Source organism: Phyllostomus discolor, chromosome 4 (genome assembly GCF_004126475.2).
Source record: "Phyllostomus discolor isolate MPI-MPIP mPhyDis1 chromosome 4, mPhyDis1.pri.v3, whole genome shotgun sequence".
Classification (NCBI taxonomy): Eukaryota; Metazoa; Chordata; class Mammalia; order Chiroptera; family Phyllostomidae; genus Phyllostomus; species Phyllostomus discolor.
This window is the reverse complement of record NC_040906.2, coordinates 38,241,797-38,313,885: the sequence shown is the minus strand read 5'-3', so window position 1 is coordinate 38,313,885 and position 72,089 is coordinate 38,241,797. Positions and strand designations below refer to the sequence as shown.

The following is a 72,089-nucleotide window of genomic DNA, read 5'->3' as shown; positions in this document are numbered from 1 at the left end:
TGAAGACTTGATATATAAATAAAATTTTCTGTACACTTCTCAGAAGCAATACTTAGAAGTTAAATTATTTTGGCAGAAATTGCACATAGTAAAAATCTTTCCACGCATAACCCTTTTTGTGGTCTAAACACTTTCTGTGGTCTCTACTGTTAGTTAAATGATGAATAATAATTAAAAATCCAGCCTCTTGAACCTCCTTCTGGACAAAGGCCACTGTTATCCTTTGACAAAATTAAGGCATGATTCAAAATTGAATTCTGAAATAGAATGTTTTGGCAATAGGCTCCTAATTAATTTTCCTGCAATTATCAACAAATTTTATTAAGATAGAGTGGGAGAACAGATTTCTTTTGGCCTATTAATGAAATGGTCAGATGTAATTTTTTAAAAGTACAGACCCATCTTTTCCCTTTGTATTTTGGCAATGTATCCTGATATTTGGAAACTTAACAAATTATTTACATTCTTTTACTGAGGGATCTAAAACTTATTCTTCTATATATCAGAAAGAAGTACTGACACAGGGTATTTATTCATATAATTGAATTTTAAAGAGTGCCAAGCAAATTTATGCTTCAGATTCAAGTCTTTTCTACATTGAAAAAATAAAGAATGGGTACACTTTTCTTCATTTAAATATTAGCTGAAACTTCACACCATGACACTAGTAGGTCCCAAGGTTCTCACTCTGAAAGGTCTATAACAATGCACGTAGAGCTCCTGTGGGTCTTCAATATCAGTTTTTTCCTGTCTGTGGAATCTTTTTTAGTAAACAGAGTCCACAGGGAGCAGCTACACTGATGGTTTTAAGTTTTAGCAAGAAGATATCTTACATAAGATGAGGTTGTTTTGCTCTGCCTGATAAAGTTGGAAATAAGTATGTAACACATCAACCCAGGAGATGCTTTTTGTTCTACAACACATCTGGAGCCCATAAAGATAATTTTGCATTTATATTTTGTTTGGGGAAAAGATACCATAAAAATGTTCTGAGGAATTCAAGATGACAGTAGAGTAGATAAAAGTTGCACTCCCCGCTTCCCAGAACCAAATTGGAAGTACAACTGAATTATAGAACAATCAGCCTGAATAACCAACTGAAGATTAGCTGAACAGAAGTCAAGGAGTACAGAATAAGGCACATGAAGACTGGTAGGAAGGGTAGAGATGTGAACAAGGCTGGCACCATACCACCTATGACAGTTGAGTATCAGAAAGGGTATTTCAGTTGCAAAGAACCTGAATATACACTTCTCCAAAGAGAACATGGAGATGGCCAATCGTCATATAAAAAGATACTCAGTGTCACTAATGAGAGAAATGCAAGCAATGAAATATCATCTCACATATGTCAGAAAGGCTATCATCAATTAATCAACAAATAGCAAGTGCTATCAAGGATGTGGAGAAAGGGGAATGCTTTTGTACTATTGGTGGGAATGCAGATTGATGCAGTCACTTTGGAAAGCAGTATGGAAATACCTTAAAAAATTAAAAATGGAACTTTTTGACCAAGCAACCCCACTTCTGGGAATATATCCAGAGGAACCCAAAACACCTATTCAAAAGAACATAAGCACTCCTATGTTCATTGCATCATTATTTGTTATATATGAAAGTAGCCCAAGTGTCCATCAGTAGATGAGCCAATAAAACAACTATGGAACATTTACACAATGGAATACTACTAGGCTGTAAAAAAAAAGAAGAAAATCTTACTCTTTGCAACAATATGGATGGAACTGGAGAACATTATGCTAAGTGAAATAAGCCAGTCAGAGAAAGACAAATGCCATATGATTTCACTCATATATAGAATCTAATAAACAAATTGAACTCACAAGGAAAATGGGGACAGACATAGATGGAGACTAGGATGATAGCTATGGGCAGGGGTTACAGGGTGGAGGGACTGAGCAAAAAGGAAAAAGGACTCCTGGAAATAGACAATGGTGTGGTGATTGCAAGTAGAAAGGAAGTATAAGGGGGATAAATGGTAATGGAAAAAATGTAATAAAAAAAGAAATTAAAAATCCTAAAAATGCTCTGCAACCCAGTTCTTCATCATGAAATAGCTATCATCATATTCCTTTCTAAAGCTTTTTCCCCCATTTTCACATGTAGAATTATGGAAAACTTGTTGAAATAAATTTTAACTTGTCATCAATTTTCTTACTGAGTACTTTAAAAAAAACATGAAAATAAATACAGAGATTAGTGATGAATTCCACAAAAAGGTAAGCAATTCAGAATAAATAGCAAATAATAAATGAGACTATAAAATTGAAAAGAACAAAAATGTCAGTCTTTAAAAATGATAATACTTAGACACCAATATAGATTGTTTATTATATAATGGAAATTTAGAAATATTTAAAAATGTAATATATTTTTATATTTTGATATTTGTTGATTTTTGCTTTATGAAAACATATGGCTGAGAAATTATATACCCTTTATTTATTGATTAACTCACAAAGGATTGAGTGGATACCCTTTTTTGGTATCTATTTCATATAACAGTATTTGCTTTAAGCCACTAAAAGATAACATTAAATCAAAATCTTTTGGCACACAAGGACCTTAAGAAAGACACACTAAAGATTTTGCAATATATTAGAAAAAACATATTCAACAAATTGCATTGTTGTTTAGCTACAATCCTTCAGTGGCTCCCAGGATGGCATCTGAAAAACTCTCATTATGTATGTCCATATGTTCACTGGGATGTCAACCCTTTTCTGAACTCTTCATCTTTGCCTATATAGTGCATGGTGGTCATTTTCCATTTGGTCTCTTCCAAAGCAAACAGTTTGAACATTTTTTCATGACTTCAGTATTAAATTAGGTGTCGACTTGCAATGTGTGCCTGTCTAGAGTACAGTAACTAAATGCAGCTGCCTCTCGGGGAGTTATGACATATTCTTGTTGTTAGGAGCCAAGGGGAGTGGCTGCAAAGTAACTGGGTGGCTTGAGGGGAAAGCACGAAAGACGGAGCCTTTCTTCTGAAGACAGGAGGAAAAACGTCCAAATTCTTGGGCAGTTTTCACTCTTCTTTGATCCAGTTTGCCACATCACAGATCCCCAGTTACATAAGGAAGAAAAATAACAATAAAGGAAATTGAGTCCCTTAATGAGAAGGGGAATGATTCTCCATATTTTCCATATTGTTTATACAAGTTGTTAAAACTGATACACTTACTATGAAGGGCCATACAAACTGTAAAGAGTCAAAATATCCCTTCACTGTCATTTATCATTACTGAAACTGGGTTTATTCTCATTTTTCTGGGGACTTTGGGAGAAGTGTTAGGCTAAATGAATAAATTTTTTCAAGTGACCAAAATACACTTTGAATCATAAAAGCTTTTCATTATTTCTATACATCTTGAAAAACAGTGACTATAAAAGATAATAAAATATTTTTCTGAATTGTGATTTTAACCATATTTAGCAAAATAGTAATAATAATTAAAGCTATTATTGGTTGAGGACTACTTTACGCTAGGTAGGGGTCTTAACACTTTACATGGATTATATCTTCTAAATCTTCTAATACGTAAGGGGTCAAGAAGAGCTGACTATGGTCATATTATCAAGAGGGGGAACTTGGATGTAAATCTAGGTCAGCTTGGGTGTGCCCGAACCCGAGTTGACCTTGTTGACCAGTAAGATTAGTCTTTGGTTTTTTTGTTCTTGTTTTTTACTGGTGTCGTTTTTTTTTCTTTTTCCAAAAATCACTCACCACCTCTCTCTCACAGCTACTGTGTCTGCATCTCTGTCATCTCCACATTCTTCCTGTAGTTTTGCTGTTTCCAACAAGAAGAGAAGATAAACAAGTATTCAAAGCTTTATTATAAATATCATTTTGAGTTGAATTTTTAAAATAGTCTTTAGGCTGGTTATTCTTTGTGATAACTTTGCCTGTCATTAGATATTATATTCATTGTTTTCCCATTTTGTTTTTTGAAATTTTTACTTTGTTTTTATTGTTTACACTATTAAAGATGTCCCCATTGTCCTCCCTTTGTCCAACCCCCCCACCCCCTTCCCTCTGTCGTCAGTGTCTATGGGTCATGCATACATGTTCTTTGGCTAATCCCTTCACCTTCTTTCATCTAGTTCCTCTCTCCATTCCCCTCTGAAAATTGTTAGTCTGTTCCATGTGTCCATGCCTCAGTTTCTATTCATATTGTTTCAGAACACTGTTTAGAAGCCTAAAGCTTAGTAAGTTAGATATTACCATATCAAAGATATTTCTTCATTTCTGTTATTAAGTTGTATAATACAGTAATTTTATAAGGAAGTTTGTTTTCCTTCGAGAAATAGGAAGTCAACAATGGATATAACATTTATTCATCATGTATTTTCCATTTCTATTACAATCTTGGTGTATAGAAAAAAGATATATTTCTGCTTTCATGGAACTTACAATCTATTGAGAAGAAAGACAATAACAATTCTGCACCTATTTAAAAGCAGGGACTCATATCTCAGCAACTGGTGCCAAGTTTACTTCACAAATGAACAGAGGATGCATTTCTCTCTGACAATTGTATTAAATAACAGCTTTCTCAATGTCCTTTTCCTCTTTTTCCTTCCCTTCCTACCTGCCTGCCTTTCTTTACTCATCTTTTTTTTTTCCAGCACTGAAACATTAAAATATACATTTTTGAAAATATATGCAAGAAGCTGAACAACCCAACATCTTCATTGTCATTATAGTAATAAATATGAGTTACCCACTATTATTGTTGGTGGTTTTACCAATTAGAAAACCAAACTGAAAAGTGTTAAGTAAATTATCCAAAGTCTGCCAGCTAGTAAATGCCAGCCAGCAGTCAAATCTGGATCTTTGAAATGCTAACATATTTCTCTTCACTGATCATTTCCTTATTCGTAACTTTTATGGTCCTTTAAAGCAGTTTGTTTACCTTTATCTTTGTGTTCTATCTTTAGTATCAGATAACTAATTGCATTTCTAAATATTTACAATAGTTCATTGACTCTAAGACTAAACTGATTGTACTATGTAACATCATTTTATGTATCCATCAGAAAGAAAAAAAAGCTATCCAGTACCTATCAGCTGACTATGGATTATAAGGCATATCCTAATTATAGAAATATTATAATGTGAACACACACATATTAGGATTCATGAAAAATGCATGATATGCATAAAAACAAAGGACAGGACAACATTATGAGCAATCAACTGTTTATGGGGGAAGTGTGGAGGGCGGAGGCAGATGTAAGCAGCATTAGTTGGAAAGACTGAGAAGGTGTTTTCTTTTTTTATCTTTAAATAGCTTTTTATTTTGCAATAATTTTAAATTCACAGGTAAGTTGCCAAGGTAGTGTAGAGAGTTCCCAAATACCTTTAACCAGCATGCCTAATGTTAACACACTGAAATGTGTTTAAGTATAACAAAATTCTCACCACTCTAAATGATCTGGTTCTTTTTTTTTTTGTTCATGTTTTGAGAAGGTATTTTGAAAGAGAAAAAAATATTTTTAATATAAATTTATTTAACTATAATAGTAAAAACAAAATCCCTGTCATATATTGCAAGTTTTAAGATAATTAATTTTATATATGAGTAGTAAGCATGTATTTTTAATACATTGCACATCACAAAGATGATGAATTGAGTTCTAGTGAGCAGTTGATTTAGTCAAGCTTCGTTTTGTTTTAGACTTTGTGGGGATGGTCTGTTCCAGATGTGCCCTTACCTGTCCAGTTGGGCGAAGCACTTACTTCTACAGCACGGTTCTGAGAGTGAGGATGTGGCCTTTTTTTTGCCTCAGTTGAATGCTTACAGTGCTCAGCTCAGTCTCTCCACTCTGGCCGTGCTGTGTTTCCAAGGTCTTCCCTGCATGATGCAGCCTCTGAAATCTCTGTTCAGCTCTTGACTCTCATTCTGTTCCAGGGTGGTCTCCCAGAGTCTCTCCCTAGTAAATTTGCATCTTGGTTAAGTCAGGAGTTAACCAAGAACCAGAAGGAAATTTTTATGCAGGTTTTCTGGTTCCTTCTCTGTGGATGCTTCCTCCCTAGAACTACTCCCAAGTCCCCACTGCATTTGCAGCCTCAGGTATTGATCTGAAGTTTGCTCCTCCTAGAAAGCAGATCACTCTTCTCTTAGATGGGCTCTTTCTCTAGCCCATGGTTTAGGAAACGACCTCAGAAGTGTTGTATACCACCGGGAGTCATGGTCCTGAGGCTCAGACTTTCTACTTTAAAAGCAAGCTCTAAAAGTAAAAATGAAACATTTTACATCAAAAAGTTGAAAATATGAAAATATATATAGGCATAAACATTTAGATTTTAGGCATAAAATTTAATTAATAATTTTGGTTGTCTTATCACAGAAAATTATACAGTCTAGAATTGCTTATTATAATCCTAGACCATTTTATCTATGGTAAAATAAAGTAAAACATATGGATATTAAATTTTTTAGCTACAAAGATGTGGGAAAAGCTATAGAATTAAAGAGCATGAATTTATGAATACTTTATAAGTTCTCATGCTGAAAGAATTTTTTTGAATATTTTTCCAGATGGTTGACATGCAGACAGGACAGTTAATGTGATTTGATTCCAGTCTGTTTTTTTCTCATCTCATCTGTGACTGATAGCAAAAGCAATAGTCTTGGTTGCTTGATATTTAGAGTATTTTGAAGCATTTGAGAAAATATTTGAATGAAGCAGATATTATATTAATGCACAACTCCATATGGAGAATAACTTTAAAGATAATGTTAACCTAATACATTGGGTGCCTTCTATTAACAGTATTCTAAATGAATACAAAAAGTACTAATTGATATTTTACAATTTACTTTTTACTATTTCCATAGTTTATGTAACACAGATAAATTTTACTCAGTGTTTTAATACCATTTTTAGCATAATTATAGTTATAAGTTGTGTGTTTACTCTCTCAACTTCAAAACTCTTAAGTTTTTATTTTGTTAAAGATAGATGTCATGTGATTGAAAGCATTAAAAGTACTTAGGAATTTTTGTTTCATTCCGTTTAATATTAAAATTAATGATTTCATGGAAACAACAGCTACTCTGAACATGATCATGGACAAGGTGCTTTGTCTTTCACTTCCGTTTGGTTTTTAATTTCAGTAACAGCAGAGATATTAAAATTTAGGAAATGTGCAGCAAATCTCAGTTTTAGTTAAACAATGTGGTGGAGATCCTCTGTAGAGCTGGGAAATGAGAAATATCATTTTTACCTATTTTAACATGCTTTTAATAAGACAGTTTTTAATTATTAAGTCATTGACAAAGGTGAACACATTTGATTCTCAATTTTTAGTTAAAATAGTATGTAGGTAAAATGAGTTTGAGCCTTTGTTATGCACACAAGCTATGGTATTATTTATGTCAATGAATTTTTAAGTTTAACTCAACCAACCACAAACAGTTGTGAGATGTAAAATATTAAAGCTAAGACTCAAAATGGAAACTATCACGCCATAGACAACAGAACTAAATATCAAAGGACTAAATTTCAAAGGCTTTCCAATGTTTTTTTTGAAGATACTCAAGTCCCATATACCTACAACTGCCACTTGCAACAGACTCACAGGGAGAGAAAAATAGGCTCAGTGAATACCACATGTACAGACAAGCTGCCCCACAAAAGCAAAACTGAGCAAAATGGGTACAGCATTGTTCTTTATTTTGGAAGCTCCCAGTAAAGGGGGAGCCCAATATTCTACTTCCTTAAGGAACCTAAAATCTCATAAACATTCTAGATCAGCTTGCTTGGAGCCACACTAAGTCTTTTGAAATTTATATGATGGTTGATTTTTATCACTGTGGAAGGTTAATTATTTACTGTAAGTCTGAACCACTCAAAAACTTGTTATTTGAACACACAAGCAAACATTTGAGGGCAGGTGTCAGGAGTCTCTTGATTCTCGATGCATCTCAGAACTTAAGCATGGCCCCCACATAGAGTGGGCACTCAGTCAATACTGTTATTGGTTTCATTCTGTGTCCTGTAACTTTTAAGAAAATCACCCACTAAATGAAATGGTAATTAGTACACTAATTACTGTTAATCAGTTTCTGCTGTGTAAGAAGCTACCAAAAACATATCAGCTTAAAACAACAGTTATTTAGCTCAGACTTCTGTAAGTCACCATATTTCATGGGCTGGCCAGTTGTGCGGCTCTGGCCCAGGCCCGGCCTATCTTGGGTAAGATTTCTATTGTCTGTAGTGAGTTGCCAGGTTACATACAAGCTGGCTGATCAAAAATGGTAAATACTATGAAATATGGCTAGGAAAAACAGTAATTCATGCTTATTTCTTCCTACCAACCAAAATAACCATATCTTCAAGTATCAAGCAGACTAACTTTCAAATTTACAGTTGTTTTGGTGACTTGTTGTGATGCCTACAAATATTTAAGTGGATAATCCTCTAATTCAGAAAGTGACATCCACAGGCTAATTGTGTCCCACCACCTGCTTTTGTAAGTAACATTTTATTGGAAGACAAACACTCATTTGTTTATGTGTTGTTTCCTACCACTTTCATACTAGAGTGGAAGACTTGGGTTGCTGTGATAGAGAACAAATGTTTCACAAAGCCTAAATGTTTACTATATGGCTTCTATTCTATTTAATTTTATTTCTTTGTATGGTTTTTAATTTTTTTTCTATCATTGACACTATTACAGGTGTCCCCCATTCCCCCCAAAGTTTGCCCATCTCCACCTAGCCCCCACCCCCTACCCCTGCTTTCACCATGGGCAATGTCTGTGTCCATGGGCTGTGCACATACATTCTTTGGTTAATCTCTTCATCTTCCTTAATCCAGCCCCTGCCACTCTCCTCCCCTCCCTTCTTGATCTCTTTCTTTTTTTTTTAAAGTTGATATAGAGTACACTTATTTTATTGTAATTTTTTTCCCGTTACCATTTAGTCTCCTTATATCTCTCTCCCCCACCACAATCCCCACACTGTCGTCCATGTCCATGAATCCTTTTGCCTTTTTCGCTCAATCGCTCCACTCTCTACCCCTCCTGCCCTTAGCTGTCATCCTGCTCTCGATCTATGTCTCTTTCTATTTCACTTGTTAGTTCAGTTTGTTCATTAGATTACACAAATGAGTGAAATCATATGATATTTGTCTTCCCCTGACTGGCTTACTTCATATAGCATAATGTTGATTTATTTCTTGAGTAATGGTGAATAGTGGCACATATTTCAGGGCTTTCAATAATTTATTATTGTAAATAATAACAATACTGAAAATAATTGATAATAATTATAGAGTATGTTTTTTGTGCCGTGCTATTTTAAGTTTATTTATTTCAACTAACTTAATCTTTATAAAATGTTATAATGTACACTTACTGTCACCACTTTAAAAATAAATAAGCTGAGGCACAGAAAAGTTAAACTTCCTCAGCCACTGAGCTTCAGCCACTGAGCTTAATAAAACCTAGGTTACATGGCCTAGAAGGCATAATTTGTCTTCCATGTTATTATTCCTATTTCATGTACTGCCAATCATCTTCCTCAGCAGTCTTAGCTATGTCACTTTTCTTTGATTTTCTAAAATATGCTGCATTCTTAACTTCTTTATGATTATCACATACAAAATTGATCACTTTTGAATATTCATCATACTGCTTGTTATACCTGATGTCTAATTATTTATATCACAACTCGAATGTCAGTTTCCCAAAGTAATATTCCCTAGCAATTCATCTAAGGAAAAAAATTTCACCCATCTTGTTTTTCATGCACCAGACATCTTATTGTTTTTCATCACAGCACTAATCAACACTTGCAGTTTTATGTTTATTTCTTTGTACACCTGTTATGATCCTTTTCAATATAACCCCATAAGGTCAAAAGGTCTACTTTATTAGTCCTTTGTAACAAAGGGCTTGGCACGGATGTCTTCAATAAGTATTCACTGAATAATGAAGAAATAAATTGCAAGATGAGATTTCAAAAGCTGTTTTTATATTAGTAAGATAATAGGATATTTTTATTATGTTTAGACATATCACAATCACCAAGTACTTCTAAGCACTTGTGTGTGTGTATAAAATATAATATATACAACATATATAATACATCAAATATATACTATATATATCGTTTTTATTACTCCTTATACATTTCTTATTTTCTCCCCACCCCCTCCAAAACATTCCTTCTTTCTGAGCATGAAATTATCTCTTTAACCATTAACTATCTATCCATCCAAATTTATATTTTAGCCTCTTTACTATTGTAATTGTCAATTATTTTTAGATTTAAAATCCAACCACTAGAAGAAATTTTCCAAAAATCTTTGCTAATTTCAAAACTAAAGTGTTTTAATGGTTCCCTTTGCATTCAAAATCAAGTCCAAAATCTCTAGCATGTCATTTTAGTAGATCTTAACTTCAGCTTCCATCACACCCCGAATCATTCATATACATTTTTATAAAACTCATTATAATCATAATACTTCTCAGTATGATTCTCATAAGTTAATTAATATAATTATTAATGCAGTTACAATTTCCATTGTAAACAACTCTACCCACATATGTAATATTGGGAATTAGTTAATTAATAGCATTTGCTGTCAAACCTATGAATGACTAAGAAATCATTTGTATGTAAGACAAGGTGAGTTTTACTTATGTACTATAACAATTAAATTTTAAAATATATACATTATGAACCTTATTACAGAATAGACTTGGCAGATAGTCTTAAATTAGCTCTTTGTGTTTTAATTTCTAAGTTGTATTTAGAAATGAATTAAAAATGTGGGTGAATATGTTTCTATAAAGAAAAAATGGCTATGGAGCTCTTCAAGCATTTGATTTGTTTAGTGAATACTAACAATGCCCTTTTTTGGATAAGTGGGTAAAAATCTTGGAGGAGTTTCAACAGGTACCGCATCATTCATTCACATTTTTTTTTATGTCATAAATTCAAGGGATTAACTTGTGGCTATTTTTAAACCTGAATATTTATGGTTAAATCTTACAGGTATGAATTAAAATCTCCCCAAAGCAAAACTTGCTGAGGTAACATCTCAATCACATTATAGGTAAAATAGATGAAAATGGTTTGACATTAAACATATGAGAGAATTCCTAGGCATACATAAGACATTGGGAGTTTTCTCAGGACTTGTCCTGTTTAGGTTTTTCTGTGCCTGCAATATACATGAGAAAGTTTGAAAGTGGAGTTGGGTCTTCAATGCTTCTTTTCCTTCCTAGTGGAAAGTGCTTCAGTGTTCTAAGATATTTACTGCATACCTTAAGAAAGCAATTAATCAGTCATCATCCTATTTTCAAATAGCTGGCTGTTAAATTATATAAACAGTAATATCTAGACTGATTACATTTTGTACTGATCATCATACATAACCTGTATAATGAATGGTGAGGATGACCTCTAAACTTAAAAAATAAATAGATGATTAAAAGAAGATAGTTAAGTTTAAGGTTTTCATCTGAGTTGCTATGAGAGCATCTCAACTTGCTACTTGACATAATCTCTGGTATGAAATTCCATTTTTGCTTCAATAGAAGCAGAAAGAACATTTACTTCAGTGCTTCTTTAACTGAAGAATATAAATAGTAGACAAGGGTTTCTAATAAAACCTAATGAATACAATTGGTGCAGTCATAAATTGTATTACTTAAAAAGGGGTTTGATAAATGTTGAAGGAATAAATAAGTTGGTGAGTATATTATATATGATAATGATTAATAAGAGGATAAAGGTTGGGAATAAAGAAAAATGAAGTTGAGAATAGGATGCAATCATAATTTTAGACCAGCTACTAAAAACAAAGTTTACAGGTATATCACAGTAATCCAATAAATTAAAAATTGATTTTGAAGTTTAAAAAGTGCTTTTTAATTTGATAGTTTAATTATAAAATCCACTTAATTTTTAAGCAAATTGATTAGTATCTTCCTGAAATGTTGTGCTTTGAAATTTCTAATAAGTCACTCCCTGACAGATATTTGTACACACTACCACCACCTAGTCCTAAGAATCTATGTAGTAATATGTCAAACATTTATTGAACATCTATAAAAATTAAGCATGTATTAGGTACTATAGAAAGAACAATGAAGAAGATATTATTTTAGGGAATTCATCAGTAGCTTAGACAGATATATAAATTGTAGCTTCTTCTCTGAATTTTACCTAGCTGGCATTTTTATATCATTTAAGTTCTGCACAGTTATTAACTCTTCAGATTGGATAGTTTCTTTATATTTGTATGCTGCTTTACTTACAGCTAAACACAATAATTAGCTGATGTTTAAGTCGTTGGAAAATGGCATTGTGTTTTAATTAGAAATAAATATAACAAAATATACTTTTCTCACACAGGCCTTTAGGGTAAATAGCCAGGAACCAAGTTACTATTATCTTCTGACAATTAATACTTTGTTTATACCTTTCTAGACCTATCTGAATACTCCGTTTGGAAGTAGAGAACATATATGTTTTAGAATGTTAATTATCATTAAATAATGTCTCTGAGATTATTTCAGATTGAGACCTAGAAAACAGGCCATAGTGTGGTTTTTCTGATTCTGCATTGTCCAATGGTGCTAAATGCAAGGTGGCATCCAAATATATTTTAATATTTTAAATAATTTATTATATTTTTTACTCTGATGATCAAAATATCTCAACTGATCATATTAATGTTGAGAAGAGAGACTTTGAGGAAAAATATTATGCCATTTAATGCATATATAATTTACTTAGATTTTGGTGAGACAATGCCTAGATTATAGAACATCATCCTAAAAATCTTTGTAATCATGAAAATAAGAGTTTTCTTCACATGGTGGGAACCATAGTAAAATCAAATAGTATTATAAACATAATGTGTAGACTGCAAGCATCAATATGAAATATTACATATGATTTAGGGAATAAAAATCAAATAAAAATTAATGCAATATCATGAATGAATATATTGAAAAAGGTGAATTTGCCAAATTCATTTAGGTATTTTAGATATAAGTCCTAACTTAAGCATCACAGGAAAGATAAATATAATCTTATACAACTTATTTACAGCAATATGTGAACTAATGCCACTGAGCTCCTAAAAACTTAATTGAAGGAAGACTGCAAAGCAGTGCACTGTTATTAATTGTTGACAGTCTTAAAAATATAGACCTTTAAATATCTACCTTTAAATTTATTTTATGAGTGCCAATTATGCATGATGAGTTGAATAAAAACAATTTTACAAAAAACAATGTGATAAGATTCCATATATATAATACTCTGGAAAGCATGGAAAGGATAATGAACTTACAGAAAAAATACCATTTGTTAAAATATATTACTAGCGTCAAATTAATAATAGTGTCTTGGGTATTGTTGCCAATTTTTTTCACATAAAAATACTAGAAAAAGTGAAAGAAAGTTCATTTCTACTGTGAATCTCAACATCAGCCCACTGTGATCTTAGGTTTAGAAAGAAAGATTATATAATGGTCACTTCAGTGTTCCAGGTAGCACATGAATAAAATACTACAACTACTTAAAATTTTGCAATTGAATTTGTTTATGAACAGAAGAAAAATACGTTGTTTTCTAAATCTAGTTGGAGTCTTGGTGAAATGTTATAATACATATGCAGAAATACCTTATGTTTTCATACAATTTTGAGGTCTTTATGGTATATTTAACTTTGCCATTATCATCAAAATTAAAATTTACTAAAAATATGTATATTCTAAAATATTACAGAAAGAACTATCAAATCTAGTGACCATGTCTATATTAAAGTGAGCCAACTAAGTCCTACAACAACCCTAAAGAACTGCATTTTCATTAAAACAAAATGTTTAACTATATAAAATATATATTTAATTCTAGTGATCTTACTTTCCCAAATATTATGGTTCAGCATTTTAAATTTCTATTGTTTTAATATTTTGATTCATGTTATTTGTCCAGATATACCTTGGGATTGTTATTATGAAGAAGTAAGCAGTATGCATCTTTAACTGACCTTGCTAGATTTACACCATTTTAAAAACTGCTTCATTGTGTCATTTTGTATAATGCATTTAACTATCCATCCTGATTAATTTTTAACATTTTTCCTTTATAAATATTAGTGACCTTAATTTCCACATAATATTTTATACTCACAAGCATTCCAACATACATACTTAGAAATAAGAAATTGAAGACTTCAAATAATTTTAAATCATAAAAATTTCCAAAATACTCTTTTAAAAGATCACACATACCACACACATATACACACAAAAGATGGCACAATTTCTTAGTCCTCTCAAAACTGTATTCCATTCCCTACAGTTTAAGAGTTCTAGGCATTGTAAAGTACCTTGTTTTGCAGCGTATAATGCACTCCTGTGTATATTGTGCACCCACGTTTTCAGCCAAACTTTAGAAAAACATCTTTTAAATGTTTAATTCAATTATTTACTTATTTTATTTAGAAACAAAACTGGTTATTGTATTCCAAAGTATTATTATTCCAAGCCATACGGATATTGTTCTTGCTTTCTAGAGTTACACTTTTAATGTATAAGCATAAGTAAAAGAATTAAAATCATTTCTATAAATACAGAATTAGTACTACCTATGTATAACATGCATACTTATTTTTCCCTCAAAAATTTGGGCAAAAAAGTGTGCATTGTACACAGCAAAATGCGGTAATTTTATGTGATTTTAATGTATTTATCTTGCTATTAAATGCTTGCATTGAGCACCTTTTGATACATTTATTGGAAAGTATAAGTTGCCAAAACAGAATTGCTTGTTATTTTCTGAGCTCATATTTCTACTTAATTATCTTTTTTGGGATATCAATTTGTAGGAGAATTTACATAAGGATCAGTGTTAATCTTTGTACTGTTTATATAGTGAAAATATTTCTGCCAGTATGCCTTACATTTTTAAACTTAGTTTATTACCAAAAAGAAAGCTGCTAATTTTTTTCATACTTACTACTTAGAAAGAGCTTTTATGTATATGTAACTGTGTGTATACGTGTATGTATATATATTATATTTTATTTGGTTATTTTAGAATTTAAACATTTAATTATTTAAAATCCAAACTATACAAGGGTTCAAGATTTTTGACTTTCTGTCTCCTTACATTTTGCTTCCAATCCAGCCAATTCACTTCGCAGTTCATCTCTGTCTTGTGGAAGCTTGTTAAATGAGGACGCCACAGCAGGCAACCAGCGCTGCTTCCATATGGGCTCACGGTAGGAGCTCAGTCAGCATGTTACCTGGTTTCAAAATGAGAGCTGGTTACAATTTTAAGAATGTTTTATCACTGCGCACTCTCACTGTCCTTCTAATCTCAAGTAACATTTTTCTCACTGTCTACCCGCTGCTCATAAGGCCAGTGACACATGTTGGAGGTTTTTTGCTCTGGTAACACACAATCTGTGAATCAGTCAGGAAGCACAAAGTTATACCTGCAACGATTAAACTCCACCCAATCCCCCATAACTAGTAGTGTAAAAATGTTTAAGATTTCATATCACGTGTGTGTGAAAGGAAACCGGGCAGGATTGATAATGTTGAGAAATCTATTAGGTTCTGCGAAAATATGCAGTGGCAACTGTTTTGTAAAATAGTAACCTTTAGTTTTCAGTTCAGTATTTAGGCTAAGACATGGCATCTATCTATAACATTTCAGATCTCGTGGAAGAGGGAAAAAATAGACTTAACGCTTCTCTTCAGAAGTGGAGCACATTACTTCCACAAACGGTTGATTTGCTAAAGCAAGTCATCCGCAACTTCTGTGATTAACAAAGCCAACATGCAGAATGTTATGTCAGGAAGAGGAAGAAAAACTCATCATAATAACAAAAGTGATCATCTATTATTTCTTTGAAAATACCCTTCTCTTCCACAGTCTCTCTATGGAATTTTTCTTGGTCTCAGTCATTTTACTGTATGTTCTAGGATATTTCTTTAATTTATCTTTCATATAAGTAAAATAATCTTCAACAATGTTTAACCTATTATTTTATTTTTTCTATTTAGTTTAAATATTGTAATTAAATGCAAAGACTCATTTTTTCTCCTCTTGATTTGCTCCAGTTTATACTCACTTTGACCTTACTTTATGAATATTATGTTCCCTTGATTCTATTACGAACATTGATTTATACTTAGAATTTCTTTATTTCTTGAATTATCTTTATTTTTTTTTTCCATTTCTTTCTCTTACTTGATCTTACTTAAATATTTGGGGCTATCTGATCATCCATTGACATTTACTAGTGAAAGATTATGTTGACAGTACAGGCAGCTGACCTAGATTTACCCTGCAGTCTGTCTGGGCAAATGTACAGGGCACACTGACAGGCCAGATTCACCTGAAGGCCAAGAGGAAGCGCCCAGGCTACCACTCTTTATGAACTGATACAATGAAGAGAAATGTGCTTAGTGAAGAGACAACTATCCTATCATGTATTTTTTTTCTTCTGGAACTTTCAGATAAGACATTTTCCAAAATGTTGTGGATTCTCCTAACCTCTAATTAAAAAACAAATAGAAAACAAAGAGAATATTTTTAAGTAAGAAATAAATATGACACGTGATGTTCTCTGTATTTTAGCTTGGAAAACTCAACCTAACAATATTCGGATGAGGATATTAAAACTCCCTAACTCGTTCACTTATACTATACAATTAAATGACTAGGAAAAGACTGTTAGTTATTCTCCCAGAGCAACATGCTAATTTATGGGACTAGATGAAAAATCTGAGTCACTCTGTCACTGGGATAGATGATTCTACCAGAGCCTGTGCCCTGTAATTTAGATAATAAATGATGGTTTCTTAACTCTTGTAGACCAAGAATCATTTATGTATTTATTCCTTCCTCTTTATGTTTGTCATTTAAGTATCAAGTTACTGTATTTATATCAAAGGCCTTGAGAGTAAACAGTTATCAGTGAGGGGGTTGGCTGAAGGGGCTGAAAGGCAAGGTAAGAATGTTGAGGATGCAGTTTCTTTCAGTATCTAGAATTGTGGAAAACTAATGTTCAGATGTATAAAAATATCTTTTGATGTGTGGCTACGGTTTTTTCTTAGATGGATTACTTCTGTATCTCTGACTCAGGCTCATGTGCTTCTCAAAACCCTTTTATTGCTTTTTTTTTAAAATTTTTATATGTTTATTTGAGCCAAACTGATGACATACGCTGGGAGCGAGATTTCAAACGCTCCCTCAAAAACCCTTTCAAAGGAGATTATCCCATTTTTTATTGCCATATACCAGATTACTTTCTCTACCATGGTCAGTGTCAGCAGTCACTGGCTCCTCGCCACAGCTGGGTTTTGTTTCTAGGTTCCTTCAAACCATTCCCCTCCTCTGTGATGTTCCCACAGTGCTGCATACCCATATGTCCAAAACGTAGTAAGCATTTAGGACATTTCACTGAATCAATAAGAAATGCACACATCAAGCAGCTGGCTGTATATCTGGTGATAAATATTTCCCTAAATGTGCATTGTTCAGAAAAGCTAAATCACTGTTAAAACCACTTCAGGATCAGTGGTCAACCTCTTTGATGATGAAGCCATTCTGGCATGCTATTTTAATTATAATAATTCTAGTCAAATTGCCCTAATTAATTGATGCCAAGATTCTGGTAGATACATATTTTGTTAACATCTTGGGGACTAAATTTTACCTTCTAGATTTTTGTCATATTTTGTCATCTTTCATATTTGCGGTATTTGCTTTGCTTATTTATGCTTACCAAGTAACCAAATCTTAAGTAACATTAAAATTTTAAGGTGGTCAGTGCCTTGAGTGATCATTAAATAACATTTTCCAGTGGAAATTGTCATTGAAAATGCATTTGGCAGTTGGTCAAATTAATCTTAAACTCTTCTTATCCACGTAACTTGTGAGGATGCCATTTACTAAACAAATAACAGAGTTAGAGCAGCTAAGACAAAGGCATAATTTAGTTTCACTCACTATTCCAATTTCTTTTTAAATGACCCCTGGTTGTATTCCTTATGGAAAACATGTAAATCCAAAATGCTCTTTGTTATTTGCTTTATTAGCCCGCCAAGGGAGGAAAAAAATTAAATGCAACCAAGTGTTAGACACAGATGTGTATTGCTGTAGCTAATAATATGCTGTGTTTTTCCAATGGAAATTTTAAGAATATTTTTTGGCTGAATCACAATTCAATTCTAACTAAGACTTTATTAAACAAGGAAGCAATTATAACACTACAGATAATTAAATCTTTCAATAATTAAATCTTTCTTGTTCTTCATCTGTTTAAATGCCTAATAGCTGCAGTAGACATAAGCTTTTTTAAAAAAGATTTCACTTATTTATTTTTATAGAGAGGGTAAGGGAGAGAGAAAGACAGGGAAAGAAACACCTATTGCAGAAACATTGATCTGTTGCCTCTCATACTCACCCCTACCGGGGACCGAGCTCACAATGCAGGCATATGCCCTGATGGGGTCGATGCCCAAGCAACTGAACTACATTGGCCAGGGCAAATAGTCATAAGCTTTGATGTGCAGAGCCAGAATTATAATGATAAGTGGGTATCAGAGAATAAAGAGTAACACATGCTTGAATTGAAGTTTATGAGCTAGGGACACAAATATGTAGAGTGACTACGCAAGGGTCAAGATCATTACCCCTGAAGGAACACCACCTAGGTTCAAATCCTGACTCAATTACTAAGTGTGGGATTGGGCAAGTTACTTAACCTTTCTACAGCCATGGTTAATTCATCTGTAAAGGGGGACAATAATAACACCTAACTAATAGGTGATTGTGATTATTAAATGAGTAAATATATGTTGTTAAGAGAAGTAATGAGAGCAGAGTAAGCAGTGTTAGGGATTACCTTATGACTACCAACTGAGACAATGTAATATAAGGAAGCAGTGAGAGGGAGGGTTATGTTTAATGTCTCAGAAGTTTAACAGTAGGAATTATGTACTTTTTTGCATGGTGAAGATATTGTTGGTTGGGCTCTGCTAGATATATAATTCTAAATTCCTTTAATACTTAGTGGAAAACATAGACAAAAGAATAATATAAAGCAACATTCTAGTCAATATTGTTGATTATCTGTTGTTCCTTTCCAATCGAAACATCATTTTCCTTCAATCACCTAACACTCAAACAGGTAATCACTCACTGTGCTTAAGAGGAAGCTGACCCCATCTTTTTGAAGTGGACTTGATTTGGCCAAAAGTGATTCTATCCATCCTCTGTGCAAATGTTTGGCAACTGGCTAGGTTGTACTGCTCTGAATTCTTTAGTTGGGCCCAATAAAATACCTAGGGAAGTTAAAATGGATTTCTTTGAGGACTATTGCTTGATGTTATGACAGAGTCAATGAAAAAAAGTTTATTCATGTTCTTCTCTACGTTATTGTGTGTGAAGAAGAAGCCCGGAACTGCCGCAACCCCATTGTTATACAGTGAAGGTAGAGGCGGCACGTGGAGGGTGAGAGAGACAAGATATAACTGAAGGCCCTAGTGGGTGGCAGTAGAGTATTGACTTAGCCATGGACTTCTTCAGTTATATGATAGAACTAATGCTTTTTTGGTTCAATCCTGTTTAGTATTTTCTGTTTGTTGCAACTAAAACTACCATAACTACTGCACACACACACATATTCTGTAGATTCATGTTTAGAAGAAAATTTTCATTTGATAGAAAAATAATAGAAAACCAAAGTAAAAATAAGCTTATTGCAATACAAAAATCAATCAGATCATATGCTTAGAAGTTGAGAAGTATGGTGTGTTACAAGGTTGGCTCAATTCAGTAGATTCATATAAATTTCTCTCTGATTCCTTAAAGTTTACTTATATTGGTGTTGTGGCTTTATGTTCAGGCTGTTAGTAAGATGGCTGGCAGGGTTACATATCTTAAATTCACATACTGTGTTATCCATGGGAAGAATAATGTCTTTTTTTTTTCAAATGAAGGAAAGCTTTTTACTTAGGAGCATTCAGCAAACTTCCATCTGTGCTGTATTAGTCTGAATGGGATTATCGTTTTACCTCCTGGGGAATGTTAATTTACAGAAGCTTCAACCAGTAATTGACAAAAAGAATGGATAGCCAAGACTGACTGTGATTATAAACCAAAGTAAAATTCCAAGGCAAATACTGAGAAACCATAGTATTTATAAACTACCTTCAGTTTAAAAGTTAATAACAGCTAGTATTTATTGAGTATATAGTATGTTCCAGCAGCACTGCAAGGATTTCATGCTTATGTTATTTATTCCTCATGACACTTAGGTATTGTTATGACTCTATTTAACAAACAACAAATATAAGGCACAAGAAGGGTCAAATAATTTGACCTGGTCACACGGTTTACAAGACTCATGACATATGCCATACTTCTGTTCAACTTCAGAGACCATGCTCTTAATTACTATGAGCATTAATTTTTGGACCTTGTGGTTTACTGCAAAATAAACCACATTTTTGGTTGAAAATGCATTTGGTTGAACAAATGCTAGCATAATACAAGTATGACATGAACAAGTTCAAACAAAACTGCTCATTCATAATGAGTTCATACAAAACAAAACTGAAACTATAAGAGGGTAAATGAGATTATTTACAAATATGCACCTACGCTCTATGTGGGAAATGTGTTTAACTAAACATAAAAACAATTGAATTCATCACAAAAATATACCATTATTGACCCAAAAAACTTTCTGTATGTCAAAAATATGGCCATGATTTCTAATGCAAATGGTGAATACCAGGCTAATATCTTTTAATATAGAACCACCATATTCTTTTCAATTGCATTGGAGACACAGAAGAGGATTGAAACACAAAAAACAAAGAAGTTTATATTAAAAATGACTAAATCTACATGAATTAAGAAAAACAATTCATAGTTTACCCAATTTTACATCTTGCAATAGATACCAGGTAAGAAAATTACTAAGCTAAGACGATTCCCACCTTCCCTAGAGACCTGTGGCTCTTCATAAACATCACAATCTGCTGCTCAGGTGAAGTGCTCTGAAGCCTTTGAAGCAGCAGCCATCCTCCTTCTTTTCCTTCCACAGGTCTTTGACTCTTCACTTGCACTCCCTTTGCATTGTTACCTTTCTGGGTTCCATTAAAGGCTTTGGCAATCTAAGGAAGTCTATAGACTATATCTCAGTATAATTAATTTTAAATTCATGGAATAAAACATAATTACTATGATTTCAAAAGAAACTAATCACATTAAAAGGTATTTATTAAAATACTGCAGCCCTGGCTGGTGTAGCTCAGTGGATTGAGCAAGAGCTGCGAACCAAAGTGTCGCAGGTTCGATTCCCAGCCAGCGCACATGCCTGGGTTGCAGGCCACGGCCCCTAGCAACCGCACATTGAAGTTTCTCTTTCTCTCTCTCTCTCTCTCCCTCCCTTCCCTCTCTAAAATAAATAAATAAAATCTTAAAAAATATTATAAAACTGTGTAAAATTTAAAATGTACCTTTTAATTAATGTTATAAGTACAAATATTAACAGAAAGCTTATTTCCTACTGTAATTTTTAAGTAGCGTTTAGTTTTATTTTGAAATATGTACAACATCTGTAATGGTATAGGAATATATCTCTGATTTATATTGACCACAAGATCACAGTTACACTACTACTTTTATGTTTTTTTAATCTGTATTTATAACTAAAGCAAAGGCTAAATTTTACATTCTAGTAGAAATAAATATGTAGTTGATTTCCACTCACATCCATAGATCCTGAGAATTGTTCCTGGAAATATAGTCTTAATCTAGGAGAGATCTGGAGATGAAGCAGAGTGAGCTGAAGCAGAGTGAGCTGAGTTTTCTGTGATGCACAGCTTGCATGAGTAAAGATGAAATTCAGACAAAATTTTATAGCAAAGCATTTTCATAAATTACACTTTTCTTGGAAAAAAGAAAATTTTACTGGAACCTCTCAGATTCCGGTATCATAAAGCAGAATAATGGAGAATAGTGGGATGATGCCACTATTTATAGATGTCGCCTGAGCAAAAATATGATGACAAAAGGAAACCGGTCTATAAATAATACATATGCAACATTTGTGAAATGCAAAAACAAAGAGAATATTCTTTCATCATTAAAACAACAGCAAGAAAAACAAACATGCACAAAACCAGTTTGTTACTTAGAAAGGACTAAAATGAAGCAAGCTTCAACCCTTGTGCCACACAAATTCAGAAAACAGAGTATAGTACCACTTTACAGTGTTTAAGCAAAGTTGTTGCTAATGACAAGAAGACATGAATATCTTTTTAAAATTATTTTTTAATTTTTCTGGAGAGAGGTGAAGGGAGGGAGAGAAAGAGAAAGAAACATCCATGTGAGAGAGAAACATCAATTGGTTGCCTTTCCCACCTTCCCAGACCAGAGACCTAACCCACAATGTAGGCAGGCATCCTGAGGTGAAATCCAACCAGAGACCTTTCGCTTTGCAGGACAAGGCCCAGCCAACTGAGCCACATCAGTCAGGGCAGACATGAATGCTTTGACAGATTTTCTTTCGTGAGCAGGAGCTACAGAAAGACACATAAAATCAATGCTAATTAAAAAGCTAAGAATAATGATAAAATTAATAGTATAACAAAGGGAAATATTAACATTAAAAACTGAAAAACAGTACTAAATCTTGTTAAATAAGAGGAATTATTTATGATTTATATTAATATAATTATTTATAATAATTGTAGATGTATTAAACATGAACACAAATATAAAAACCTGTTTATAGATATATAGTTATTTAATACCCATGGTAAAGTAGATATAAAATACTGAATTAAACTCAACTGACTTAGTTAACTAAACTAATATTTACACTGAGAATTTGCAGAGGAAAAAAGAGAGAAGTAAATGTCTGCTCAACTCCCAATGTTGAAAAGGTGGTATCCAAAATGCTGTTTGATGAAAATCCAAAATTGATCAAATCAAAACCAAAATGAAATAAAAATGATAAGAAAAACATAAGTGACTTATGAAAACAGAGAATGCAATATCAAAATTTCAGTAGATAAACCAAAGCAAAACTCATTCAGGAGGACACATAACTAACACAATATTGATTAAGAGTTTGTTCATATGGAAAAGCAGGTGCTCAAAAGTACATTGCAGTAGAACAAAGCATGTAAAAATGAGAGGAAAAGTAAAACCTTACTTAATTTTCCTCTAAAACTCATTGAAAAAAACAAAAAGTAATAAAAAGGAGAATATACCTCAACAATGATATAAAAAGACACCCTTAACCTCAAACCACTAACCACGGAGCATATTTGCCAAAATTATAAAGCCTAGCTTGTGATGAGGAACATGCTGATAGTTGACATTTATTGACTTCGAACTTAAGCAAAATACATATTCTCCAAAACTAAGTACCACCTTCATGAAAGGCATGGGCACCTACAGTTTTATTAAAGCAGTTAGATCTGTTTCAATATTGGTCACAGGTTGAATGCACAGAAAGAAACCCAGTTCAAATGACTAGGTAGGGAAACTAAGAGAAAAATCAAGCTGGTAAGTACTTTTTATTTTTTTATTTAGGATTTGGTTTCCAAGCTCAAGGAGGCTTTGGAGAGGAGAGAGAAAGAAGAAGAGGAGCCAGACCACAAAGTAGAGGGCCTGAGCAGGAACAGAGTTGCTATGAGGCTCATGAGTTTTCAGCAAAACTTGAGGGGGACTGTGTCTCTAGTGTAAAGAATATGGTCAGATACAAAGGAAATAGAAGGTGTAGAAGATGATTGCTCTAGAAAAGAAGTGCTCTTTGTTCCTTATTTCTAACTGCCTCTCTTCTTACACTATATTGTTCTGAAAGGTAGGGCTCATGAAAAGATACATTTTAATCAAAAATAAAGTTCCCATGCACAAAAACTGCCAACATAAAACAAATAGACACATCATCAAAAGAAAAATATCACACACCTCAAGAAGGGTAGTAATGATGTTTTAAAATCTCAAAAAATGAAAGATAGTATCATTTTTTAAAGTTAATAAAAGTGATAATTTAAGAGATCAGAGGAATATCATAAATTACTGCAAATAAGAAGCTTGAGAATAGAACATAGGGAAGAAATGGAAGTGAATTGAAAATATCAAAGGTATAAAAACAAAAAAGATAGAATAAAATGACAGAAAAGAATATTAGATATTAGATTAGATGCATGTGGATAAATTTGAACCGCAATGTGTGACAAAATGGAAATGCCAACTAATGAAAAAGGACTAGAAACACTTTCAAGTATGGTAATGGGATATTTGGACCACACATGATTAGTGGTTGGTTTTAAAGAGAACAAAATGTTTAGGATACAAAATTTATTCAAATATGCAATACAATAAAGCTTTGAAACAAATAAAGAATAGAATCTGTGGATTTATGGAGCTTGATATTTACCAGGAAAAACTGAGAGTGAGCCATAGACCCCAAACATATCTGGGGGGATTAATGCCACTAATAATTGGTACCCAAGCAAAAAGGAGTAGCCTCTTACACCAGAAGGCAGTGGTGCATCCTAACCAGTAAAAGATCTCTTTATTTCTTCAAATTTTGAGAGAAGGGATACACAAGCCCAGATTTTTTTCTTAGGTGCATTTTCATCAAGTGTAACAGCAGTAGACAGATGATCACAAGTGTCCAAAAACTTTAGCAAGTCCAATGCCACACAAACAAACAAACAAAATGATTCCATGAGAACCAGTATAAAGAATTTGGCATTACAGAAATTACTTTGAGGTGGTGGAAAGAGAAATTGTAGGGAGTAATGAGTCCTTTCAAATATAAAACTAAAGTCAGCTATAGTTAACATTAGTTTAGAATGGAATTATGATATAACTATATTAATAATAAAAATCAAGGTCATAAGAAAAAATCAACAGATGTATAAATGTGCATTACATCATTGAAACAATGTTAAGGACATTTTTTTCCAGTATAGTCAATTCTTTTTAAAAAATATTCTTTCTTGCTCTGTGTTCTAAAAACTTGACTTCTCAGAGTTGATCCTAAGGAAAAAGGTATTCTGGGAGTAACACTTAAGCTGTTGGTGGAGTGGTAGAGAGAGGGACTCTAGAGAAAGTTTGCTTGAGTTCAAGTTCTATTATTGCCTCTTACTAGCCATGTGACTTTAACCTCTGGGTGTTTCAGTTGCTCATCTGTACAATAAGGATAGTTATGGCCACAGGGTTGTTATCAGGATTAAATGAACCCATATAGAATGTAATCAGAATGGCTACTGTTAGTTGTTACTGTATACAAATATCCCATAATAGTGATATTTATAACAGAAAACACTGTAACAAATGTAAATAATGGAATAAATAAATCATAGTCCACAAAGAGATGAAACCACTATAAGAAGTTCTTTCTTGAAATGAGAAAATGTTAATCTATAGATAACACTGGAGGATTAAGGCAGATTACAAAACTTCTCAAAAGTAAGGCTTTAATTAGTTCTAAGATTAGGTAAATATTCAAAAATTTTGATAAGAATCAATTGAAGTATGCCTGATTTTTAATGTTAATTGTATTTTATAATTTATACATGCACCAAATTTTTATTTTGAGCATGTATTGACTTAATAATTAAAATTTAATAATTAAAATAAATATATTCATTAAATATACAGTAATATACAGTAGCTATGTCATAATCTAAAATGTACTTTTTTGAATTTAGTTACTCATGAACAAGTAATCTTGGCTATATTTTAATTTTAGAACTTAACCAGATAACAAATACTTTCTGGAATATTTGGATTAGCTAATAGATTTATTTTTCTTTTTAATAGTTCAGCAAGTTTATTAGCACAATGGACTTGAAAGGTTGGTAGAATTAGGAGCTGAGATTCTCTTTCTTTAGTTTTCTAACAGATTACTAATCTGTATCACATGTTCTGAGTAAACTTATAAAAAAATAAAATAAAAACTGTACTGAAAGAGACTTTCCAATTCTATCCCTGAGAGGAAAGACAACAGGAGAGAAGATAGAAACGATCTGCAATTTGTGGTTGCAACTAGAAATAAAAATTAAGAAATTTCAGCTTTTCCTTTCCGCTTGTTATCTCAGGTGCAAAACAACATTAGCCCTCAACTTTAATTGAGTAATAAAAACTTCACGTACTTACATGTTGAAAAAACATCTAACATAACATATCAAAACAACATTAAAAGTTGAAAAAAGAAATAGGGAATATTTTATTTCATATGAATACATAATTTTCAAATGAGAAAAATATCAGCTAAATCAAGAACAAAAAGAGCCATATCTCGTTAGTTTAAAATTCATATTATCTCTATGATAACCTAGACTGAATGGTACAATAGCTTGCCTTGAGTTGATCTAGGATAAACATTCTACATTCCTCTACTCATGTTCTAGGCCACAAGCTTTATTGTAACATTTTCCTCGTTGTTTTATAAGTTTGGTAATCTGTTACAAATGCAAATTAGTTTACACATTTTCACACAATAGTAGTTCTTTTTAAATGACATCTAGTGACTATCACCCCTGAAAATAGTCTCACATCAATATTTCATTAAAATATCACAATATCTTCAAAAAATGACTTATGGACAAGCTAATTGAAGAATATAGGGAAGATACTATTTAAAATATATGGGGGTTGCTGATTGGAATGGTTTTAACATGTCTGATTAGGACTTTACTTTTAAATTAAACTTTAAAAATAAAATTTAAAACTAAATTTTACAAATTAAGCTTGACAAGTTAAAACTTCAAAAATACATGAAAGAAACCACTGAAACAAAAGAGATCAGACATGGATATGATGTTCTTGTAGGTTCAAACCTAGGCTTTGTAGTAATAAAAAAAATTGGCGGCTTCTCTCCCATGAGTGAATGAATTCCTCTGAACTGTGGTGACATTTTACAATCCTCTTGACACGAAGCAGTAAATAGGCAGAATGATGACAGTATTTGTTGTGCTACAAATTGTAAGTGCTGCCAGCACAGTTCCTTCCACTGGCATTGGAGGGGAATGGAAGATGGAGTTGGTGCTGGTAATGACAGCTTTTAATGGACTACATATAGTCAGTCTATCAGAGTATCAGACTCTAGGAATGAGAAAACTCATTATACAGTACAGGTGTAATTAAAAATCTTTATTAAAAGCTAGGATTTTAACTAGAAGCTCCTCAACATTCTCTTTAACTATGTCCTGAGAAGGAAATTTGACTATTATAAAATGAAGAAGCAAAACCAGTATCTACAAGTCACACCGTTGTGGGCATGCATAGGGTTCAGCTCTGTGAACGAGAGGAGAAATGAGATTGATGGGGAAGGAGTGTATAGAACCTTGAGCATCGATAGAGATGAACATATAGAGATATTAAGCAAAAAACCAATAGTTAATAAAATCAGTTTAATGATGTGGAGAAAAATATCTTAGAAACAAAGATTTGAGATATGTAAAATATAAGAGTTATGAAAGATACAGAGAACAGAGATGTAAGATGCAATTTGGAAATTATTTACTAAAAGAAGACATATGTTTAAATGGAATAAAAACAATAATATAACAAATTAAAAGAAAAATCTATTTACACAAGAAGTAGTGTTGCATTCCAGATAAACTACAAGGTAGCCATCCACATATAATAAAAAGAGAACAAATTAAACTAATGACCAAAACAGAATCAAAGACATAGAAACATGGGACAGACTGACAGAGACTAGAGGGGAGAGGAGAGGTGGGTAATGGTGGGAAGACGGGGAAGGGGCTAGTGGAAGAACATGTATGAATGACCCATGGACATGGACAATGGTGTGAGAATGGACTGTGGGAGCAGGGGTGGGCTGGGTAGAGGAGGGCAAAAGGAGAAAAATTGGGACAACTGTAATAGAATAACAATGAAAAATGTAAAAAATAAAAAAATAAACTACAGGATGAAAATGTAAAAAAAAGAGGATTGGGGATGGAAAAGAGATATTATAAATATTACTGAGAATTACATACTTTGATTCCCTTCCAAAGCTGTAAAAAATATGTCAATGGCTCTTAACTGTTTGCTGACCACTTTGGTTAATGAACAGTGTTTGACTTCTAAATGACCGGGACACACACATGCAAGTGTAGGAGGGTACAGCCACAGGGTCCCCAAAAGAAGGACTTGTAATGGGGTTCAGAACTCAAGGTGTCCAGGAAATATTAGAAAGATATATAGGATGTCTTCACCCTCCACCACAGGTGTTAGTTGGGGGAAGGGACACATGGAGCAGGGCCACTCAGAGCTGTTTTGCATAGCAACTACCCTTTGCAGCTAACCTCTGGTGTGGTCATTTAACATATCTATAACCTTTAACTGGTTGCATAGATATGTTAAATAGCTGTGGCAATGCTCTGAGCCAGGGGAATGGAAGGAACTTCCCCTAGTTACAGCGCCTGTGCCCGCGTGAGAGCTTGGAGATAATTGGCTCCACGACGTGGGGCCACCCCTGCGCAGACTCATGATGGAGCCCAGTAAAGCTGGAAGGATATTTAAACCCAGACTTGGCAGCCATTGAAGAGAAGCATGCGGCTGCAGCCATGTAAGGATGACCACGCACTTTTGGCACAGCACCCCCCCCCCCCCCGCCCCCGTAGCCATGAGAAGAATTACCATGCGGCTTTAGCAAACAATCATCACGCAGCTTCAGCAGAGAACCACCACGCAGCTTTAGCTGGAGATCCCGGCAACACAGCTGATGGTACTGAGAACCAAGGGAGGCCTACCAGCCGAGCATGGATTACTGGGAAGAACCAGGAGCTGCCTGAGCCATGGACTTCTATTTCTTTTCCTGAGATACGGTACCCCAGACTGGGCAAAGGGGAAGGACTGTGTGTGTTGGTGGGTATTTTAAGGGTCTTTGGGATTTTATTTATTTATTTATTTATTTTTAGAGAGGGAAGGGAGGGAGGGAGAGAGACACAGAGAGAGAGAGAGAGAGAGAAACATCAATGTGAGGTTGCTGGGGGTCATGGCCTGCAACCCTGGAATGTACCCTGGCTGGGAATCGAACCTGGGACACTTTGGTTCCCAGCTCGTGCTCAATCCACTGAGCTATGCCAGCCAGGGCGGTCTTTGGGATTTTAACAAAGACATTAAGTCATTACTCCTAAGGCTGTGTAACTTGAATAAATAATTCCTTTCCTTTTCACCAATCCCTAACATGGAGAGCTATAATTCTCTGGCTTAGGGAAAGGCAAACCTAGTACAGGGGGACCCTAGGAGAAACAGGGGTCAGTTCGGTAGCGTTGTGGGAACCTCTTCCCTGGTGGCCAATCAGGGAGGATCATGGGAGACCACATGCGTAGTAGCTTTAAAGTAATGCAACTACTTGTACATGCTCAGTAAAAGCCCACCAAAACTAGCCAAGAAGGATCTGCCCTATAAGAATAGAGTCCCTCCAGCCCATGAGGTCAATCTCTGCTTGGAGTTGGCCTGCTCCCATGTTCTCTGCTACAAACTCTGGGTGTTTGGTTCAATTCTTTGTCCCAATCACTAAGAACCTGGTTACCTGGGCCCACCTGTGACACAAGTGACATTGTTAATCCTGTTTCACTGTAGGGAAATAGTCATGATCATTCCTATAATACATTGTCCTTAGAATGAAAATTGAGAAACTGTTATAGATTACCACAGTAGTATAGAAATCTATACTAGGTAGTATAGATTTACTACCAAAATTTGTCTGGTTCTATAGCAATGATTTTCAACAATATATCACTAATCACAACTCAATTATTTGATGTATCTAATGCTAACTATATAGCTATAAATTTTTCTTATTTAGGAATCTTTGGAACAGTATGCATTATTTTTACTGATGTTGAAATTGGATTTGCCTTTTAGGAGTCTGGCCACTTTTGAAAAAAAATAATTCTAAACCGTCTTTTATATTCTATAAACTATTAAATTACTAAAAGAAATTCTCATTTATAAAACTTTGAGTTCAGCTGTTTTCCATTTTCATGTTTCACATACAAACTTGCCTACAAGGAACTAAAATAGAATTTTTTTGACTCATAAGGAAACGTTTTCTCATACTATGAAGATTATTTAAATATAATTATTGAACAGGGCTGATCTATTTTCTTGGAAAAGAAAGACAAATCAAAAGTAATATGACTTGTGAACTTTTGGTGGAACATACTTTTCTAGAAACAAGAATTTATAACATATAATTCAAGACCTTTTAGAGCCAACGTCTTTTCTGTGTGTTAGGGTAGGCAATGATGTTACTTGAGAGAATCTGTGTGAATCTGGAAATTGGCTGTTAGTCTCTTGTATCACCATTTCCAGGAACTTTTAAATTCCTATTTAGCTACATCATTTACATGTGAAATAAATGAACGCCTATTTAGCTACATTATTTAGATGTTAAATAAGTTACTGTAGCAGTACCTTGGAGAAAGTCCTTGCCATCCAGGTGCAAGGAGAGTGGCTAGCTGACAGTTTTCAGCTGTTAGCACCTTGAGGTTTTTTTTTTTTTTCCATCTCAGCTTTGATCCAAGGCCAAGTACTTCCTGAGCAGCCCCAGCCAATGAGTAAGTACAGTAAGGATAGCAGGGCCAGGGGATTCTTACAGTAAGAAATTTATCTGACTTGTAATCATTGCTCCAGAGCTCCCCTTTAATTTGGAGAAATATTTGTCCTAAATGCTTTATAGTCAGATTCTCTCTGCCCAGTCCTGCTTCCTCTGATCCCAGAGGTTACCTCTCAATAAATCTTGTACACTTCTAACTCCATTTCAGCATCTGACCAGAGATGATGATAATCCTGTATATCCAACACCAAAAATGCACTTCTAGACCGCATTTGAACAGTTGATGACTGAGGGAAAAGGACTCTGGACTTGAAGCCAGAGAATATGAGTTTAAGTCTTGTTTCCTACATTTTCTAACTTTATGACTGGTGAAATCACTTAACCTGTCTCATGATTAGTGCCTTATCCGTGAAATAAGTGTGTCAATATCAGTATGCCCATCTGGGCAGTGATAGCTTGAGGCTGAAATGAAAACATTCATGGGGTGGGGTTTATGAAATGCACTATTGTACAGGTGGCAAACACAAGGCCTGAATCTGGCCCTCTACCTTGTTTTACACAGCCCGGAACCTTGTTTCTACCCAGTGGCAGCGCCAAGCTCTCACTTAACTGTTAAGGAGTAGTTACATGTATACAGTCCTAAAATTACATTCGGCCCTTTGAATGCAACCATGAGCCTGATGTGGCCCCCAGTGAAAATGAGTTTGATGCCCCTGCCATGGGTGTATTAAATTAAATATACGATCATCAAATTGTAACTCTGCGTTTTTAAATCTCACTCTCATCTGATCCTCTGTCAATATTATTGTCCTTAAGATGTTAGAGAAATAGACAAGTTCATATGAATGGACAAGATTCATACGAACCTTTAACTGAAAGTAAATATCAAAACTCATTGATCTATAAGGAGAATATTATTATTTTGTTTCTTCAGTCTTTTAAGGCATAATGGATACATTCTCATGTCATTGTTTGTACAAAAATGTCCAAGTAGAGTGGAGTCTCTACCAAGACAGACATGGAACTTTTACCAAGTCAGACATGGTATTTCTGCACTCACATTTCTCAAAGTCTAGTGAGGAATTCTGTAATGTACACAAATAGTCATAGCAAAAGTGAGAGAGAGAGATGTAAGTACATATAAGCTATCATGATAGCCTAGGGACAAATTGATAATTAACTATCTTTTGGGGATCAAGGATGATTACATATAAGAGGTGATAGTTAATCTTCTTGTGAAAAGATGAATAGACCTTTATTAGCCCAACAAAAGTGGAATGTGGAAAACGCATTCCAGGTAGATGAAGTGGCATTTGCAAAGGTGGGGGGCCGGGGGCGGTACAAAAAAGCAAAGTTTCAGTATATTTGTAATGTTGGCATATCTGGTGCTTGTGCAGGACAGATAGACAAGTATCTGGGGAGAAATGGGAATGAAAACAGCAATCAGGTCATGAGGAGACTTGCATATTACATAAGAGCTTTAAACTTGGTGGAGTGGAAAGCAGACAATAGTATTTTTAGAAAGAAGAGATAAAATTAGCTTCCTTATATATAACTTTACTCTGACAATAGTGCACAGGTTGAATATAAATGGGGATAAAGAAGTTGAGATTATAATAGTGGCTCAGGTATGAAATGAATTTGCGGTAGTGGTCATAGTTGTATGCAGAAAAAGACAAAAGTACGTGGCAACAACGAGCTGTATCGGTTACTAACTGGATGTGGGGTAGAGGGAGTGGCATAGTGCAGAAGAGGAGGGTCCTGAGGCGGCTTTCTGATTTCTAGCTTAGGTGATTAGGCTGTGAAGCTGGAGAAGAGGGGAGAGAGTTTTTAATATGTCTTTATTTTTGGAAGGAGTATGGAGTAGAGTTCAATCCTGGGTATAACAAGTCTGGGTTGTCCTTAAGATATTCTGAGGTGTACAGTGAGACTTATTTTGCTAATACTTGGGAGTTTTCTGGGCTTCAGTGTAGGTTTGGACCTATATAAGAGTTGAAAATCAACAATATAGAATTTATAATTACAACCATTAGGAGGCCATCAATTTGCCTGAGGGAGAGGGTGAAGATAAAAAGAGAATTTCGATGTCATCATAAAAAGGAGAGTTAAAGGAAAAAGATTTAATTGAATACAAATAGAAAGAAGTTCCTTTTCTTTGCACAGCACAATTAATTTGGGAATTTATTTCTACCCTTTTACTCAATATGAAAATTCAATGATATGACTAGTAAAAAAGATCCTTATTCAATACTACATCTCCTTAAACTTGTCCCCATGAATTCTAACATAAAAATGAGTTTAAGTAATTCTATTTTCCTAGTTTTAGGTTTAAAGGTAAAGGTGACAACAACAGCCTCCAGCTAAGCTGTGGAGGAAACTCCCGGCTGCTAACAGCAGTGGCCGTCAGTCTTCAGGGCTGGAACCATGGATGCCTCCAACTTCGTCACCAGTGCTTGCCCCTGGTAAGCCTGTCTGGAACCCAAAGGAAGCAGAAGCACCTGTGTCACCAGCTCTAGCAGACACATCACTCCCTTTCCTCTTCATTTTGAAATACAAACCAAATAAGAAATATGATATCTTTCTTCTCATTGAGAACAAGCTTCTGTCTGGAAGAAAGTAAACTCTCATATACATAAAACAATTAAAACACAGTTACCTGTACTTATAAGACTTTCTTGAGGTCTTGCAGATCGTCTCATATCACATGAGTACATACATGGTACTTTAACTGCATTCATTTGAACTCCGTGACGGCAAACATCGGAGTCTTGTCTGTATTATATCTTACAGCTGGTTGAGAAGAGTACTCCCGCATTCTCCTAACTTTCAGTTACTAATATTTATCGTTAGCATGCATTTAAAGTCATAGTTTAAACTGATTCAAAGTAAAGGTGCTATTATAATATCTTTTAATATATGCCAGATATCTATCTGTGTTTAACTAATAGTAAGCACAAGGTTTCTCTGAACACAAACTACTTATTAGGTGACTCTAAAACATAAAGCTGTACATTTTGTGAATTTTATTTCTGCTACAGTGTCATTATAATCTGTATCATCTATTTTCTTTGCGCTTGACTTATAAAAATGTTCAGGACTTATGTTCTGGACTGGTGGTAAGGTCTTATACCTACAATCTTAAAGTCTTCCAATGCTAGATAGAAACTTGGAAGAAATAAGATAAAATTATTCTACCTCAAGAGAGAAATATAATGTGTATTTAATTATCCCTTGCACTGACTTCTCAAGAATAGTGAGAGATGAGCAGGTCTCGATATATCAGTCTAAAAAGATGTTGATTTAAAAAGAAGTATCCCATTAGTGTTAGCTATGTGAAATTTCTCCAAATGTTTCCATGTGTTTTGAAATTATTTTTCAATAAACATTCTAGAATAATGTGAGGAAAACTAAAGATGCTTTTGGGAATGGGAGGGATGCTTTGGACATCACATTCAAATTCTTATAATCTCTTCAAGCATGACCTACATCATTCAGGAATAAAATAATAGAAAGAAAAAAATCTGTAAGATCACTGATATCTGCCTTTCAAGAATTTGAGGAGGTTTAGTAACTTTTCCTCATACATCTTATTCACAGTGAATAAGTAACAGGGTGTATACCATATAGCTTATCTTTTACTATTCTTTTTTTAGGTTTCAGTTTATTCAAAACACATCACTGCAAGATGTGTCCTGTTAACCATTTAAAAAGTCTGAGTGATTTACTTTTCAGTAGGCTTTGCATACGTACGATTCATGAGAGAAGAACCTATTGCATAAAAATATTCAGGGAACAGACACAATTGCTAGAGATTTGTTCAAAAACCAAGTCAGCTGTAAAACACTTTGTAATCCAAAGGGTAGATATTTAGAGAATACCTATCAGGTGAAACATTACTTTTTAGGAGACTTTGTGGCAAATGTAGTATAAATACACATTTTTAAAAGACCATCTGAACATCTAATAGACAGTTAATTATCAAGCTATATATTCTAAACTATTTTACAAGTTAAATCTTGTTTGATAGTTAATAAATGAGTTAAAATATAAACATGTAAAAGTAAAACTAAATATGACAGCTAAATTATCATTTCCTATTTTTAATTTTCTGAACAGTTAAGTAAACCCAACTCTTTTACTCTCCCCTCCAAAGAGTTGATGTCATTTTAAATAGAAGAACTAAATCATCAGATGTCAATGCAAGAGAGTATGTTTCTGTGCTGGAAGAAATAAAACCAACAAGGATGATGGCCAGACTGTATGGAATCAATTATACCTGGCAATAAAACTGAAAGGATAGTGTTTCTTTTGTGAAATATTTTCCACATTGGTTCCAGCAATCTATGCATCATTAGTAACATCTGTGACCAAAAAAAAAAAAAAATCAGTTAAAGCAAGGATGGAGAAGGAAAGAAAGAGAGAATTAGTCCATTTTCTTATTTCATTGCCGGTTTGCTCTAAGTTGTTTTCTAACAACATAAAATCATGAAGTGGGAAAAAGCTAGATGCATGAAATGTTTGTACAAATATATTCACATGAGTTTACTAAACACAATAATATTTTTACCCCTTTTAGTAAGATGGGGGGGGGCCACAATTCTTTGGATGATTTGTTTGGTTACAAGAGGCTAATTGAACATGACCACATAACTCCTCACTTCTGCTTGACATGCTCTGTGTAACAGCTACTCCAGCAGAGAAATTGCAATTTCAGCACATATAATTTATGTTTTACTACAACATTAATATCAAGATAATGTTTTTAATGTTCATTTATATAGGCATGTAGTTTTTCAAGGGAACTAAATGTAATGACTTTTACTATAAGTAAGAGATTTTTTCTTTTTTTTTTCCTTGTGGGTCAAGTTAAACTTTAGTTGGTCCCCCACATGGGGAATCTGGGTTTTTGTATAGTCATGCTGTGGACAAAGAATTTCTGTGAGAATCCAACCTGACTGTCAAGAGCATTTTGGCTCATGCTACATGCCTGGATGTTTTCTTTAAAAACATTATTTCAACTGTAACCTTTCAAGGTACTAGCACTAATGCTTCAAGGAAGCATATCTCTCTCCAAGGATTTCACAGAAAGAACAATACCAAGCATGTTCAAACTATTGATCATGACTTCCGTTCTTACTATGTACCAGGAACACTGTTTAATGCAGAGGTTAAAAATTAAAAAAAAAAATAACATAAGGTTTAATAAAGGACCCAAAATTCAAAATGAATTTCAATCTGTAGTAAGATAACTACATGAGGATGATGCTTGTCTTTACATTTGGCTGCCTTCATGCCATCATGTAAAGCCAAAATTAATGTCTTAACTCGAGGTGAACAGTTCTTTGTTTTGGAATATTTCAAGTAGTTCAGAGAAAACTAACATACCTTATTAGAGACTAAAGATTGATATTGTTAGCAGTCAAAAATAATGTCAAAGCTTAACTAGGGATAAAGCCACTATTTATAGATTCTATATTAAATATCTTGACTACTTCCCAGCAATAGGAACTAGATTTTTCTCATTTGCAGACTTAATAGTATGGGGTTGTGGCTCTGGCAGTGAGATTTAAATGACCAATTAGGGCTCATGCTTCTGCTGGCCCTCTGAACATTGTTAGAAAATACTAATCCTCTCTTCTCTCTTTGGAAATGTGGCATTATTCACAAGACACACAAATATGGACAGTGACTTCCCATCTCCATGGTTTTCTCAAATTTATGTGCATGCTACCAGACAGGTTGGACAGAAGCCACATAAAAGACTTTTAGTTGTTGGAGATGTAAATTTAAAGTATTTAAAAATTTTGTCACTTTGCCTCTAAGTCAGAATGATAGTTATACACTGGTATGAGGGTCAGGAGGAGAAAAGCAGTCATTTAAGAATTCCAAGGACTTCCAGTCAAGATGGATGCATAGGTAGACATGCTTCACTTCCTTGCACAACCACAGAAAGAATTAGAACTAAACCTCAAAACAAATCACAGCCAGAACTGTCAGAAAGTCTGACAAGCAAGGATTTAAAGAAGCCACATTCATCCAGATGGGTGGCTTCTGGAGTAGCATCCAGGAGTAGCAGAGACACAGAGATGAGTGGAGAGGTGAAGAGATGCAGTGTGGCACAGAGAGAGGGTGGTGGCAGCAGAATAAGCTGTCTCATACTCATGTGTGATGGATAAAAATCAAGAAGAAGACCTTGGGAATGAGTGACCCCAGCCTGAGGCCTGACCAAACAGACCAGGGTTCCAGTGCCAGGAAATAAATTCCCATAACTTCTGGCTGTAAAAACCAGTGGGGGTCGGGGTATTAGAAGAAAATGCCAAATTTTCAGAGACTCTGCTTAAAGGCCCCCCCATGGTCTTAGAAGATTTGCAAACCTACCCATTCTAGGATTCACCACCAGGGCAATCCACCCAGCTGGAAGTTTGCCAGTCACATGCAGGGAGTGGGTGAAGTGACTGGAAATGGGGCAAGTGCCAGGCAAACCTCCAGAAGCCAGGTAGTGACACTGTCTATTCTCTGAGTCCTGCCCCTCACACAAAGCGGAGAAGCAGGTTGCCCCACCCTAGCGATTACCTAAGGCTCTGCCCCATACAACTTACAGGTGCCTTTTCTATGATAGGCCATACTACTAAGACACAGAGTCAAAGCAGTTCTACCTAACACACAGAAATAAACACAGGGAGTCTGCCAAACTGAGGAGACAAATGTGGCCCAAATGAAAGAAAAGAACAAAACCCCAGAAAACAAACTAAATGAAATGGAGATAACCAACCTAACAGATGCAGAGTTCAAAACACTGGTGATCAGGATGCTCAGAGAACTCACTGAGTATGGCAACAACATAAAGGAAGAAATGAAGGTTACACTGAGTAAAATAAAGAAAAATCTACAGGGAACCGTCAGTGGATGGGAGGAAGCTAGGATTAAAATCAATGACTTGTAACATAAGGAAGAAATAAACATTCTACCAGAACAGCAAGAGGAAAACAGAATTAAAAAAAAAAACAAAAACGAGGATATTATAAGGACCCTCTGGAACATCTCCATGCATACCAACATCTGAACCATAGGGGTGCCCAAAAGAGGAAGAACAAGACATTGAAAACTTATTTGAAAAAATAATGAAAGAAAACTTCTCTGATTTGGTGAAGGAACCAGACATACAAGTCGAGGGAGCTCATAGAGTCCCAAACAAGTTAGACCCCAAAGAAGACCACAACAAGACACAGCATAATTAAAATGCAAAGGTTAAAGGAAGACACAATCTTAAAAGCAGCAAGAGAAAAGCAGACAATTACCTACAAAGGAGTTCCCATATGACTATCAGCTGATTATTCAGAAAAAAACTTTGCAGGCAAGAAAGGACTGGCAACAAGTATTCAAAGCGATGAAAAGCAAGGACCTATAACCTAGATTACTCTATCCAGTAAAGCTATCATTTAGAATTTAAGGGCAGATAAAATTCTTCCCAGACAAGGTAAAGCTAAAGGAGTTCATCATCACCAAGTCATTATTACCTGAAATGTTAAAAGGACTTATTTAAGAAAAAGAAGATCAAAACTATGAACATTAAAATGGCAACAAATTCACAACTATCAACAATTGAATCTAAAAAAAACAAACTAAGCAAACAACTAGAACAGAAATAGGATCATAGATATGGAGATCATTTGGAGGGTTATCAGCTGGGAGAAGGAAGGGAGAGAATGGAGGAAAAGTTGCAGGGCTTAAGAAGCATAATTGGTAGGTACAAAATAGACAAGGGAAGGTTAAGAATAGTATAGGAAATGGAGAAGCCAAAGAACTTAATATGCATGACCCATGGACATGAAATAAGGAGGGGGGCAATTGCTGGAGGGAAGGGGCATATCAGGTAGAGGGGGCAAAAGAGGAAAAATTGGGACAACTAACAGCATAATCACTAAAATATATTATTAAAAAGAATTCCATTTTTTTGCAGGTATTATTTTCTAACTGCCTGGTAGAACCTTACTGAAATATTTGTTAAAAACTAAACATCTAGCCCTGGCTGGCGTAGCTCAGTGGATTGAGCGTGGGCTGGGAACCAAAGTGTCCCAGGTTCGATTCCCAGCCAGGGTACATTCCTGGGTTGCAGGCCATAACCCCCAGCAACCGCACATTGATATGGGTGTGTGTGTGTGTGTGTGTGTGTGTGTGTGTGTGTCTCCCTCCCTCCCCTCCCTAAAAATAAATAAATAAAATCTTTAAAAAAAAAACTGAACATCTAATAAATATCTTAATTTCTTAAGAGGATATGAATGTTAATAGAAGTTGGTAAGTTTAGAAGAAACATTATCTTGAATAATTATCAGGACTGCTATGGTTGAACTTGAATAATTTGGAACAAAGCATGTATGAATAGGCCAAGAATATTAAAATTTAGACAGTCTGTTAACACTGGGCTAGTTTAAAGATATCTTGAGTTTTCTACACAGAAACAATCTCACCTCTCACTATAGACACAGTATTTTTCTTTGATCTGCATTCTGAAGTTACATGCATTCTTTTGGTATTTTAAATATACAGCATGATAACCTGCTGGATAGTATGAAAAACCACAGATAAGTATGAATGTTTTAATTAAAACACACTTGAAATTTATTGTCGTTTTCTATCATATACCCTTAAAACTTGACTCTTTTTCTCTTCTATTAAAATTAAGCAAGTTTTCCCACTTTCCTTATTTAGATAGGCTAATAATGATTGATCCACTCTCAAGAAATAAAAAGGAAATCCTAGCTTCTCAGAACCTAACATCTGAAGTAACCATGATAATAAATCTTATCTAAGATTTTTGTTTTTATTAGAATTATTTTATTTCTTAATATCTATGTGTTGGTATATTTTAAACAAAATTTTCCCTCAATTTTGTCCAAGCACAGTGATGATTTGAAATGTATGTTTATTTTTTAATATGCCAGTGTGGTTTTAAGGTAAAAATTTCCAAGGTAAACTATCTCTAGAACTTGAACTTAACTTTCAGAATCTGGTTGTAATATGTAATTGTTATTCTGAGTCACTTAATAACAAGAAGTCCCTTCTGAATATTAGCTCTAGGTTTTGGAATACTGACACCACAGATCAGGTGCATAACACACACAGAGGACAGATTTTCTATTTTTTTATTCTAGAGTTTCTGGACTTTCCCTGTGCTCAGGCGTGAGAAGGATTTATGCCTTAGGCTTCCCCCAAACAGACATGACAAGGTGACAGATATTAGAGGGAAAATGCTTGGGAGTTTGTATTTGGTGTTGGGTGACAAATGGTTGATGAAAGTAGAGAAAATGGTGGGCTGTTCTATAGCCTCACAATAAAATTATTCCTGCTCTGGCTTTTTTTATAAAGGGCTGCTGAGCAAGGGAAATGAACACTTAGCTCCTTGGACCAGGAGAACATGACAGACACACTAGAGCCATTGGCTTGTCTAATGGCTGCATTAGCCCCAGCTCTGTTAAGTACGTCCAACTCTCTCAGTTTGTCACTGTGCCTAGGCACAGTTTGGACTATTCCTTTCTTATTCATCCAACCACTATCTCCTGAACAATTTGTATGTGCACTACATGAGTTACTGTAGATGTCAAGATGAAAAAGCACCTGTATTTAATTGGCTTACATCCAGGGGAGGAGTGTTTGCATATAAACAAGTATACTTGCAGAACCCAGGCAGAAAGATGGTACTTCACCCGTAACTACTTTGCACATGGATCTGACATGTCATGTACCAACCCTTTCGCCACCATCACCAAAGCCATTGCAACTTTGGAAGTACGTTGGTGTAAAACGCATTTTTGTTCATGTGTATCTGGAATTATTTCTTTGAAATCTCAGAGTTCTGTTTTATTTTCTAGGCTCATTATCTCCCTCCTTTATCTACTTACCCCACTTTATTCTCTCTAATATCCTTTATGATCTCAGGTAATTGTTGATGGCCCTTTGTGGCCCTCAACTTGCATACATTATTCAACAAAAGTTGAATGGCTGATATTTTCCTTTGGAAATAATTTATTCAATTTAGGAGCATTTCAGTGTATAAATTCAGCCACTTCAAGTATTCTCTATTTTAGAGGCAGGGGCTGAATTTTCTTGCTAAGAAAACAATATTTCTTTCTGCTGGTAACACAAAAGAACAAGATCTTGCTCTAATTTTATTAATCTCTATTTTTGCATTTGAAATTCATATTTTTCAAATAAAACGTAAGGATACTTTTATAGAGATTTATGTGAAATTAAATAGAAGATATAGTGTTTCATCTCTTCTGAGACAATTAGGAAAGACTTCACAGAAATGGTAGCAGTTGAATGGAGATGTAAACAATAAACTCTCTACTCTGCTCCATTGATTTATGTGTCTGTTTTTATGGCAGTACCATACTGTTTTGATTACTGTGGCCTTATAGTATAGTTTCATATTAAGTAGTGTGATTCCTCCGACTCTGTTCTTCTTTCTCAGGATTGTTGTTGCTATGTGGGACTTTTTGTAGCTCTATATAAATTTTTTGAAATATTTGTTCTAGTTCTGTGAAATACATCATTGGAATCTTGATAAGAATTGTATTGAATCTATAGATTCCCAAAATATCCATGCTTTGGGTAGCATGGATATTTTAATGATGTTTATTCTTCATATCCATGAACACTGTATATGCTTCCACTTATTTGTATCTTCAATTTCTTTCTTCAGTGTCTTATAATTTTCTGAGTACAGTTCTTTTACATCCTTGGTTAGGTTTATTCCTAGATATTTTATTCTTTTTGAAACAATTGTGAATGAATCATTTTCTTAATTTTCTTTTCTGTTAGTTCATTATTGACATATAAAAATGCAACTGATTTCTGGATATTTTGTATCCTCCTATTTTGCTGAATTCATTTATCAATTCTAGTAGTTCCTTGGTTTTACTTTTTGTGACATCATGGATGGACCTGGAGAACATTATGTATGGTAAGTGAAATGAGCCAGTTAGAGAAAGGCAAATACCATATGATTTCACTTATATGTGGAATCTAATGAACAAACTGAACTAACAAGCGAAATAGAGACAGACTCATAGATAGAGAACAGACTGACAGCTCTAGGGGGAGGTCAGGGGAGCTTGAGCAAAAAGGAAAATGACTCATGGACATGGACAATAGTGTGTTGATAATGGGGGTAGAGTATAAGGATGCTAAATAGTAATAGAAAAAATACAATATATTTTTTTAATCCTGAAAAAGAAAAGAATGAGTAATGGTTCACTGAGCAGAAAGGCAGCAGGAATGTCAGGCAAAGAGCTTCAATTCCTCCTTTTCTTTCCTCTCACAGCAGAATAGCTAGACATTGTCCCTGTCCCTTGTCCTGTCCTCTGTGCCCCTTTCCACCACTATACTATCCTGCTTCCTCTCCTCCCTCAGCTGTCTGCCCCCGCCCCTCCCTTGAGCAGACAACTGCTCAGGGGAGTTCATAAGTCTTACAGACTTACTGCTCATATGTCTTACAGACTTATGGCCATGGCCAAGACTTTTTTCTGACTCAAAATAGAAAACAGCAAATGAAACTCAATGTTTCTTTAAGTGACCAAGGTGTTATGAGGTCTGTGGCAGGAGTGGGGGGCTATATATTTATATTGAAGAGCAGTAGGAGATTAGTACAAATTGACAAAACAAAGGAATATAAGGACACCTGGGATATTTTAAAGGGTCAGAGAGAAGCAAAGGCATCTAGAGCTTGTGGAGTTGAATGAAATATTTGTCTTTCCTATGTGTCAGAGACATGCACAAAGAAATTTTAGGCATGTAACAAGGAAAGTTGCCAACAAATCTAAGTAACAGAAAAGAAACATTAAAAGTAATAATTTATCCTTTAGGTAAACTTTTAATTTTTAACTATATGATTAATATAATACATACAAAAAGCACTAAATGTCATAGTAATTTCTTAAATTTTTCTTAAATTTCAAAGTGACTTTTTAATTTATTATCAATACTTTCAGTAATACCATTCAATGTCAAATTGATGAACATATGGGTATGTTTGCTCATCTTATCTCACTCTCCAATATTTAGGAATTTTATTTCTAGAAAAGAAACACCGAGAAACAATTATTCACTTCATCAAGAAATTACTAAGGAATCCCGTTAAATTGTATGCTGCAATTGTAGTATATTACAAAATTTGTATTTATTTGAAACATTTTCAGGAACACACTTGTACACATGGACTTTCAAGCACATGATAGGCACTCTTTAAACATTGATCACAATTTTATTAATATAAAATGTTGACAGAGATATGGATCACCAATGAAAGATATAATGTTTATTTTTGTATCTTAATTTTGATTCTTTTGTGTACTTCTCTAATTCCTAGTAATGAGAATAAACATGCACTTCATTTTTTGTTTGCCATAAATTCATGGAAATCATCATAACCAGCTGGATAGCACACAATTAAAAATAATGGTGACCTTTTGAACTTACATTTTTACTATTCCTAATTATAAAATATTCTTTTGTTTCTAAGAATACAGTCAATGCAGTTATTGTTTTTTACATGTGGTTGTTAATTTTATGAAATATTTTCCAAATTCCCTTACAGTACATAATAAAAAGGAGCTCTGTCTATTTGTGTGAGTTTGAAGTTAGATAGGGTTCTTTGCCAAAGGCACAAAATAGAATGCCATTATGTTTAACAACATGCAGCCCATGGGTCAGAAGCTCCGGTGCTAAATATCATACTGTACAATAATGACTGTCCAAGATCCATTTTAAAACTTCTATAACTAAGCCTGCAAATGGTGAACTTGCTGAATAATTAACTAAAGAATGTGTTGTCTGAAACAAGTAATATTCTCCCCATCCAAATATCTTCTATAACTTCAATAGAGCAATATAAAGCTGATTCCATGGGGGAAAACAATTCTAATTAACAGTTTTAAAGTGACTTATTACTTGTTAATATGATATGAGTTGAATTGTCTAACACTGAAAACTAATTTTCAACCTTGTCCTTGGAAATATGTAAAGATCTATGGAAAGATATAAAATTTTAATTACATTATGAGAAAACATACTTTTCTCTCAGCCAGCAGTATATTTGCCATGTTAACAATGGTCCCTTAGGACTGCAGTAAGAGAATAGATTGGGGCAAGAAAGAGGATGAAAAAGAAACATGAATTCAACAACTAAAAGGTAACTTCTTTTAAAATTATTTTGAATATTTATCACACATCTGGATTTTATTTTATGACATTTCAAGGAAATAACTTAGTAGTAACATGTACATATCCAAAGCTTCCTTTCACATTGCAATTTCTTTAGGACTTTGTGAATATATCCTGCAGACTTAGATCTTAGAAATGATGATAAACAAAAGCACAGATATGAATTTGGACGTGGCTCCTCATGTTTAAAGTATAACCCAACTATGAGTAATATTAATTCAATCATTTATTGACAATAATGTTTTGTCTTCAATATATAAAAGACAGATGGATTGTGTATTTAACAAAATTTTCCACAAGATGTTCTTGAAATTTAAATTCAAATAATATAATTTATCTCATCAAAAATGATATATTTTTCAATATTGTTAAGAAATTTTGGTATACTAATAGAATTATTTAACAATATAAAGATACTAGTATCAAAATTATGCAAAGATTTAAAATTAAGGATCCAATTCTTTACATTAAGAAGCTAAAACATATAATTAATGAAAAGTGAGTATAAGAGGAAATGATAAAGATAAGAAATAGAAAAATGTTAAACAATAAAGAAAATAATGAAGCTAAAAATGAAACTGGTGAAAAATTTTCTCCTGGTTTTATTGAAAAACAGTTGACATATATCATTGTATTAATTTAAGGCATGTAGATGGTGGTTAGATTTACACATATTGTGAAATGATTATTACAATAGGTTTAGTTAACATTCATCATCTTGAACAGATACAATAAAAAAATACTCCTTGTGAGGAAAACTGTTAGAATCTACTCTCTTAACTTCTGTATATATCATTCAGTAGTGTTAACTAAAGTCATCATGTTGTACTTTATATCTCTAGTACACTTATTCATCTTATAACTGGAAGTTATACTTTTAACAACCATCTTCTAATTTTTCCTCCTCCAATCCTCCACCCTTGGTAACCACAAATCTGATATCTTTTCCAATGAGTTTGGTGAGATTTTCATTCATTTGTTTATTTGTTTATTTGTTAGATTTCACATACAAGTGATCTCATATAGTATTTGTCTTTCTGTGTGACATTTTACTTAGCAAAATACCTTCAAGGTCCATCCATATTGCTGCAAATGGTAGGATTTCTTTTTTTTTATGGCTGATGAATATTCCATTGCACATATATACTACAACTTCTTTATCCATGTATCCAGCAATGGACACAGATTGTTTCCATGTCTTGGCTATTGTAAATAATGCTGCTATGAAAATGGTGATGAAGATACCTTTTCAAGTTAATGTTTTCATTTCCTATAGACATATTCCCTAAAGTGGAATTTGTGAATCATATGGTGGTTCTATTTTAAAATTTTTGATAAACTCTCATACTGTTTTGCATAGCAGCTGTATCAACTTACAATCCCACCCACAATGCACAAGGGTTCCCTTTTCTCCATAACCTTGAAGCATCTGTTATCGCTTGTCTTTTTTATAATGGCCATTCTAAAGGCATGAGATGGTATCTCACTGCGGTTTCAATTTCCATTTCCCCAATGACTAGTGCTGTTGAGCATGTTTTCACATACCTGTTGGCCATTTGTATATATTCAGGTCCTTTGCCCATTTTTAAATTTGGATTATTTGTTTTTGTTTTTTGTTTTTTGTTCTTGATTTGTATGAGTTCCTTACATATTTTGGATATTAACCCCTTATTATATATATGATTTGCAAACATTTTCATCATTCTGTAGGCTTTTTACTTTGTTGATGGATTTTTTACTATGCAGAAGCTTTTTAGTTTGATGTAGTCCTACTTGTTTATTCTGATTTTGTTGATTGTGCTTTAGGTGTGAATTACCAAGATCCACATCAAGGAATCATTTTTCCCCTATGTTTTGTTCCAAACGTTAATGATTTCAGGTCTTACATTTAAGTTTTCAATTCATTTTGGGTTAATTTTTGTGAATGGTGTAAAATAAGGGACTGGAAACTTTAATAAAATTAATAAATGGCTACCTTAATTGAGCAGGAAAAAAATGAAAACATCCAATGTGAAAAATAAAAAAAAAACAATATTACTTTTCAATTCATTTTATGAGCTTAATCTTGAGGAAAAAACTGACAAAGATATTTTAAGAAAAGTAAATTAGAGAATAATATACTTCATGAACAAAGACACATATCCCAAATAAAATTTTAACAAGTGGAATCCAGAAATATTTTAAAACACAAAACTTTATGACCAAAAGTACTTAGCCCTGGTGGCATCCAAAGTTAGTTAATTTAAATATAAGTCTATAAAATTAAACACAACAGAAAATTCAGGAAATAAAACATATGACCATCTAAAAATATGCAAAGAATAGCATTAGGCCAACCCCAAAACTATAATACAATATACAGATGATGTATTATAAAATTGGATGCCTGAAATCTATATAATTTTATTAACCAATGTCACCCCATTATATTCAATAAAAAGTTAAAAATAGGACAAATAATAAAAATGTTTTTAAAAAACCTCTCAGCAAATAGAAATAGAGGGCATTTCTGCAATCTAAGAAGAATGTCTCATGAAAAACTCATAGGTAAGAAAGCAGTTTCCAATTTCACATGGAGGAATCTTGGAAGTCACCACTCCATCCTAACAACAAGTAAAATGTTGAACAGACTGAAAAATCAACAAGTCTTCTTGGATCCATCCCTAAGAAAACAGGGAACACAGTGCAAACTGCTGGACCCACGCTCACTGACCCAGACACTTAGGAGCAGAAACCCTTGGAGGAACCAATATCAAAAGAAACACCTGGACTGCAATTGACACATTGCTGGAGCCTCAGTGTGAATGAGTCTGACAGTTAAAAACTCCATGGGGCCTAGTCATAGGAGGACACTCCCCCCAATTTCATGAGATTTCCCTCCAAGACTTTGAACAAATTCCCAAATTAAGTACCTGAGAAAAGTCTCTGTGTGCTTCCTCTGGCAGGGAGAGGGCAAAAGAAACTTTTAAAATACAGCACAACCTTCTCTTTTCCTTAAAAGGGCCAACCTTTAAGGGAAACTAGTTAACCAAATCCTAGCTCACTGGCGTATAGTCAGAACCCACTGACCTGTAGGGAAGGAAATACCAAACTCCAGCCCACTCTCATGATCCTGACCCACATAAGGGAGGAGGAAAAATCTGTGAAACTCTTAAAAAGTTCACTGTCAGGAGGCATACCTCATTAAAAGACTGAGACCTAACTTTAGGATTATAAAATGCTTTCCCTCCCACCAAACTCAACACCACATTACTAAGTCCTATTTACAGCAATTTCTTTCACCCAGTACATCATGTGTAGCTGTCAAGAAAAAAAAATTACGAGGCATACCAAAAGGTAAAACACACAATTCGAGGAGACAGAGCAAGTATCAGAACCAGACAGGGCAGGGATGTTGGAATCATTAGACTGGAAATTTAAAGCAATGTAGGAATAATATGCTAAGGGCTCCAATGGATAAAGTAGACAGCATACAAGAACATATGGGCAATGTAAACAGAGAGATGGAAATCCTAAGAAGAAGAAAAAAGAAATTCTAAAGATTAAAAAGAGTGTAATAAAAATGAAAAAAATGCCTTTGATGGGTTTATTAGTAGACTAAGAATCTCTGAACTAAAGGGATAGCAATAGGAATCTCCACAACTGCAAAGCCAAAAATAAAAATAAATGAATCAAAACTGGAAAAAAACACAAAGCAGAATATCCAAGGACTATGGGATAAATGCAAAAGGTAACATAAGCCTAATGGAAATGCCAAAAGGAGAAGAAAGAAAGAGAAGAATTATTTGAAACAATAATGACTGAGATTTTCCTGAATTAATGCTAGACACCAAACCACAGATCCAGGAAGCTCAGAGAACACCGAGCAAATAAAACTACACCTAGACATATAATTTTCAAAATTAAAGACAAATGAAAATCCTTGAATAGCCAGAGGATAAAAACATCTCTCTCTTACAGAGGAAGAAAAATAAAAATTATGTCAGACTTCTCAGAAATCATACAAGAAAAGAATAACATGAAATGAAGTTTTGAGATAAAAACTCTACCATCCTAAAATTTTTACCTTATGACATTATTCTTCAAATGTGAAGGAGAGTAAGCAATTTCTCAGGAAAAAGAAAATTGAGAGAATTTGCTGCCAGTAGACAATTTTGTGAGACAAAAGCTTGCAAGAAGTTTTAATAGAGCACTTTAGAGAGAGAAAAAAGTATACCACATTTTACTATGTATAATGTGTTCCCATGCATAGTGTGCATCACGTTTTTGGCCCAAACTTTCAGGAAAAAATCTTTCATTTTAAATTTTAATTCAATCTTTTATTTATTTTTTTAGAAACAAAACTGATTATCATGTTCCATGATATTGTTTTGCATATAGATATTATTGCTTTCTAGAGTTACACTTTTAATACATAAATACATGAATTAAAAACATTTATACAGATATGGAATTAGTACTATCCATGTATAATGTGCATCTTTATTTTTGTCTCAAAAATTTGGGCAAAAAGTGTGCATCATACAGAGCAAAATATGGTAGATCAGGAACTTGGGTCATAAAGGAAGAAAGCATCTAAGAAGGAATGAGTGAAGGTAAAATAAAAACTTTTTATGTTATTAATTCATCTAACAAGTAATAGTTCATGCAAAATAATACTAACATGTATTTGATTTTGTATGCTTATGTATGTATCTTAAGTGTATATATAATAAATCTAATGTATATATGTAAATCTTATGTATATACTTATGTGTATATATAATAAATCTTCTGTGTATATATAAGTGAAATGAAATGCAGCAATGACAAAACTGACAGGAAGGAGAGAAATTAGAAATAGTTTGTTATTAAAATTTGGATGCATCTTGCCTGCTGCAAAGTGGCTTATGATATACTTTTTCAATGTGTGCAATGCAAACATAGTGATGGATAAAATATAGACTCATTTGATAGACTACAGTTAGGATATTTATTGTGATAGCACCACAAAGATCAAATTTGCTTTTAATTTGGGTACCAAATATATAATTTAAATGCCTCCAAACGCTGTAGCAGTGAGATAAAAAAATGTATACAAAACCTGTTTATTGTCATAAGACAAACGATTAAAACACAGCCAAATTTCTTTGACTAGATCCTAATGTTTTCTTTTTAAAAATATACTTTATTGATTATGCTATTACAGTTGTCCCATTTTTTCTCCCCTTTATTCCCCTCTACCCCTCCCTTCCCACCATCATTCCCCCAACTTAGTTCATGTCCATGGGTCATACATATCAGTTCTTTGACTTCTCCATTTCCCATATTCTTAACCTCCCCCTGTCTATTTTGTACCTACCATTTATGCTTCTTATTCCCTGTATCTTTTCCCCCATTCTCCCCCTTCCCCTTCCCTGATGATAACTCTCCATGTGATCTCTATTTCTGTGAATCTGTTCCTATTCTAGTTGTTTGCTTAATTTATTATTGTTTTTGTTTTTAGGTTGGGCTACTGATAGTTGTGAATTTGTTGTCATTTCACCCTTCATAGTTTTGATCATCTTCCTTTTCTTAGATAAGTCCCTTTAACATTTCATATAATAAGGGCTTGGTGATGATGAACTCCTTTAACTTGACCTTATTTGGGAAGCACTGGATCTGCCCTTCCATTCTAAATGATAGCTTTGCTGGATAGAGTAATCTTGGATGTAGGTCCTTGCCTTTCATGACTTGGAATACTTCTTTCCAGCCCCTTCTTGACTGTAAGGTTTCTTTTGAGAAATCAGCAGATAGTCTGATGGGAATTCCTTTGTAGGTAACTGTCTCCTTTTCTCTTGCTGCTTTTAAGATTCTCTCCTCATCTTTAATCTTGGGTAATATAATTATGATGTGCCTTGGTGTGTGCTTCCTTGGGTTCAACTGTTTTGGGACTCTCTGAGCTTGCTGGACTTCCTGGAAGTCTATTTCCTTTGCCAGATTAGGGAAGTTCTCCATTATGTTTTCAAATAAATTTTCAATTCCTTGCTCTTCCTCTTCTCCTTCTGGCACTCCTATGATTCATATGTTGGAACATTTAAAGTCTGCAATGGATAGTTTAATCATTCTAAAGTCAAGAAGAGGTCAAGCCTTTATTTGTCAAAGAGGTGAGCTGACATTTAAGAGAAACCATTTATTTGAAATACACAATTAAAGAGAAAAACATACCTGACCTAATTAATAAATGAATTCAGCAAAGTAGTGAGATACAAAATCAATATTTGGAAATTGATGGCACTTTTATACACCAATCATGAAATATCAGAAAAAGAAACTAATAAAATAATACCATTTATTATAATCTTGCAACAACAAGAAAATAAAGTACCTAAGAATTAATTTAAACAGGGACATAAAAGATCTGTACTCAGAAATTAAAACACTGAAGAAAGAAATTGAGGAAGATACAAATAAGTGGAAGTATATACTGTATTCCTGGACTGGAAGAATTAACATCATTAAAAGGTCCATACTGCCCAAAGCAGTCTACAGATTCAATGCAACTCTTATCAAGATACCAATGACATATTTCACAGATCTAGAACAAACATTCCAAAAATTTATATGGGACCAAAAAAGCCCTTGAACGACCTCAGCAATCTTGATAAAGAACAAAACTGGAAAGATCACAATGTCTGATATCAAATTATACTGTAAGTCCATTGTAATCAAAACAGTCTGATACTGGATTAAGAATAGACATACCGATCAATGGAACAGAACAGAGAACCCAGAAATAAGTCTACTACTTTATGGTCAATTAATATTTGACAAAGGAAGCAAGCACATATAATGGACCACAGACAGCCTCTTCAATAAATGGTGTTGGGAGAACTGGACTGGTATATACAAAAAAAGATGAAACTAGACCCATCTTACACTTTACACCAGAATAACTCAAAATGGATAAAAGACCTAAATACAAGTCATGGTACCATAAAAATCCTAGAGGAAAACACAGGCAGGAAAATTTCAGATTTCTCACATAGCAATATTTTTGCCAATATATCTCCTAGGGAAAGGAAAACAAAAAAATAAACAAAAGGGACTATATTAAATTAAAAAGCTTCTTGCACAGATTAAAAAAAAAACATCATCACAATGAAAGGGGAACCAATTGATTGGGAGAACATATTTGCCAATAATATATCAGACAAAGGTTTAATCTCCAAAATATATAAAAAGCCCATACAGCTCAACAACAGAAACACAAATAATCCAATTAAAAAAATGGGCAGAGGACCTGAATAGACATTTTTCCAAAGAACGGATGGAAAGGATAGACATACGGATGGCCCATAGACATATGGAAAAATGCTCAACACCACTAGCCATCAGAGAGATGCAGATTAAAACCACAGTGAGATATTACCTCACACCTGCCAAAATGGCCATCATTAACAAATCAGCTAGCAAGTACTGGTGAGGTTGTGGAGAAGAGGAAACCACAGTGTACTCTTTGTGGGAATGCAGAGTGGTGCAGGCACTGTGGAAAACAGTATGGAGTTTCCTGAAAAAATTAAAAATGTAACTGCCTTTTGACCCAGTGATTCCACTGCTGGGAATATATCCTAAGAATCTGGAAATGCCAATTCAAAAGAATGTCTGGACCCCTATATTCATAGCAGCACTATTTACAATAGCCAAGATTTGGAAGCAGCCCAAGTGCCCATTTAAATGAGTGAATTAAAAGAAACCTGTGGTACATTTACACAATGGAATACTATACAACAGTAAAAAAGAAGGAATTCTTACCTTTTGCAATAGCATGGATGGAACTGGAGATTATTATGCTAAGTGAAATGAGCCAGTCAGTGTGCAACAACTACCATATGATATCACTTATAAATAGAATCTAATAAAAAAAATAAACTAAAAACCAAAATAGAACCAGAGACATAGAAACATGGTATAGACTGACAGATGTAAGGGGCACAGTCAAGTGGGGACTGGTTGAAAGAAGTTGAGGGGATTAGTCAAAGAACATATACTCATGACCCATGGACATGAACAAGGTGTAAGGATTGCCTGTGGGAGTGGGGGGGCAGGCTGAGTGGAGGGAGGGCAAAGCAGAAAATTGGAACAACTGTAATAGCATAAACAATAAAATATCTAAATTCCAAAAGAAAGAGAAAAACAAAGCTGTTAATTTAACATACTCTTCTGAGCACCATCCCGTTTTACCTAATACATGTTTTTCAAATAAATCTTTTACAGACTTAACCTTACATATAATCTACTTTAAACACAATCCAAATGAACACAGTAACTTAAAACTATTTTGGCAAATGTTTCCTGTTTCTCTTAAGTTAATAAGAAAAGTGCAATTAAAATAACATTTACTTCTTTAAAAAAATCTGTTACTGCATTTCTCCTGCATTTTATAATTTATAGCTTCTTAGAACTGAGAATTCTAAGTAATGGAAGGTAGAGTTTTTTACAAATGTAACCAAGGATACAGCATAAGAGATAAAGGCATAAAAGGAGGTTAAGTTTAGACAAAAATAGTAGAAAAGGAAATGGCAGAAAATGAAGTTTTGAATAGAGGATGGGTGAAATATTTTTTGCAGAAAATTGAAGAGATGTATCCTCAGCCTGAAAGTGATCATTGAAAGTAAACATAATGATATAAATGATAAAGAAATAAATATCAACAACTAAATGCTGTGAAGCAAAACAGATAAAAGGACTGATTCTGGAATTATCATTAAGAACAAGGTCTGCAAATGTAAGTTACTATACACAATCTACTTTCAGAGAGGAAATCAGCAGCTAACATTTTCTTTACTTATTTGAACTGTAGAGGATTATTATTTGATTGGTACTGCTTTCTGAGTATTGGGCATGGCCATGTATGAGTATGTGTGTAACTATTCTTTATTGTGGTATTGTTAGTTTGTTTACTTCACTGGGTTCATTATCAACTGGAGAACTACAACAATCCCTGGAACATCACTTCGCTGCCTTGCTGGTACAGTCAAGTCCTCACCCAAGGCACGCCTTATCCCTGGTAACTGATAGAAAAGGATTTGCATCTCATTTAAAATAAATAAAAACAGAAACCAGAGAATTCTTTGTTGGGACTATTATACTGTAGACCTCCTAGTCTTTTAAGAAGATGTAATGAAGATTAATTTTCTACTCTAGAAAACAGAAAAGTCACTTAACTGGCCACAAGCTTTAAAATAATCTGTTACTCAGACCTTGTGCTCTGGGTATGGAATGTGGATAGTTGGTGCCAGTCATTGTTATTATAAAATGTAAATCTGTTTTCCAAAGCATAAGAGTATTAGCCACTAGTTGTTTTAGGAGCTGGTATAAAACAGTCAGTAATATTTTTAGCTTTTCTTACCCCTCTGAGAGAAGTGTACTGAAAATCTAAACTGTTCCCATAGCTGGTATGTGTTACTCAGAGTACATGTAGTAACTGAGAATTGTGTTGTCATGGAGAAGAAAACTAATTATTTCCAGTGAGTGCCCTCACTCAAATTTAAATGTGTTGTAAAATATACCTGCTAGCTTTTATTAGGGCTGGTGTTTACAAAGCTCTCTGTGGTTATGCGGTCATGTCTATAAAAGAACATAAAATTTATTGAAGTTGGTTTAGTTACTCACCTGCAAAATGAAAGAAATTTCATGACTTCAACATTGACATATTTCAGGAGCAATTTTCAATAGATAATTTCTAAATGTCAGTACTCATTTGAGAAGCATAATAAATATAGTTGGTGTCCTTCCACTGTGGGTGGAATATTATGAATCCTACAGAGCAAGATATATCATTTATATCTCCAGACATGATGATTAGGAGGCTACTTAATTAATCATGCATTAACCCCATCAACTGGGTCTGATATCATCTCCCACTGTATGACTATTCTTCTTTATCTCTGTGAAGATTGATTTTTCTTTTGGTTAGTGTAAGCATAAGATATTATCCTCCATCCATACACTTTTAATCTATATGTGTCTCTATGTTTAATGTGCGTTTCTTACAGACCATGTATAGTTGGTCCTATTTCTTGATACCCTCTGACAATGTGTCTTAATTGGTGCACTTAGGCCATTGGCATGCAAACTGACAACTGACATAGTTGGGATGGTAGCTATCATGTTCATTAGTCTTTTCTATTTACTGCCCTTGTTCTTTGTTCTGTTTTTATCTTCCATTCATTTTCTGCCTTTTGTGGTTTTAATTGAATATTTTATGTTTCCATTTTGTCATTTTTTTGGAGTATCAGTTATACTTAATTTTTTTTTATGTTTTGTTAGTCATTGCCCTAGAGTTGCAATATACATTTACAGCTAATCTATATCTACTTTCAAATAACATTATACCACTTCAGGGGAAATGTGAATACTTTATAATAGCAAAATAATCCTAATTCCTCTTCCAATCATCTGTGTCATTATTATAATTAATTTTACTTATATATAAACATAGATAAGCATATATAGCATTATATATATACAAGATATATATGTGTAAGATATAAGTAAGTATGCACTGTTGAATACATTATTGGTATTATTTTGAACAAACTGTCATTTATTAAGTACATTAAAAATAAGAAAAATAATACTGCCCTGGCAGGTGAGATACCATGATCACGAAGGTGGTTTTCCCAGGACGAGGCTTATCCATTGCACTCCGAATGTGCTGACCCCTGCAATTTCCCCAAATGTGGGAAACTTGACTGCGTAATTTGTGGTAGTGGGGGACTGTGTTCACGCTCTCCCCTGAAAAAAAAAGAAAAATAGTAGTTTTTACTTTATCTTCATATGTTCCTTCTTCAGTGCTCTTCCTTACTTTATGGAGAAGCAAGTTTCTGCCTCTATTATTTCCCGTCTCTCTACAGAACTCTTTTAACATTTCTTGTAAACCATGTCTACTGGCAATGTAGTCCCTCAAGTTTCATTTGTCTGAGAAATTCTTTGTTTCTCCCTCACTTAGAAGGATAGTTTCATGGGGTACAGAATTCCGGGTTGGTGGTCAATTTTTCTCAAAACTAATTATACCCCATTCTTTTCTCACTTGCATAGTTCATGACAAGTCAAATGTAATTCTTATTTTTGTTTTTCTATAAGTGAGGTGTTTTTAATTCTATTCTTTCAGATTTTTTGTTATGTTTCATTTTCTATAGTTTGAAAACAGGTGCAATGAACCTAATGTCTAGGTGCGATTCATTTTTTGTTTTTATTTGTTTTTGTTTTTACATTTGTCCAGCTTTTTCTTTGTGCTTCCTGGCTTTGTGGCTTGGTGTTGACATTAATTTGGGCAATTCTCAATCATTATCATTTCAAATACTTCATCTCCTTTCTTTCTCTTCTTCTTATTTGGTATTCCCATTATGCATATTGCACCTTTTGTAGTTGTTTCAATTTTTTGAATATCCTGTCCTTTCTGTTGTTCTTGCTTTTAGGTTTTCAAGGATTCTATTACTATATCTTCTAGCTCAAAGATTCTTTTCTCAGCTGTGTTCAGTCTACTAATAAACCCATCAAAGGCATTCTTCAGTTCTTTCACAATATTTTTATCTGTAGCATTTCTTTTTGGTTCTTTCTTATTTCCATTTCTCTGTTTATATTATCCATCTGTTCTTAGAGTCTTTAGCATATTAAAGTTGTTTTAACTTCTCAGTCTGATAATTCCAACATCCCTGCCATGTCTGGTTCTGATGTTTGCTCTGTCTCTTCCAATTGTGTGTTTTGCCGTTCGGTGTGCCTGGTAATTATTTTCTTGACAGTTGGACATGATGTACTGTGTAAAAGGAGTTGCTGTAAATAAGCCTTAGTAATGAGGGGTCGGGGAAAGGGAAGCATTCTATAGTCATAAAATTAGATTTCAGTCTTTTCCTGATTCTGTGCCTCTGGACTATAAATTTCACAAGAGTTTCTTGGTTCTTTTTTTCCTTAGGTGTAATAACAAAATTGCTAGTGTGGGCTAGAGTTGGATATTTTCTGTCCTAAAGGTCAATTAGGCTTTAATAATACCCCAGCAGGTTAAGCTCTGATTAACTAGTTTTCCCTGATGATAGGCCTTACTAAGAAAATGGTCATTTCAAAATTGTTTTTTTTTTCCCTCCTCCTCCTGCTGGAAGGGTAAAGGGATTTTTCTCTGACATTTATTGTGGAGACCTGGTCGAGATTTCATAGGTAAATTTTACAGTATTGGGGATGACAATCCTATGACTAGGTCCTCCTGACGTTTTTAACTCTCAGATTTGTCCGCTGTGAGCCTCCAGGAATTCATTAATCACAGTTCATGTTTTCCTACCCCCACGCTTGTTCTCAGGGGCCCTTTCAGCCGGTGAGTCTCGGCGTTGGTAAGCCATGACTCCAGTTTTCTCTGACTCTCCAATTTTGGGGGCAGCGTTTTGCCCTGTGTGCTCCCTTCTCTCATGGATCCAAGAAGAATTGTCAATTTTTCAGTCTCTTTAATTTTTTCCTTGTTAGAAAGGAGTGTCAACTTTCAAGCCTTTACATGTGCAAAACTGGAAACTCTGTCAAGACTGACTTTTCTTTTTTATTTATTGTGAGACACATTCATTTAAAACTCTATTTAATTTTATAAGTACACATATGGAAATACATAGCAAAGTAAAAGCAGTTTCTGGAAAGGAAAGACAGAGTTGTGGGGAATAGTGATGGGCAAGAAAGTCCTGTGTTTTTACTTTTCATTTTAAAATTTAGAATGCATTCATATGCAGTTGATCCTCATTATTTGTGGATTCCGTACTTGCAAATATAACAGTCACTACTTTGCTTGAAACATCCAAGTCATAGTTGGGGCACTTTCATGGTTACCCATGGACATAGTGCATGTGCAAAGTGGCAAAAAATGTGAGTCACCTGACATCATTTCTGGCTAATAAGACAGACTTTTCTTATAGTTTATGACTTGCTCTGTGGCTGTCCATCTTACAGTATTTACTCGCATCTTTATTAACTCTCTCAAACAACACAGTTTCCTCTAAGATGAAACAAAATGTGAAATACATAAAACTTTACTGATTTGTTCTATCTTGTCTTAAATTGGGGGCATGATATTCTTTCAAGTATTTGTCATTAGGTGATTGCCAGAATGAAAAATATCCCTTGCCTTTTAGGACCTTTATTTTGAAAGAATTCTCTTCCTATATACACATGATTTCTTTCTTCTGCTATCAGGCTCTGAAGATAGCCCAGGTGCTATGTTGAGTTCAGTAAATACCAATGTTTTCTCCCAGTGTTTTAATAGCTTCACCCAAAATAATGGTTACTTTCTATTTTACAATGTTAAAGCCTGAACTTTGCAGAACAATGCACATCATCTGTGTATGACCTGTCTCTGCAACTTCATCTCTCTCTGATGCTTGCTTTACACTCTATGTTTTAGCCAAGTAACCTCTAGATAACACTTGTCATCTTATTACATTATGTATGTGTCCATGTGTTTAGTCGTTCTGCTTTCTGCACCTTAGTAATTACTGATTGTTTCAGATACCATCAGATGAGGCGTGGATGGCCTCTCTTCCAAGAACATCCTAAGTATAGCATTTGCACCCATACACAGACCACACCCTAGTGAAACTCTCCATTTATGTGCTAGTTTTCTCCCTCGTAACTCTAACTCTTTGAAGTGAGACACAGATTTTTATGGAACCCTCTGTCTTTAGTGCCTGTTCAATGTCCAGGATACTCTGCACACCAAAGTAAATTGGAATCATGCCCCTGTCTCTCTTTTATATCACACTCTCTCCTATGATACAATGAACCATATAAATAGATAAAATTTATTTCTAATTTCAGAATATTACCATCTGTGTCAATTATTTGGTTTTCACTTATAATAAAAAGCTCTATTAAAACTTTATTTTTTAATGAAAGGTTTACACCAGCTTCTATGAAACTTAAAATTTTAGAAGTCTTTAGGAATAATTCATTCAGAGTTCCACCTCTATTTCTCAGTGATTCTCTCATCTCTACCTCCCCATGTCACCTTTGGCCTTCCAGACTTTCCATCATGCTTGCAAATGGCCACAGATTTCCAGGTGTCACCCATATGCTGTGCTGCCCAGGAGAAGAGACAGGAAATAGCCCTTCCCCACCTGGGAAAGAGTAGGTCTAGGCCAGTAGAATTCACTGCAACACTAAAATGGCAGTAAACAACTAAAATTAGGAATTCTGATTCCAATACTGTCTAAAAATTGTAATGACTATTTGTATAGAATTATATTTTTCTCTTTCTAAGATAACTAAAGTAAAAAATCAAATTTTATTCTACATTGTGCTATTTCTAAATTCTTAATAGGCCAGGAAAAGAACTAAGCTTTACTTTTAAAAATATTTTACAGAAGTTTTTTTATATTAAAATTATACCTGAAATATTCAAGAAATATTCCAGATTTCTAATCCAAGTAAATATCAAGGGGTTCCCATCAAACTCTCCAAAATAAAGTAGAACAATGAACAAAGTTACTGTTATACTCAGGTAAATAAAGTTATAAAATATTCTTAAAATATGTAAAAAGATATTGTAAATTATAATAAAATAGGTGTTATTTCACTTACATCTCTTCTTAACAAAACTATGAATAATAACAAATACAACTGCTAGTTGATTGCAACATTTTATAAAACAATAAACAAAATCTTAGTAATAAGAATAAATAGTGTAAATAAGCTAATATAGTAAATATTAAAAATGTAATCATTTTACTGTAATCCACATTCACAGGCATTTATGCATATCAATGAAAAAATTAATTTTCATATATGTATTCATTTTTTATAAAGGCATTTAAAAGTGTATTTTATAACCACACTATCTCCATGTTGGGTGTGCACTCTAATATTTGAAATCTGTTAGAGGTGAAGTAATTGCAAACTTCAGGCCAAAGAGGGACTATGTTTCTTTTGAACTTTACAAGGAGGAGTCATTTTTTAGGATGCAAAGATTACAGGCCATGAACTGTTCATTGCTGCAGTTATGAAATTATGTGCGATTTGTAACGTGCACATGGCCTCTTTTAACTCTTCTTACATTTTCCCCATACTTTGCATGGTCTATATAGTCAGACTCACATAATTAGCACCTCAGGTTTCTTTAGCAACTGCATCACTTCATGCCATTCCAGAGTCTGCTGAGTCTTTGCAGATATGTATTGTTTTACCATTTTCTGCAATATCATTTTTATAAAATACCCCATGGTATTTGTACCAGCCATCCTTCTGTTATTTATTGCTCTCTCTCTTTTCTGGTAGGAATAAATTTTCTTTAAGAATCGGTTCAAACTTCAGTGTGAAATATCCCTAAACCCCACCCTGTTAGTTAAAATGTCTTCTATAGTATTATTGAATTAGATGTCCATGACTGCCCAGCAACTTGAGAGGACACGAGCAATAGAATATCTTTAACCAATGATAATGAATTAATAAATTCATGAATTTTTGTGAATTTATAAAGGAAATTACAGAAAACAAATGTCAGCTTTTTGATTTTAAGGGATTTTCATTATTTAAAAAATTCTCTGTGAAGATGGATAACAGTAGACTAATATTTGATTAAGAAGGAAACATTCATTGCTTATTTTTTTAATGTTAAGAAGTCTCTTTTAACATAAGTTCCTATCCTCTAAAATTATAACATTGATTTTTAAAAATCTCTTGAATCTTTGTCCTTGGTGAAAAGTGAAAGACTTACGAAATTTAATTATTTCTTATTAATAGAAATTTGTGACACATTCTTCAAATTGCGTGCCTAGTACACATCTCCCCAGACTTTGTTTGATGTGGAAAGGGGTCCAGAGTAGATGCTCAATTCCCATTTTCTTTTGCTGCTGAAGATGGTCATATTTCTGGCTCCAAAGGCAAAGCAGTGGGGGCTTCTGGGTAAGTTTTTGCTTTCCTGTTATAGGTGCTGTACGTTTTTTGCTACTTTTTTCTACTGGAGTGTGGTCATGAGTTACAGGTGAAGGAGTTGTATTGAGATCCTATGGTCAAAGCTGCATGTAAGGCGGGGATGGCCAGATGACTCTGCCGCTGGTGACAGCCTTGAGTAGCTACACCCATCCTGACCTGCTCAGTGGCAGGTTCCCTTCTCTTCTGGAAAAGTTTTAAATAGTTTTATTGAGATAAAATTGCATGATTCACATGTCATATAAGTCACTCATTTAATTATATAATTCAGTGGTTTTACATATATGTAAGCATTACCACTATTACCAATCAATTTTACCATATTTCATGACCTGAAAAGAAGCCCTCTACTCTTTAGATATTATGTGCCATATCCTTCAGCCCTAAGCAGCCACTATAGACTTCCCTAATCTGGACTTTCATATGAATGGAATAATATGATATGTGATGTTTTGTGAACGAATTCCCTCACCTGGCTAAATGTGTTCAAGGTTGATCCATGTTGTTTTATGTATCAGTACTTTATTCTTTTTTAAAGCTAAACAATATCTAATTGTAAGGTATACTGCATTTGGATTTGTCTGTTGTCCATTGATGGGCACTTGGGTTGTTTCTACCTTTTGACTTATATGAGTAATGCTATTATAAACATTGGTGTACACATTATTTATGAGGATATATGTTTTTATTTCTCTTTGTTGTACATAATACCTAGGAGTGGAATTATGGAATGCATGGTAATTCTATGTCTAACTTACTGAGGAACTGCCAGTTATGTTCTGGAATTATTAGCTAAAGTCCTAAGAAGAAAGTTCCATAAATTTATAAAATTTTGAGATAATGACTTGCTCTATGTTTCCATTAATTAATGTTTAGGAAGTTCTACCAAATCTTTGCTCACTGTAATCTGTATAATAAAAGGATACATATTTGCAACATTAGTCAACAGGAATGAGATAAATAATTCATGATGTTACTTTGTTAAACCTCATTCAAAAAGTATCCATTATATAGCATCTTAAAAATTTAGAAAGAAAAAATCAGACATTGTAACTTACAACTCTAAAAGGTGTATTCCAGTTTCCTTGAAGAGCATTTTTTTCTGTATGAATGTATTACCTAACACGTGGCCACTAAACACTTTATCAGAAGTGTTTTTGTTAGTTGATTAAGAAAAATTGCATATACTTCTATTTACATCTTATTGGCTGATAAAATGGGATGCCAAGAGCGGGTGAGGGGTAAGAAAACAAAAGCACAATTTTCTGCCCAGTTGAGTCACATTGGCTTTGGTCCACTGAAGGGACTGTTTTAGAAATGAACTCTATGCCTGCAATTTTATGGCTAGTCCTTAAGGTATAGAATATGTTCCATATTACTTCTTATTATACTGTGCCAAACTAATGAAGTAAAAATAGTTGAGGTTGGAACTAAAAAAAAAGAAAAGAGATCTTAACCGGGTTCGGAGATGTGGATTCAGACACGGCCCAGCGGTAAGAAGCAGAGACATCTGTCACATGCTTCTGCCACTCTGCGTGTGGGATGCGAGGCCGCATGCATATAGGTTGTCATTTACAGCAGATGCTAAAGTAGAAAATATTTATTTTATTATAATAAAAATTTTATGTTTAAAAGAAGCAGTATTTTACTGGTTATAATGTTAACAATTTAAATACATTTTAATGTATTTATTAGGAGGAATATTTTAAAAAGTGCTTAATTCAAGACCAAAAAATTTTTAACAACATGGATATAAATTCCAACCATATCCAGGAGCCTGCTTTGGGAAGCTTCACTCATGCCCAGGCTGAGACCCACCAACATACCTGACCTCGAGAGCTCTCCATCCTGCTCTCTCCACATGGACTAGTGGGCACTGCTGTTGACTGTCAGACAAGCCAACATATTTCTCATGAAGCTTTAGAAATTGGTAATAAAGTAAAATCAATTTGATAGAATTTGATCACTAAGCTAAGCAGGTACTAAGCCAGAAATATGGGTCATCTAAGATATATATTCTAATTGTTCATATCTAAATGACACTAATTTAATTCTTGACTACATTTCAAACTTACCATCCTAAGGCACTCATTATCTCCTATATTTGTTAATAAAATACTGTTGTGAAGAACGATTATACAAATAAACTAAGGTTTTTTCTCACTATTTCCACAAGTCCCAGCTTCCTTCAAGAGACAAACATTTTTCTGTGTATCCTTCAGAAACGTTCCTTGCAGACATCTGGCCTGACAGCACGGTGGGAGCCGCCCACTGCTGGGAAGCCGACACATTCTCCGTGGCAGAGCCGGTGTGACAGCCCACAGGGACCACTGGGGCAACAAGGATGACGATGTTAAGGGTGACTGAGATGGTGATGAAGATGAAAAAAACACAAAAAAGCAGAAGTAAAACCAAAAGTAAACATTCCAGAAAAGAGAAAAATTACAGAAGATAAAAAGATAGAGTAGCAACACAAGGAAAGGCAAAAAGAAATTAAAAAGCATTTAGAAGAACCTACAGTGCTAACACCGTAACACTTAGGAGATGAACTGAGGCTAAAAAAAGTATAGGAAGAATCAGACCTCAAATTAGCAGAAAAATAATAAAAAAAAACCTTTTGGTGTTTCTAATATAATTCGTAGAATAGGTGTTATGAACTTATTTTCAAGAGATGACTTCACAGATTTGAAAAGTTACTAAAAGATAAAGTTACCCAACGTGAAAAGTCACTATATTATGCCAGTTTTTTGGAAGCCTTAGCTCGAGATGCATGTATTTTATTGGAAACTTGTGGCTTGAAAAGATTACTGATTCACTGACTGCGATTTGTAGTGGAAAACAAGCAAGAAAAGGTAAGAACAACTGTGTGGGGCGATGTGTGTTAGGATGGCGGTGCAGTCCTAATGTTTATCAAAGAGCCTGGGAAACTTAAATGTCAAACAACCCACCAATGCCATTTAAACTGGAATAAAACAAGAGTGCAAGGGACATTTACTGTCACTGTCAGTATTTAGCTGGGAAAGGAGAGCCACAGGAAACTAGACGTTGAGCTTAATAAATTGGGAAGCAGGAACCTTTTTGCCTCCCCAGGAAGCTGCAGCTTCACACCCTAAGAGAATACAGCAGTGATCCACCAAGAGAGTTAACACTCCCATCCCGCTCTGGTACTAGATGGTTGCAGGCACAGGGGGAGATGTGTGACCTAAGAAGCCTGTCTGTCTAGCCTGGGGAAAGAAGGGACTGACTGGGAAATGGGACCATCTAAAGCTTGTAGAAGCCTGGGAAGTTGATGGGTTCTTTTGAAAGGGCACCTGGTCCATCCCAAGCCCAAGCTCCTCGTTATAATGCCCCGGGGAACACAGAAGCTCTCTCTCTTGCCCAGGCGACCTGCACTCACCCCTTGTGTTTACATATCCTCTCTACATAGGCATGTGGCCCTCCTGGCCATGTGGCTCATGGCTGTAGGGACTGCACATGCAGGCTCCAGAAGGGAGGCTGAATACCACAGCATAGCCATGGACTTCAGCTGGAAACACACCTTAAGCTAGCTGGATGCCAGACTAGACTGGATTTTAATATGGAGCATAAACTGGGGCAGTGACCTTTTCCTGGCCCTACTGAAGACAAGACTGGACTTTTTCCATGGTGAGAAAAACAGAGATGGGGTATTGGGAAGAGATAGGAAGTCAGGAGGGGAACTCCCTTAATTGTACATCATCAATAAATCATACAGCAAAGTCACATCTTCCCTTGTGAGTCTCAGGAAATTCTTTTTCTTTAGATACAGCAAGAGCCCCGCTTTCACCATTAACACTTTTTTTTTTTTTTTTTTTTTTTTTTTTTTTACAAACACATTCACAGTCTCCATTTCTGAAATAATAACAGAAATTGACTTGGGTTAGGTCTGATATCTTCCTTGGAGAACTAAAATTTTTCTGGGACGAGAGGCTTTGGTGTCTCTTTGATAAGTTTCACATGGTAGATAAAGCCTCATGAATTATCTTTCTTTTATCTTTAGCAAAGCAAAGCCAGAAAAAAGAAGAAAGGTCTGGTTCCTGGAGGGGGATTAGAGCCCACCATGAGAGGTGGTCTGGCGAAGGATATGCACAAGACTATGAAGATTTCATGTGACATTTTATCTTCTCTGGTGTCTTCTTTCTGTTGCCCACAATCCCTTCAACATGCAGCACAGCCTCCTTTCCTTTCAGTTCTGCCAAATGCTACGGTCAGAAGTGCAGTGTCTTTTGTGCTGTTTATTTTACCCCTTGACACTTAGGAACTAATGTTCAAATGAGGAACTTAGGTTTTACTACCAAGGGGTTAAAACTGGAAACCTCAGTTGCTACTTAATTATAGTTTAAGAAAACAAACTTAATAATATTGTCATTGTTGCTATCTGATTCTATAACAGTCTATCACTAAATAGGAGAGAAAGGCTGCAATATGACAAAAAATTGTGTAATATTGACCAGCATCTTTCAGTAATATAGCTTTAACTTTGAACTACTCATAACTTGACAAGAAAAGCAGTTTGCAGGGAGCACATGAGCTGTGAACCTAGTATTAAAATTGTTTTGTCTTAAAATGGAGAATGAGGCTATTAAGAGGTCACTGCTGATCTGAGATACTCTTATATACAAACTCTTAAATATTGTTACATATATCGAGGTGCATACACATTTGTGACTAACACTAAGCCACAACGTTCAAGCTAGTCATGACCTTGAACCTGTGTACTCTATATATGTAACAATATTTAAGAAAGGAGTTTGTATCTCTCACAAAAGCTGTGACCTCTGCGGGTTAAATATACATTATGAAGAAGACTGCTTATCTCAGAATGAAGATACATAGCAGCTGAAAAACACTAGTTTGATTCTTATAAATTAAATGACCAAAACCCTCCAACTTTGAAGCTGAAGAAAGTAAACCTCTCTGTTATTGCATTATAAGTTGTGGGATCTCTTGAATGCAGACAGTCTAGTTTATGAGACTATTCTACTGATGGAGTGCTTCAGACGGAGGAGGGAAACCCTGTTTTACTTGCATGATTTAAGTGTCTGAAAAACAAATCTTTGTTCTCCTAGGGGGCAATGGAACAACTTTAAACAGGGGTTTGGCATTTCCTTTCCTTTAGAAAACATCCTCAACAAGCTGTACCAATTAACTACAGTTTGGTAAATTATGTTAACAATTAAATTATGACATCTGCAATGTTTTATAAAGAATCTCGTCTAATAAAGTTACTACTGTGAGGACTTAAATTTTGTGTTACCTCCCAAGAGATATTTTTGGAGTGTATGGACCACAACCCTTGGGACTAGAGTTCTCTATATACTTAAAAAGCTTAATAAATGCTTGACAAGTAGTTAATGGCTTTAGAACAAAATGATTTGTCAGGCCCTGAATAATGTCACTCTAGAGCAAAAAAAGTATAGGGCTGTCTTCCTTAGCTTATTTTTTCAGGGAAATTATTTGGTTGTTTAGATACTAAGGCCTCATTAAACACCTAGAAGAACTATTTGTTTGTAGTAACGGAACTTAAAATTCAGGTTATGACTATAAGCACAGATTGAATGATTTTTATTATATATTTTCTTTTAAACAATTTAACCAAATTTGTAGTTAGAATCTTTTCTTGAAAGTGTCACAGACTCAAAGTGGGGACAGAACAAAATTGCTTTTAATTTCTCTTACATAAGAAGTGAGAGCATCAGTCACACTTCTTTATACCACTAAGTGGAAGAGGACCATCTGAATCATTTGAGAAATTAACAAAAAGCAGTGACAACACAGGAATAATTTTAGCAAATAAAGATTGTTTTAAGGCAGACAAGGGCTAAGATTGCCTTAGCAGTTAATAATGACATGCACTGAATTTAAAATCTGCTTTATTATAAAAATCAGTTTCTAACTGATGGAAACACATCATCTGTTTCTTAACTGAGTAAATAATATTTATTTCCTTGAAACTGGAAAAGAAGTTCCATGAAAATACAAATATACATTAATTTATACATATAAAGGCACATTTTAAAAAATCAAACAATAATCTCATCATCCATATGCTGCAATAATGATACCAAGAGCAAATCCTATACATAAAATGGGCCCAATTATTTGTTTAATAATCCAATATTTTCTACATCATTAATTCTTTCTCTTCATTGTTTATCAGATCTCAGGGAGTTCAAGATGAGAAAAATTTACATTGATTAATGTTTAAAAATAATTTAAACTTTAAATTTATGAGTTACATTTAAAAGTAAATTGTCAATGTAACTCCTGTACTATTTAATTGTAGAAATCGTATCTTCTAAACCAATTGAAGAGGCTTTCATTTTATCTTAGGGTGCAGTCAGCTTAAAAGAGCACTGCCCCCACCCCATAATAACAAGTTGGATAATTTACCAAATCATAAATTTTCTTGAACCCATCAAAGAGCTGAATCTGCAGGACTTCAAATAGTCTCAAGTCTAGGGAAATTCAGATGCCACTGTAGAGAGACAAACTGTGGACCCTGGTTCACCTGCAGGAAAGCATGGTCAAGAGGGACATGGATGCCAAGACCAACTGGCGAGAAAAATTCAGCTAAATGTTGGAACAAATTTCTAAATGTGAGTGCGAGCTAGTGTAAGAGTATAGAATCCTTACAGCAACAGACACAGAAAAAGATTACACTACCCTTCAGGCTGTTGTCTTCAACCCATTCCAGGCCCTCAGGAAAAAAGATTTGGGTCAGGTTGGGAGATCAGAGACTGCTGCTTGATCAAGCCTTGGTTGCAATAAGCAATCATAGTGGGAAAGAAACAAAGCCCCATCTAAATTATTCTCACCTATCTTCACTATCGAACAAAATCCTTACACCATGGAGGGAGGATCAGAAAACTCTTTAGTATTCAGGGAACATATAGAAATCCATTGCAGCTTAGGTGAAAAAAAAAAGAAGAAAAAATAGTACCACAGCAAAATCAGAATATTAGAAGTCTTCTTCCACTGGTGGAGTGGCAGGGTCATCAAGAAAATCCCAAGATCCAGGAACAGAGGGTTTTCCTAAACTAATGCTAGAGCAGAACAAGAAAGAACCCTCTCTACCCTTCTATCACAAGACTACCAAGTGTTGAGTGATAAGCAGAATCAGTCTATTTCTGAAAGGGGGACAAGAACATGGAGATAAATCTTCTTTGACAAGTAAATCTACAGAGAAGTCTAAATCTAAAAGTAGAACAATCATTGAGGAAAAATTTAAAAACCTCTGTTGCTCAGCCCCTGCTATAAGTATAAGAAAAAGACTATAGGAATTTGAAGCTAATGATGCTCTTAAAATCATTGTAACATGAATACCTGAATCTAGCTCTACCACTGATTAGATTAACTGAGCCTGCCATAGCAAGGAAGTCACATAAAAATAGGTTAGTTTATTTTCAGACATAACATAATATATATCTCATTCTGTATTATCTTAGACAGAGTGTCTGGCATTCAACAAAAAATTACAAGGCAATAAATCAAGAGTTAAGACATATTAGAATCAGTTAATAGAATGAGGCCCATGTGGGACATAGATGTTGTAACTATCTAACAGGAAATTTAAAATAATGATTGTGTTAAAAACTCTTGTTTAAATGGTGGATCACATGTATGTATTACAGCAGAAAGGTAAAAAAATTATAAGAACATTTTAAATTTATGAGAATGATGAAAGCTGTAAGAAAAAAACAAATGCATACTCTAACAATCCTAAAACACCCATTCAAAAGAACCTATGCACCCCAATGTTCATAGCAGCACAATTTACAATAGCCAAATGCTGGAAGCAACCTAAGTGCCCATCAGTAAAGAGTGGACAAAAAACTGTGGTGCATTTACACAGTGGAATACTACACAGCAAAAAGAAAGAAGGAGCTACTACCCTTCATAATAGCATGGATGGAACTGGAGAGCATTATGCTAAGTGAAGTAAGCTAGGCAGTGAAAGACAAATACCATATGATATCACCTATAAGTGGAACCTAATCAACAAAACAAACAAGCGAGCAAAATACAACCAGAAACACTGAAATAAAGAACAAACACAGTAACCAGAGTGAAGGGGGAGGGGGAATACAGGAGAAAGAAGGGGAAGGGTTGTCAAGGAACATGTATAAAGGATCCATGGACAAAGCCAAAGAGGGGTAAGATTGAGGGTGGGAGGTGGAGATAGGTGTGGAGGGGGAAAGTGGTAGCAGGAAAATGGAGAAAACTGCACTTGAACAACAATTTTTTTAAATCTTTAAAAAAACAACTGCAGATGTTAGACATAAGAAATGCAGTGAATCAGATATAAAAATACCTTTCACAGGCTTATTAATAGAATTAAAAAAGCCAAGGAAAGAAGAATCAATTACCATGAAAGTAGGTTAATAGAAATTAACCAGATTAAATTACAAAGGGTAAATGAATTAAAAAAAAAAGAATAACACATGCAAGACTTTAGGACAGTATTTGTTGGTTTGATATAGGTATATAGGAATTACAAAAGATCAAGAGAAAATGTGGAAAGTAAACATTGTAAGTTAATGACTAAGAATTTTCCAAAAATATTGAAAAACATTGGACCACAGATCAAAGTATTTCATAAGAATTCAAGCAGAATTATTGCTTAGATAAGTCACCTAGACACAGCATATTTAAAGTGCTGAAAATGAAAGGTGAAGAGAAACTCTTTAAGGGAGTCAGAGAAAAGAATTTATTAGATATAGAATAGTGTGTGTGTGTGTGTGTGTGTATGTGTGTGTATGAATTACAGTAGACTTCTTAAGAATTCACATCATAAATGATTGAAGCCAGAAGATTATGAATTAACATATTTAAAATTCTACTAGACAAATACCATATCATCTCACCTATTAGTAAAACATAATCAACAAAACAAACAAGTAAGCAAAATACAACCAGAAACATTGAAATAAAGAACAAACTGACAGTAACCAGAGGGAAGGCACTAGGGGGATAATGAGGGAAAGAAGGGGAAGGGTTGTCAAGGAACAAGTATAAAGAATCCATGAACAAAGCCAAAGGTGGGTAGGACTGAGACCAGGGGGTAGGGATGGATGGGATGGGAGAGGGTGGTGAGGTGAAAGTGGAGACAAGTATGCTTGAACAACAAAAATAAATAAAAGTAAAAAAGAAATAAAATTCCACTAGAAAAAAAGAAGTCAACCTAGAATAGTATATCTAGCATAAATGGCTTTCAAAAGCGACAGGAATAAAGACTTCTTCAGAAAAAGAAAAAACAGGGTAGTTTATAATAACAAACCCCCATAAAAAAACATGTTAAGAGAATTCTTCAGGAAAAATGTATGTGATAATAACTTAAATCTACACAATGAAATGAAGAGTACTGGAGATAGTATTAATTAAAGTACACATAAAATCAATTTTCCTTTTTTATTTGAATTGCTGTATTGACTAATTAATGAAAGCTGCACTATAGTTAGCTCATGGTTGAACATTGTCTCAAACCTGAAATGCATATATTCTGTGTGATGGATTATTATTCAAAGCTGAATGTTGAAAATCAAATGTTTATTATTTGATTTAACATTGACTAATTGTAGGAGACCGTTCTGCGTGGCATGGGCCCAGCTCCCACTCAGAGATGCACAGGACCCATCTCCACAGATAGGTTCTCCCATGGGGATTCAGGCCTACAATGTGCCTAGGCTTCATTGAGTATTGCTTTTTGCTAAAAAATTTCCTCACCTTGAATTGAGGACATTTACTGCAAAGTAACTTTCTAAAATCCATGCTAAACTTTCCAAGGATGAGTGTAACTGGTTCAGCCACTTTTGCCTTTTCATTTGCAAATATCCCTCTTCTGTGATGTGATTAGCAGCATTGGCTCCTTTGTTTTCTGTAAAATGTAACCACCTAAAGCAAACCTGTGCATAGTAAATGAGGACCATCATGTAATGTGCCTCGAAACCCAATAAAGGCCAGTCACGGCAAGGACCAAGGTTTTTTGTTCCCCTTGAGAGAAAAACCATGCTGTCCCTTTTCCTCCACTGGACTCGGTAGTCTGTGTGAATGTCTCATTTCATCCATAATGACGTGGATACTGTGGGCTGGTGTCTGCATCAACTAATGTCTGAATGAATCAATCAACAAGCAAACTGAATGAAGATTATCCCCTGTCACTCATCATCAATATTGGATTTGTAATTATCAAAAGAATGTTACTCCCTTTTTACTGCTTATGAAAAGAACCATAAGGGAAAATGTTGGATAAGGTGACTAACTTGTAATGGCAAAAATGCAATAATGATTAAATAAAAAGAGGAAAGAAAGCATTGGGGGAGGAGGAATGGAGGTATAAGAAAATAGTGTCTGTCTTTTTGAAGCACAATATTTACCCTTCTTCGAACACAGATAGATTTAAATAAATTACAATGGTGATCAAAAGAAGCTGAATATGAAGCAAGATGTACTTTTGATAACATAGAAGGCAACATACACCAAGTAACGGACTTAATACTGAGTTCATAATGCAGAAATAGATACTGTTTTTCTAACAGTATGTATTGTTGCAATTCAGGTACAGGTTTATTACTATAGAAGTGCTTAACAAGCCAGGAAACTCTTCTATTCAGTTCTCTTCTTAGAATTCTGCTAATAAAGAGTTTGGTGAAAGGAAGTTGAAAACCAATAAATCTATGTGAGCAAAATGCTCATGGAGATTTAATGACAATATAATTCTTCCTTTTCCAGTTTTACTAAAGAGCTCACAACTCTGCATCATTTAGAGGTCAGTGCATACTTCTGACATCCAAGGTTATTATAACCCTAGGAAAGAATGTTCTCAGTGATGAAAACTTCTAACTCGTCAAACATTTAATTGTTTTATTTCTCAGCAAGTTATACTGGCAAGTACATCTGTGTGAGGCAATATTTATATATATTCTTCTTGACCATTGTGACTAGGGAGCTTTCAACTAAGAAACAAAATGTAAAACATATCACAAAATAGTATACTTTGCAAAAACATGGGACTTTCAAACATAGTCTATCCAAGCAATTATATGAAACCCCTTGAGAAAACAGAGTATATGTAAAGCAAGAAGGAATATTGTAACTGCCATAGGCCTTATAAAACCAAGAATGTGATATAAAAAGTGCCTGTCTGCAAAGAAAATGGCTCAGGCTTCTTAGGGAGAATAAGCAGATTTAAACCACAATTGGCAGAAATGATTGTCTCATAGCTTTCACTTTTCTGGTTGGTTAGTTTGACATAGTAGAAATTAGTTTGATGGATAAACCTTGTGTACTATTAAAATTCCCACATAAAAAAACAAGTTCTCTATATGTTCTTAACACACAGTGACTCTCTTTACAATAATTGTCAAGCAAAGTAAAATGAAAGCATGGGGGGTTTCATGAAATGTCTACACTCTTCCAACATCAGTGTCATACCTATGATTTAATTTACTGAGTCTGAAATTTCTGGATGCCATTTTAATTTTTAGGTATTACACCAAATTGTAAGACTTTGGGGACACCAGATTACTGAGTGAAATACAAATGGATGTGTCGTTTTAGCAGGAATTTGTTTTGGAAGCCTGTGTGAGCAATCAAGCTCAGCATTCTCTTCTGGACATTCATAAATGTTTTAATAGGTCTAAAAACATGAGAGGACAAACACAAGTAAATTGGAAAATTTAAAAAATAGAATCTATGTCCCTTTATGCACAAAAAAGGAAAATAATTAGTACTTAAGTATCATTAGGATAAGAAAGTTCTTCATCAAAAAAGAGGAAAGAGACATGGAGGAAAATTGACATAGAAAATAAAATAGAAAATAGAACATTAAGTAGAAAAAAACCCAGATAATTATACATCTTCATCTCTACTTTCTAGAGAAATAAAACCTAATTTTAAAGAAATGGAAAAATCTAGTGAATGCCAAGAGAATTTTCCATGCATTATAGTTCTTTGGCATATAATCTGTATGTATTTATCCAGATGTTATGCATGGAAATTATGGGATATAATAGTAACGAAGTGAATTTCAGCACAGAATAGTAATAAAATAAAAATGAATGAGTACATTTAAAAAATTCTGTTGCATTCATAAAGGAATTTAGGATCATAGTGTGTAATAAATGTTAAAACACACTGAAGATGAAGACACAAACACAAAATTGCTTTTCTCCCCAAATTCACACTTTAAATAAAATTACAGTAGAGTGAAACTTCCTAAAAAGTGTTGATATGAACTATTCTTTGATACCTAAAAAATGTTAATAACATATATTTAAAAAACAGTTTCTGACTGCTCTGGTGAG

The 72,089-nt window shown here is 34.3% G+C and overlaps 1 non-coding gene and 1 pseudogene across 1 annotated transcript; both read left to right on the top strand.

Moving 5' to 3' along the window:
• Positions 1-31,870: 31,870 nt before the first annotated feature.
• On the top strand, positions 31,871-64,042 carry LOC114494808 (annotated as a pseudogene).
• On the top strand, positions 54,446-54,609 carry LOC114495852. The gene has a single exon (XR_003684517.1). It is a non-coding gene; the product is annotated as a U1 spliceosomal RNA (small nuclear RNA).
• Positions 64,043-72,089: the final 8,047 nt, after the last annotated feature.